The sequence below is a fragment of the Passer domesticus genome, chromosome Z, assembly GCF_036417665.1.
Source record: "Passer domesticus isolate bPasDom1 chromosome Z, bPasDom1.hap1, whole genome shotgun sequence".
Classification (NCBI taxonomy): domain Eukaryota; kingdom Metazoa; phylum Chordata; class Aves; order Passeriformes; family Passeridae; genus Passer; species Passer domesticus.
Window position 1 is genome coordinate 71,465,234 of NC_087512.1, and position 60,948 is coordinate 71,526,181.

At 34.8% G+C, this 60,948-nt stretch overlaps 2 long non-coding RNA genes across 2 annotated transcripts; one reads left to right on the forward strand and one right to left on the reverse strand.

Annotated features, from left to right (window-relative positions):
* Positions 1–41,835: 41,835 nt before the first annotated feature.
* Positions 41,836–43,222, forward strand: LOC135291332 (uncharacterized). The gene is made up of 5 exons (XR_010354137.1): positions 41,836–42,025; positions 42,126–42,243; positions 42,320–42,603; positions 42,760–42,882; positions 43,132–43,222. It is a non-coding gene; the product is annotated as an uncharacterized LOC135291332 (long non-coding RNA).
* Positions 43,223–46,797: 3,575 nt separating this feature from the next.
* Positions 46,798–59,893, reverse strand: LOC135290911 (uncharacterized). Its single transcript, XR_010353741.1, has 7 exons — positions 59,775–59,893; positions 53,852–54,009; positions 52,807–53,033; positions 51,933–52,110; positions 51,728–51,826; positions 49,822–49,862; positions 46,798–46,948 (listed from the first exon to the last, which is right to left on the reverse strand). It is a non-coding gene; the product is annotated as an uncharacterized LOC135290911 (long non-coding RNA).
* Between the last annotated feature and the right edge of the window lie 1,055 nt (positions 59,894–60,948).

The window sequence follows — 60,948 nt, forward strand, 5'->3', positions numbered from 1 at the left end:
CTTGTGTTTCACTGAATGTGATAAGCACTTTTCTTTGATTTTAACTGGTAAGTCTGTTAGTGAACACTTCTGGTCCATCATCTGTCACTTTAAATCAGAAAATAACATATATCTATCTCCCTTTCTCAATTTTTGATCAGATACTGGAACCAGTAGCCATTCAAAAGGTGACTAATACTCTCAGATTTTATTACAAGGGAGGGGAAGAGAAGGCTGTGAATACTTCCTTACTCTGTGTTTTTTAAGTATATATTTAACATTTTAACATATAATCTTCCTATTCTAGATTTATTCTATTAAATACTTTCTGTTCTCAAAATGTTAATTTATTAATTTTCACTGTTTTATTATTACAGATGCTATGATTCCACCTATTAAAGATACTATAATTACAAAGATCCTAAATATTTTCATCATTGTATTTGCTTAAAAAAATAAACAACCATAAATAAGGATTGTGAAAAAAATGAGCAAGATTTTTGATAATGAGATCCCACTCTTGATTTACACTGGCAGATGATGTATAAAATATGAATGAAGTTAATACTGAACTATAATGCCACTACATCAGCTGCCAGATAGCACAGCTGTTATACTGGGAATTTGTGTCTGTCTCCAGCTTTCCAAAGAAAATTAAAAAATCTTACAGAACATCACTGAATATGAACAAGAATGACCAAAGTATCTGCTATTAGTAGTAAAAATAGACAAGTCCTGATGCTGTCCAACACTAAAACCTGGTGTCTTAGAGGTACAGTAGTAATGAATACTTCTTGTTCAGCTTTACATTAACATATAATTCCATATTTCTTCTTAGAATGGAGAAGATATAATAGTGAATTCCAGCATTCCAAAAATCAGTGGCAATTTTCTCTCCGTAATTTCAGAATATACAGGGTCTTGTAGTGTTCGGACCAAAAAAAGGATAAAACCTATTTCATTCAACTTCAAACAGAAAAGAAAAAAGACAACATTTTGGAGAGCTGCTAGGCTGCACATAAAAATTCCAGGGATGAGACTAAACAGTTGTGCATGGCTGGCTGTGACATTCCCTGTACTTGACTCACACAATTCATAAGCAATTTTTCTGTATACCCACCCTAACCTCACCTGGAACAATTTAAACAAGTTGCCTTTCATTGCACACTCGAGGATCATGGGGGACAAATGGTTCTTCTTGGCCTTGAGGCAGCTCACCTCCTGAGTTGAGGACTCTAATCACACTTTCCCTCAGTTTTCACTGATATGAGATGAGGCAATAGAGGCTATTTCAGCCTCTTTCAATAAACCTTGTTATCACAATATTCAGACATTTTTCTCTTATGTCTTATCTCCATCTGCCCATGCCCTTCAAAAAATCAGATATGACAAGGCTAGGAATGAAAACCTTTTATGTGAAAACATCTACTCATTTTAATAAAACTAGTTATGTCATCTGTTCTGGTGATGCAGTTCCACTGCAGGAGAATATTTTAATATTTTAGAAACTATGTTTCTCATTACTGTCAAGTACAACACTCCCTTTCTCAATCGGGATGGCAAGTTGTCCAGAATAAAGGTGTAGTTGAGAGCTACAACAGAAAATCAAGCACTTAAAAAATCTATGTAAAGTATTATTTTCTTCTGAAAAAAATATCTTTGGTTACATAGTTCATATTTAATTAGTACTTATTAGAAAAATTAAACTGAAATTAAAATGGTGAAGAATATTTTATTTTTTTGTAGCATTTGTGATTCATTCTCCTCTGTAAGCATTCACTTAAACTTATTCTGAAAATTAGTATGGATTACTAGTACAGGAGAGATCAGATAATAGAAAATTCCAACACAAATCAGCACCAAAACAGACTGCACCTTTGACAAAGTTTAACGGTAATCTTGTATGGGTGATTAAGAAAGCAATGAACATTAAGGATACAAGCTTGGATTCAAAAAATTGAGTATTTTTGCATTTTCAGATAGAATGAAAACATACTTTCTGTTCTTACAAATCTGAAATTCAAGATTCTAAATGGTGAATTAAAGCTTATAATAAGTGATTTTTTCATGCATCTCTGATCTTGTCCTTGACTTTTATTTGGTACAATTCATATGTACGTTAAATACGTGTATGAAAATACAGCATATGAAACAATTATCAGTGCATGAGTTGAGTAAATTTCTTTCTCTTTAAAGTAATTTTGAGTAAATCACTACTCAGAAATGAGAAACCAACAAGTGTATTAAGTATGTTGTGCTATGACTAGGAAGGTTATGTAATAAAAAAATCTCACTTAGCATCAGATTTTTACAAGAGGTCAAGAGGATAGAAAGAAACTGTAGAAAGGTTTTTACAGTAGAACGAATTCTAATTTTTTTAAGAAAGTAAATTTTCCAAATTCCATGACTAAGCTGTCATACATGTATGGCTGAATGCACTACTATGCCTTCCACTGTATTATCTATATAATGTCTGAGTAACAAGTTTCATAAACACATGACTCCGGTCTGATAAATGATGAGGAAAAGCAGTCATTGCCTGAGATTAAACAAATAAACAAACAAATCCCCTAATAAAGACAACAATTAGGTTCAGTGCTTTTCGATGTTTTCTTAAACATGAAAAGAATGAGGGTTTTTTGTGTTTGTTGTTCTTTTTCACTTTATTTAATAGTTTCAGGATTGAGGGGATGGAGTCTTTACATGCCTGTTAGAACACCTAGTCATTGCACAGTTGAAAGTTGTTAATTCATGAAGTAGATCTTGAATAACCCTTTTAAAAACCTCTAATTTAATATAAAGAGCAAAGATAATATGGCAATCCCTTGGCACACTGTGCCCTTCTTACAAAGGGGAAATGCACTAATATAATCCAGATGTGGTGAACTCTACCAGTGTTACTTAAATAATGCAATAAAAATAAAAAGTTGATTCTTTGTAATAAAGACCATGGCTACAGTTAAAAAAAAAATCAATCTGACATTATTTTAGAGTAATTTTGCTATGATAGCTGAGGCAAAATGACCATATTGTTTATTTACCATATAAGAAAACTCCTTTTATGGTCACCATGTTTGCTGTTTAAGTACAAGAGACAACTGCAATTCCTTTAAACTAACATCAACCTTCTCTATTTATTATAAATCACAAATACTCTAATTTCTAATTTGAGACTGTGTTTTCTGTAAATACCTCTACTTCATAGTAGCTGAGAAATATGAGAAATTTCCAGAGTCAGAACCTGGAAAACTGATGGCCAGATTACTATTCTTCTTATTCTGCTCTGTAGACTCCTATTTGAATGTCAACATCAAAGCTTTGATGATCATTTTATTTTGCAAGCACCCAACATTTTTGACATCTTGTTTTATGGTTGAATGTTATTTGAAATTGTCTTAGCAATGTGATTTTGACACTTGTGTTCAATGTAGGATAACATGATGTTCAGTGCTCTTTGTACATTTAATCTCTTGGTAGAAAAAATTGTATATCATCAACAGAGTTTTTACATACATTATTGTTTTGATGAAGTTTTCGTCAAAAACTTGATTAGGGCATATGTTCCAGATGGCTTTCTTATTCATCCTCTGTTTCTCATCATTCCTGAAACTATTTTTTTTTCCCATTTTCATAATTGTGTAATTAATTTTCTTGCAAGAGTAGGACCACTACCTCTGAGTTATGTCATAGATACTTTTTAGCAAATTGCACTCTGTTAACAAGAAGAATTCCATTGAATTTCTAACTGTGTGTAGTAGTTCTTACTGTTAGCCTGGGCATTTTGCTGATGCTTGATAATTCTCTTTCATTTCAATAGAGATTTCCATTACTGTGCTAACTAATTTGAATATTCTGGCATAATTTTTCAGCAATATCCAGTGAGATATGCATTGTAAATACATGAGTTCATCAAGGTGAAAACCAGAACAGCAACAGACTAGAAACACTGACATGTTCAAGGTAATAGAAAAAAATAACAAGATGCACACACTGATCTCACCAACAGGTAGGTATTGAGAGAAATTTGTACCACTTCCTAAATTTAAGGAAACACTTTATGCATTTATACCTAAGTTCATTAAGGAAAAAATTTAATACAACAGAAAAAAAAATTTGTAACTTTTTGTCCTCGTCCTTACATTTTCTACTTCAACTCACAGGAAAAGAAAAGAGGCAGAAGTACTGTGCTTGTTGCTGAGTATTTGAAAAATTGACAAATGAAAAATAAAAGAGCCCACTTACCAGCTTTGAGATATGACTATAGCGTATCAGTCTTTCATTTGACACATGACCTGACCATTGCCATGGGAACTGGCAGGAAGCAAAGTGCCACATGATAGAAAGCTGCTATGGAGTGGTAAAGGCTAACAGCATTAAATGGATGAAGGGGTTAAAAGGTTAGGAAAATTCTAGTTGCTCCTCTGTGTAGTGGGACTAGGAAAATGTATTTCAGACTTAAACAAGCTGCATTAGAAAGAGCAGAGATTAAAGTATGAAAAATAATATTCATACCTCTCCACCATTAAATCTTCTCTGTTTTCCTTTGTACATTCGCTTAGCATTTAATAGCAGAATGGAGTCTTAGGAATGAATGTGAAGTGCTTTTAAAATGCGATAGAAAAAGTAGAGTAAAATCAATAGTAGTGTGGGGAATGACTTGAGAAGCTTGTGTTTTCACAGTGGTAATCAAAAAGTAATTTTATATCCAATATTTTGTATTGATTGTTTGTGAAACTGTAATGCATTCTATCATAGACCTTGTTGTCTGGTTATAAATATGAGTACCATGTGTTTGTTGGGTTTTTCTTTTCTTATTGAGTTTCCTTGGCTCCATAATACTAGGAGCCAAGTATCAGGCTATAAATATTATTTGAACTAATATTAGCGCCTTGCCAACATCTTTTGACTTTGTTTGGAAGAGAACAAAAGAACACAAGGCAGAACAGAGTCCTTCAACCAGCACTGTTTACAGGTGATTCACCCACTAGCTGTCAAGTGTTTTCCTCTTTCAGTTTCCTGTTAATCTTGCAAAAAAACATTTCACACCAAATTGTATTTTCTTCTATACAAAAGCAAAACACCTCATTTTGTACCTGTATCAGAAACATTCAGGGCAAAAATAAACTCTGTTACATATATAAACTACACTGTAAAGAGAAAGAAAATGGAAAAACAACCAAAACCTCCCCAGCCCTCTTTTTTTCAATCCCTTAATTGTAAATCAGTTCCTGAGTCTCATGAGCCCAAAAGATAGCTCAGAGTTTTGAGATTAACTGACTGGGTGTTGACTGCTTTAATACATCATACATATGAAGTTTCAGGCATAGCCTCCATTTTACTTTTTCAAAAATATATTGGAAGTAAATTTTAATACCACAAATTGATTTGCCAGATTTGTTATTTTTCCTTTAAGATATATTTTGACTGAAACTTTCCAGAATTTGAATGCGGTTTATTAGCACATTTTCCTAATATATTCTCCTAGATAGCCTACAATACTAAGTCATCACAACCTAGTGTTAAAAAAAAAAAAAAGAAAAAATTATTTTTTCTTCTTCTGATATTATGGAGGTCTTAAAGAATGCAATTCTCCACAGACTCAATAAACTGAATATGAAAAAAATATGTACTACATTTAAACGTGTTTTTGTACAGAGGCTACTGAAAAAAATATCCTGCATTAAAAAAAACCAAATTAATCTTACTTCATCTGTTATTCCCTGAGCATTTTTTACTGAAAACTGTAGCCAGTTACTGAAGGGAACTTTTAGCCGTATTACCAGTCTATTTTCCAAGGTAGGCATTTTATATTCAGACTAAAGAAACACATAGTCTGCTGGCTGTGTAAATTCTGCATGTAAAAGGTAGAAAAGGGTTTACAGATAGAGCTTCAGTGGTATTTTTCACACAGAGCTTAAAAGAGTATTGAAATTCTCTGTCCATAATTAGCAGAATTTTGGAATATTTCTTTTGTGAAAAATCCAATTTTTTGTTATCAATGCAAGTTGATTTTTTTTTCTCATCAGACAACAGATTTTAAAGTGTTTCAATTGTGAATATCTAAATGAGCTTACTTTTCTCCAAGTGAGGTGTTTTTCTCTATTATACTTTTATGTGTTACTGGAACTGTGGTTTGTGTACAGAATCTTTAATTTCCCTTAGGCGAAATTCACTTGGCCTTATATCTGAAATGCATCTGCCAGCAGGAAACATAGTCCTGGAAATCTTATGCTGTGTCCCAGCCTAATTTTCTCCACATGAATGTCTTGCCAGAGAGATCTAATCAGAAAGGACAGCACAAATCTGAATTAGCGAATCTGCTGCACCAAAAAGCCCATTAAGCTTATTGGCAGTTCAGCAGATAGTTTGTAAGACAATATATAATTGAAGATTTCTAATTTTTCTTCAGAAAACTAAACCACCTTTCAGTCTATTTATGGACACAAAAATCAAAATTCTATGGACAGAATGATGTAAGGAAAGAAGGTTGTTTGCATCGATAACTATTTCATTGCCATATCTTCATATGTTGAGATTTGTAATTGAAATTTTAGGATTTGTGCCTCTTATTTAGGAACAAAATTTGTGCATTTCAGCACAGTTCATATTAGTATGTACATAATAAAACTATATATTTATTATTACTTAACAATTTTGAGTACAGTATGCAAAGTAGAAGATAATTCTTTCTACCAATTTTTATTATATTTCTTGCTAGTTTAGGAAAAGGGGAAAAAACCCTAAAAAATAAACATGTTTTTTCATTATACTGTGTCACTGTCAGTCTCAGCACTTTAATGGTATTTAGCTAGCACCACCACAATTTTATTTATAATTAAGGTAACTGTAGATCTTGTCTCTGGATTATAGCTCATATATGTAAACTTCTACTTAAAAAAAAAACTATTTATAAATAATACTTATAGATAAATATTTGTGATTGACTCATGTTTCATCTGTACTGTTTCATGTCTCTTGTCAAAAAAAAAAAGCAGCAATTTTTCAATTCAAAGAATCCAGCTGGAGAGATGATAGATTCCTCAGGTGCTACCTGTCTGACCATTCAGACACTATTTCATTTATTAGTTATGACTGATCTTTTTCTTCTTTTTTTGTTATGCACAAGTTCAGGATATAAAGAAAGCATTGCATTTATTGCAAAACACTTGCATTTATTTTAGAATATTTGGGATATGGTTTATGCTGATGAAAATTATTGCCATAAAATCTCTTTCCATGTTGGAGGAATATGCAATAATTATTCAAATTTCATATAAGACTTTAGCAACAAAAACCCCTCCTGTTATAAAACAATACACATCAGAGTAGAAGTATGACTTCTTGCAGTACTAATAAAACAGTGTCAGTAACATAATAGAAAAAATTTGAGAATAGTTTTTTGCAACCTTAAACTTGAGAGATAAAAGTCATTCAGTCCTGCAGAATGAGCTACATCCCTGTCTCATTTAAGACAAAAATGTATGGTATATAATTTTATTTAATTTAAATGTTTAAGATCAGAATGTACTATTTTAAGTGTTTTGTTTGAATCCATGTCTAACATAGGTCATACAATTCTATCACACTTCATGTATCATGACAATATTTAGATTAGTACAAACTTTTTTTTAAAGGTATTAGAGTTTGAGACACTTCAGTGAGTTGAAACTTCATCCACCATGACCTTGCATCTGTTCTTTGAATGTTTAATTTCTAAGTCTCTTTTTAAGCCACTCATCACATTTTATAACTTATCACATTCTGTTATTCAAACTATCTTCTAAACTACCTCTGATATACTAGAAAAATGAAAATGCTGACTTTGTTTACTTTTCAAAATCACAAAATAGTGTACAAGTATATTAAAAATTATCTTTCTCATACCCAGACAAAAATACCCAGAACCACTTCAGAACAAAGCCCCCCAATTGGAAAAAAAGTCTACTGAAAGCAACACAATAAAATGTAAATCGTGAGAATAGTACTTGAAAAATGAAAGTTTTGCTATTTCTCAATGCTTCAATAACTTTATTTACTGTCATAGTCTAATATGCATGGTGTATTTCACACTGGTGATGTGAAGAGTAAGGTTCAAAACAAAGAACTACCTGTGCAGGGATATCAGTATCTGTCCCTAAACTTTGCTTCTGCACAGCAGATGAAGCTGCCACCTAAGCTTTCATTTTGTAGAACCCATGTTTTAAGGAAAGGTGACTGTATTTTCTCTAAAAGGTTATGTAGCCTCATGGTAATCTATTGCTATCAAATATAAACAGTTTGCTCCAACACAGGTACATTGAATTTTTTCTGAGAATGAAAATGTCTGGGCAGTGTGGCCTTTTACTTCTTTTATTTATTTTACTGTATTTGTTTGTTTTAATTTACTTGGTGGCTGAAATGTTAAATGGTATTCAGGAGCTCAAAACCTTATATAAAATGTATCTAGGCATAATGAACAGCAATTGAAATTCAAGTGACTTCTAAACTTTCTTTACACTAGATAGTAATTGTGTTTTGCTTCAGTAATTTCCCCTTGCAAACATATAATTCCTTGAAAAGTCAAATTCCTCCATATGCAGTAGAATGTCTGAGAGACTCTTCAGAGGATAATTCAGAAGACCTAAAACTTAGTATTATTATTATTTTTGTTCCTACGAAAGTCATATCTGCTGACCACAGAATAAGCCTAATCTCCTGAGACCACAACTATGGTCAAATTTCTTTATGCACAAATTGCTTTATAAATCAGAATTTATGTCTTGTGAAAATTAAGAATTTATCTTAGTAAATTAACATGGGGACCCCATTCCAAAAAGGTGGCACTATGTATATTTTTCAGTGGAAGTTACTCTAAAGTTATGATACAAATGTATCCTAACAGTTGAAATGCAATGACACCGATAAGAATGAAAGAAAAATGAAACAAACAAACAAAAATATTCAGAGTTAAGATACGTTTTTTATTTTTTGCTTTGGTCTTGTTTGCTTAATTCTTAACATTTGTTATTAATTTTACCTTCTTATTAAAATAAGAGCCCTTTATTATTGTCATTTCACTATGGGAAGATAGGATCATGGAAAGAGAAATGATTTAGGATCTCGCAGTAATGCATGTTGGCATCTTGCCATAGTGACTCTCATATTAGCAACAATATTTTTAGTGGTCCATGTTGTGTGAATTAAATTATAAATTTTAGGGGAGAAATGGGTATCCCTGTGCTGGGTTTGGGCTTTGCTAGCTCCTAATTAGACTGTAAGTTGATACTTCAAATTATATAACACCATATTCATTTAAGAGCTTCAGGCAAGCTCAAAGTCTCAGAATGATCAATGTTTCCATTGCTCAGGTACAATATGCAAAGAATATTTTTTGCCTGAAATTAACATGTTCAGGCTTCAAATTATTTTAATGGCATTTTGAGCTGCTTGTTTCTAATAGCAATTGATGAAGGTATCTCCACTAATAGTTTTCGAAGAGATTAAGGGCAGACTTAAAAGTTCAGTCTCAACTTTCAGCACTCCTGTGTGAAATTGAACAAAAATGTTGCTGAAGACTATGGTGATGGAACACAGCAGAGAAATCACTCTTTTTCCCCCTCTGACAGTACACTAAAACGTAATCATGCTATGAATTCAGATAGACCACATGTAATGTTTGACCCAAATATTTATTTGAAATGGGGTTTTTTTGTGTTTAAATCTTTGGCACTATTGCAAAAGGCACGTCCATTGATAAGCCTCTAAACAGCAACAGATTAATAAGTTAGTCAAGGAGAAAAATAATTAGGAAATATGTGTTTAATGAATTACTAATAGAAGTCTTTAGATATTCCCTTGTACCTTGATGTTTCGTTTACCTCTTTAGACATAAATGTTGCCATCATCTTTCAGTGATTTGTAAAATATCACTTTTGATTCATTATTCATCTTTCCTACCATGTCTGTGTATACAATCTTCCTAGAAATGAAATAAGCATATTGATTCCTTCTGTCTAAAGTTTATGGAACAAGGTTAGAATCAATTTTTAGTGCATCTATAACACTGATAATTTCATTTATTCCTGAGTTATAGATGATAAAAGAGTTGAAGTCAAGAAAACAGGACACAACATAAACAATACTGCTGATCTGTAAAGTAAGTGGTTCCACCACTCCTTTAGATATTTGCCTTTTTTTTAGAAGAGTCTTTGATTTCTTCTCCTTTCTCAATGTTTCTGGAGCAAGATTAATTTTCTTTTCTAAACCCAAAATTTAACATACAGACAGACATACATTTATCAGCCTTTACTTTGTTATTGCTAGAATAATTTGCTACTTTTTTATATATGTATCCTGTTTATTACTAATATTGGCTCTTAGATATTGACAAACCATTCCCTACATGGAACTTTGAATTTTATGTATAAAAACATTTAGATTTTTTAATGTCAGTATAATGTTCTAATTTCACAGTAATGTTGAAATTAATGTGCAAGCTACTGTAAGTGATAAATCCAGAATCACAAAAAATATTGTGTACTTGAAAAGAGAAAATATGCAACAAATTTTTCTCAAGCCTTTTTAGTTTCATGTATTTGGTAACAAGTAACATATTGAATATTGAAATAATTATTATTCTATTTGTAATACTGGAATATCTAGTGTAAAACCATTACTCATTCTCCTGTAACTTCAGGCTCTGATAAAACACCCTCCATCTATTTTACTGCTTTAAGTATTAAAAGGCTGTGACAAAATCTCCCTGGACCCTTCTCCAGGACCTGGGGACGCATTCTGTTGGATCCTACACACTTGTGTGGCTGTACTGCATGACCAAGACATGCAAGAATTTTTTTTGTGCAGTCTCCACAGTGGAATAAAACCAGGGGCAGTATACTCTGTATTTCACTCTAATTTCTCCAGTAACTTGTAGATAATGAATGGGGACAGAGACCTCATCAGCACCCTGATGTAGCTGAGAAACACTGTTTCATCTAAGAAAACAAGGAAGTGGATTGTTGTTAAGCACCTTTGAAGGTCCATTGCATGCAGAGATGTATTCCAAGCACTTCACAAGCAGATGTCCAAATTGAATTCTTATGGAGGTCCTGGCATGAGGTAGTAGAATTTTATTATACATAATATTTGATTGAAGAAAATTTTAGCATATAAATTTAATTGTTTCTGTGGATTTTCCCTATTTTGTTTTGTTTCACTTCCACATTTATTAAAACATTTACGATCTGACATTTATTGGATCACCCACAAACTCTAAATTGCAATATTTGCATTAATTTCTTCAGTTTTACCTGATTTTCAAATAATTCTCTCTTTTTTCTTTCTGTTTACTTTTTATTTTATATTAAGTTTTTTGTCTAGGCAGAAATCTCTAGAAGTTTACTTTTTTTACTCAATTATCTCTGTAATACAGATATATTAGGAAAAATTATATCCTATCTCTAATTTAGGAAGTGAGAATGTTTTTATTGATTTCTATAGGATCAAGACTGCATCAACATACTCAGACTAGCTAATCATAGTATTTTATCTGTTTTTAATGAAGTCAAATGGACTGTGTTTTATAATTCTTATGTTAGATGTATGATAAAACTTCAGATGGAAGGAATTCTTCTCTTGTTTACTCTTTCAGATTCAAGGCAAAAATATATGCAAAAATGTAAATCTGCAATACTAAGGGCAATCTGCTGGCAAATATTTTAAAAAGGAAATGGAGTTCAAGAATTTCAAGGTATAGAGACACTACACTTGTATATTATTACTATATCGCTACTGGTAGGTTTTTCACTATGTCTTTAATCTTCTGGTTTCTAAATATTTTCTTACGGCATTGAAAATATCTGAAAATATCTATTTTCTACAATATCTGTTGCTAAACTACAGCAACAGATATTGTAGAAAAATTCTGAGGAAGATCTAAGTGCCTCTCATGCCATTTTTACATTTCTCAGCTATACAGGAAAAGATTTCTAGAATTTTTCGGCTCAACCTCCTTGAGGAAAATTGAAACATGGAAAATCCTACTATCTATTTTCTAAGCCAGGCAAAAAATACGTTGTTAGGGAAGGAAGACTATTAAAACTCTACATGCGAAATATTTTTACAATATTTCAGATTTTTTTCTTTCTTCTTGAAACCTATACAATTAATTCTGTAGTGCATTACGCATTTAATAAGGTACTGAAGAATATGTCTTATTAAGACACTGTCCCAGAATAGATAGATGGGGCTAAAAAAAAGATCATTGTTATTCTCAGAACCCAGAGCAGAAACAACTACAGTTTTATTACTGGTGACAGGGGTGGTTTGGACTGTTCTTAAAGGTCTTAAATTCTGGGGCCCTAGTAAGTCTATTCCAATGCTTCACTTAGTCTGAGAAATGTTTTCTCATTTTTAACATGAATTTACAGCTTCCAATGAATGAACTACATTTTTTAAACTGCAGGAGAAAACAAAAAAATTAAAGTGCTGTATAGAAGTTGCAGTATGATTATAAATGAATATCAAAACAAAAAAGAGTATTAAATACCTTTTTTAATAAATAATACCTTACCAATACGTAATAAAAGAAATTAAACTTTAAAACTCTTTATTTTTCTTTCTTTGGTGTAGGGATGCAAAGTGTAAGTGAACATCTTGATATTTCAGATCTTTTTGACGACTGTTTATCCTGTTGGAAATGACTTGAAAACATATTGTTGTGGTTGCAAAGGTCCCAGGACAAGGGAAGAGATGAATCTGACTTAATGTTTCAGAAGGCTGATTTATTATTATTATTATTATTATTATTATATATTATGTTATATTATATTATATTATAATATATTATATTATATTATATTATGTTATATTATATTATATTATATTATATTATATTATATTATATTATATTATATTATATTATATTATATTATATTATATTATATTATATTATGTTGTTGTATTATATTATATTATATTATATTATATTATATTATATTATATTATATTATATTATATTATATTATATTATATTATATTATATTATATTATGTACTAAAAGTATACTACTAAACTATAGAGAAAAGGATACATCAGAAGGTTAGAAAAGAATTAATAAAAAAAACTCTTGACAGCACCAAACCTGACAGAGCTCAAGTGTTGGACAATGCTCAGGCTCATGGTGTGATTCTTGAGGTGTCCCGTGCAGGGCAAGGAGTTGGATGTTGATCGTAGAGGGTCCCTTCCAGCTCAGAATATTCTATTCTTTTATTATTCTAAAATATGTTACTTGAATTGAACTCAATGTTAATTGAACTCAATCTCTGCAGGTTTTAGTTTGTGCAGAGAAATGCTGGAATAGCACCTCTAACTTTATAGAATCCGAAGTCGCGCTTAAACACACATCTCTGTTTTTCTTTAACAATGGAACATGAGGGTATTTTTCATGAAAATTAGAACCACATACCATGCTTTTAAAAAAAGCCAACAGAATGACACAACAAACCCTAGGACTTTCTGATTATGTGAAAAGATAGAGAAAACACAATAATGCATTTCCTAGAACGGCAGCTAGTGATCACTTCAATTGGCCTTCACCAGAAGGAATAAACATACTGCTCCAATCAATACACAGATAGTCTGTAATGTAAAGATTAAGATCAGAATACTTAATAATCTAATACTTTTTCTCTCCATATAGCACTTTGGAAGTCAATATCATTAGAAACCTGGTCCATTTCCTTGCTTTGAAAACATTATATATTTAAGATTTCTAAATAATTAATCCAGTCTTTGTGGTTAAAAATATAAAAAAGTAATTCCATCCATTAACTTCTGCAGCTGCTGCCTGAATATTAGAAGGTTTGGTGGTTTTTGCTGGTATTGTTTTAAACTACTGAATATTCTTTTCCTTCTTGTTGAATTGTGGCTACATTAAAGGAATAGACCCGTGCAGCTGCCAAAATAAAGATTTCTTTTCCTCAGTAGTAAATGAGTAAATACATTGTGCTCATGCACACCTGTATCCCCCTCTGATGGGAAAGGAAGGCAAGGTAAGGTCACTCTCATGGTACTTATATAAATATGGCTTAGAAAATAGGTAAAAATGCTTAATTTTTTATGGGTTTGCAGCCGTAAGAGGTATAAAAGTTAATTTCTTTTTTATTACAATGAAATACTGAATAGATTGTCAGTTACTTGGGCATTATCAACGAACCCTTTACAATTCAGTTACAAAACTGCTAATGAGATATGAGTCTTTTATGCATTCACAGATTACAAGTAGACACTGGAATTTAACCACTTTTGCATTAAAAACAACATTAATTTCATAGAATCATAGAATGGTTTGAGTTGGAGAGGATCTTAAAGATTATCTAATTCCAACTGCCCTGCCTTGGGCAGGAACACATTATCCTAGCTGAGGTTGCTCAGCACCCACATCCAACCTAACCTTGAACTCTTCGAGGGAAAAGCCATTCTTCTCCATTTTCCCTACCAAATCCACAGCTCTACTCTTGTCTTTTGCAAATGAAGAAATGCCTCCTTTTGTTTAAGAAAATTTTAAAAACCCCCAAACTTAACTCTTTACTGTATAGGTGTTCTTTAACTTAGAAGACAACATGGAATTAAGTAACCCTCCAGTTTATGGAGAAAGCTATGGAAACAGTGAACTGCTTAGGGTCAGTTCAGCAAAAATCCCCAACACAACTTTAAATCAAGACATGCTGTCAAGGAAATGCTTGGTTCAGGAAAATAGGAGTTTTAAAATGTATCGAGCAGAGGGCATTTGCTGTGGTTACTTGTTCTATACTAATAAATAATATAGTAAATCCCTTTAGCTCTAACCATAATTCATATGGGGTTTTTTTGTTGTTGTCTTCTCTACATACTCTAAATCATGTTAACTGAAGAGTGTTTTGCTTCTGTTCTAGAGGTAAGGCTACAAAGCCAGGATTCCTTTGCCAAGCATCTTAAAAATTTCATTCTTTCCATTGCTCCACTTATCACAAATGCCTCTCCTTCTTTCTGCTGTCTAGATATGCTGAATTTTAAAATTAACTTAACAGTAATGAGACAAAAATGTTAGTTCTATTGGAAGAGAATATTATAAGGAGAAGTCTGATTTTTCCATCAAAGTAATAATGAAATAGAATCTGTCTCATTCTGCAGCTATGGAATGTATTTTAAATCACTCTATCTCCATAAAATAAGATCAAAACTTTGAGCTGTCTCAAGAGTCGTTTACTCTTAAGCTGCCTGGACATGATACATGAAGTCACTGTGTGAAGTGAAAGAGTACTTTTAACATGCAGCATTTACCCTGTGGGGAAATGTGCCCATTTTTGGTATTCCCTGGTTCACATTTGATGCGAAAGAAAATGATTTCTTTCATTTTGATTTCTGAATTTTTTCTGAATTTTTTCATTTTGATTTCTGAACAATTTCTGATATTTCACTACCAACAGCAGAGAGTTACCTTAAAAATCTGTATTAACATTTTGTCTTTCCATTAAAATGGAATAAGACACACTTCTGCTACACTAAGGAAGTTTTTAGTTTCTTTGGGTGTCTGAATGGGTAAAAAGTTTTAAAGGTTCTGGTTTATACCAATCTGTGCTTCAGCTTCCCTGTTTTGATATTCATATATCTCAGAGCCAAACAGTACCATTGAATCATGCAGTGTGCTCCCCTGCTTAGCTCAAGCCAGTACTTTCATCAGTTATTTCATACAGAGAGCCCTATAATTACCCTATCTGCATGAAGTTCATAACAGTAGACAGCTTTTTGACTGAATTTTAGAACATTCATTAGTTGACATTAATAATTTTCAGGCATTTTGTAATTTGCTGCAGAAATTTCAACCAAGTAGTGTGTGCCGTGCCAAGGTCTAGTATTTGGTGACGCTGGGTAGAATCTAATATTAGAGTCATGCTGAATAATTATAACTTCTTTGTTTTCAAAATTAGCAATGTAAATATTGGTTTCTTTTAATTTAATACAGTAAAGTCAATTTGAAAAGGATATTATCACTCCAAATGAAAGCATATTAATAAGTTTACACTCTTTTTGCTGAACTGAGTTGAACTTAAACTAGGTCTGCTAGATGCAGATCTCAATAAACCTACAGATTAATCCTGTGTGAATCCTCATTGGTCAAGAAAGGTTTACCACACTCCAAAACAAGTCAGTTCTGCCTGTTAGTAGATGCTACTAGTGTGAGACTGTGGTCCAACAATGATACAAGAACAGAGTTAGAATGAGAAAATTGATGACTTATTGAAAGGAAAATGAAAATGCTGAATCAAACACAGAATATTTTAAAATATTTGAAATATTTTCTTCTCAGATATTTTTTATCTTGATCTTCATTGTGGGTTTTTTTCTAGCTGCAACTGGTATGGTGGTAGATTTGTCATTACCTGTGTAACTGCCCTAAACTGCTCTGAAGTGCTTGTAGGAGTTTGTGTAATATGCTGTAGTCTTATGTTGTAAATGTCATAGGGATTTGGCAAAATGCACTTTAATACCAATTTAAAATATTTCTCCATTCAGATAATGTCTTTTAACATCTATTCAAAGAATCCACTTACATTTATGCTATGTAGCTGTGGTATGCCAAAACAAAAAGAATATTTTGTTCTCAGAAAGTACGTGGTGCTCTAAATATGTGTCTTCTTTTAAAAAATGCCATCAAAGATTTATTATATAGGTTAACCTAGTTCTCATCTTGCGTTCATGATTTCGTCACTGTTTCTCACTCATAGAGTTTCAATGGTCAGTGTATCAGTGATGGTTACTTTCCAATGGGATGACTATGCTTTGTTTTTTCAGGAGAAAAAAAATATTTCTGAGATGATTTCTAAACCAATATTTTTCTGATATTTGGTGCACTTTCCAAGAAATTTGCGACATTTTGGAAATCTGAACATAGATCACCTGATGGACCATACCTTCTGCTTTATATTTAACCAAAAGTAAGGAAGTTTTTGTTTTGGAAAAAAAATTTTCTGTGCTAGACCTAAAGAAGAGGGGATGGTAGCAAGTGTGAGATTATTTTCAAAATCTAATGCCGGAACTAAATTAAAGCAGTAACACAGATAAGCTTGTATGCTCATCTCTTTCCATGATCTTTTGTTCTCAATGGACCTCACTAAAAAAAAAAAAAAAAAAAAAAAAAAAAAAAAAAAAAAAAAAAGTAAAACGCCTTTAGCTTGTAAAAGGAAAAAAGGAAAAAGACAGATATGTCTTGCAGACAAAACAGGAAGAACCAGTGAAAAACAAAATAGAACTGCTTTTCTTATACTTCTGTTTTTGTTTTTGTTTTTTAAACTAATAATAAATAAAAATGAGTTATTAATTACAGTGAAAAAAGTGAAAATCTTTGGGGAAAATACAAGGCAAAAGTTCATTGCTCAGCTGGTGTCCTGAAAGAAGCTTCTCTGACTGGCCCTTTTCTGTATTAGAACATGATTTTATGGTGATCCTGCTGAGCCCTTTACATTCTAGGCTGAAGTGAAGAGAAATTGTTAAACATTGTTGGCTTCAATTTACAGGAATCTAAGAAGTCACAATAACACTTGCTTTTTGTGCGAAGGGAAAATAATGATAATAGAAGTTTTTTCTCATCTGTCTGCCCAATGCTTGTCTGGGGAAAAATAGTCAGAACTACTTTCTCCAGGATCATGATAACAAGACTGTTTTCCTTAGTCTTCTCCTAAGCTGGAATGCTCCCTTTAGCACCAATAAGTAAAGTGTTTTTCTCACATTCTGCCAAGCAGGAGCCAGGGAGAAGAAAAAAATTTTAATCCATTTCAGGTTCCTTTCAAATCTGGCTCAGGGTTAAAACGTAGCATAATGAAACACAAAATCTTATGAGATGTTAATCTGTTAAAGAGCTCACTCACTCCCCTGCTCTTGACTGAATCCTCCCCTGCTCAGCATCCTGGACATTCTGGACTCCTGTCCAGACACCTAAGAGAATGCAGCTTGATTACCAGAACACTTAGAAAACCCTCAAAGAACCATTTTCCTCTAGCACTTAATGCTGTTTATACTGAGAGATCATTTCAGGGGTTTTTTGTTGTGGTGGTGGGTTTCTTTGAGGTTCTTTTGTGTTTCTTTCTTTGGTTTGGTTTTAGTTTTGGGTTTTTGTTTTGTTTGTTTGGGATTTTTTTTTTTTTTTATAGCAGAGTTGTCATACCTCTTCCTCTTACTTCTAAGGGGAAAACATGATAACTTTCTGCTGTTGAAATAGTCCGATACAATAATTGCCGTGCAAATTTGAATCTTTGTATTCAAATTAGCTTTGTATTGGTTTTCACTTCTGCCGACAGTATTCTAGATTACTGTTCAAAAATATAGGGTTTTCTGAAAAGTTTAATACAGGTTTCTCACGCACCTATGATTTTAACATGTAAATGCAAGGGAAAATTGCATTAGCTCTGCAAAATATTGAAAAAATAACAAATAATATTCTGAAAGCCTGACACTCACCCAGGGTTCATGTGTACAGAAGGGGCACTGTAGTAGACAATTTTATTTCCAGAGTGAAAGCTGGTGTAGTTTTGAGAGTACATACATTGTTCATCCTGTCCAGGATCCTCTCAATAACAAAAAGTGACTGGAGATGTCTAGTGTTAGCCTGAGACTGTGCTTTAGCAATGCAGTCTGATTATTTTTTCCCTAAATGTTTATTTTGGACAAACATCACAGATAACTGTTGACAGCTCAAAAGTTGATTGAGAGAGTTTGTTCACTTTTTTCTTTATCTCATATATATATAAGGCATATACTATTTTCCTGCTCATCTCTTTTATTTTCATACAAAATTATTAATCTTTGAATTTGCTCATTTTCTCTTTCTTACTGAATAGGATGTGAATTTTTGGGACTTGATGCTAGTGCAGTGAAGTTGAGAGCAAATTATAGGAAGGCCACATGCAATGGAAGATGTTTCTCAGAAAAAATATTTTTAACCTTTCTATCTTGTCCTTCTCCTCCAGCCACAAGGAGAGGAAGGAAAGGAAAAAAAGCCACCAACCAGCAGATACTATTATGTCAAGTAGTGTATTAAAATTATTAAATGTATTAAAATAACTGTCCCTTATAGTTGCAGAATCATGGCAGGCAAGGTCTAGATTTTAGGCTAACACTGAAGAGCAACAGAAGAGTTGTAATCTGCTATTGCTATTAGTAAAATATCTGCTGTTCTGGTAATAATAGCTATCTGCCATGCTGCAAAATATGAAATATCTGCAAGAATTCTCAAAGGTAGGAGATTAAATAACTGCTAGTCAGCTTGTAGTTCTAATATTAGTTTATATCTCCACAATAATATTAAAGTACTAACATGCATTACTGATACAGTGGAATTTGGCAGTTATTCTATTGGAATTCCTGCTATATTGATGGGGTTGAAAAGAAATTCTTTCAATTCTCTCTACTTAGTTACCATTAGAAAGTCCCTTGGTGAAAGTGACTTTCTGTAAAAAACACTCATATTCCAAACACATTCTTCCCTTTACTGATTACTCCAGTACAAAATGCTTGGGAAAACTGTGGTTGATTAAATATTTACTTCTGTTTTGGAGCTGAAGCAAGTGCTTATGGGTTACAGCTCAAAATGTGACCCAAACCTTAGAGAATACAAATGGTTTGTGAGAATCTGTAATAGACCAGAAATTTCCATAAACTACCCCCTGCCAAGAAGTAATGTTGTCTCCTGCTTTGTAGACTTTATTTCGCCTTCTGGTAGGTTACTATTTCTAACACTGGAATGAAAGGGTTTGTGCTAGAAATATATGTAAACATTTATAATTTGAATTTGAATTTCTGCCCTGCTTATGATTTTCAACTTTTGCTGCCTTTTTCATTTCCCAAAAGACCTTATATTCTATATTTCCCTATCCTGACTTCCTAGTTGTATCACCTCAGGATATTCTTGCCCCATATCAATTTGATTTGTATACTATGTAAGTTCAGGGAAAAAGATTTAATACATACAGAATTTTAAATCTTTTGGTTGGGCTGCAGGGGAGATTCATATCAGCAAAATACAAATATGCCAGGACAAACTTTTTTATGTAGAATATAGTTTCTCTGAGGCAAATGCAGGCATAATATCTGAGATATACTGATACATCTAAATATAAAAGAAGGAGAGGATGAATGAAAGAACCGGCTGATAAATCAGGAAAATATTTACTGAACTTGCTACAGTGTTGCGTACTGTGAATTTTAGCAATTTTGTGATACAATGCCTTTTAAACAGAGCATTTTTATTCTAGCAGTTATTACTTATTTGACCTCTTTACATAAAAATAACCTGAGGTTGAATTTCGTTTTTAAGAATTAAACCACTTCACTCTCAAGTTACTCTTTCTAGTTTATATTTATTGCTTATTTTTCTGTATTTTTACTGGAATGTATCAGAAAAGAATTCATTAAATTATACTAAATAATTTGAAATCGTGAGCAGACAAGTGAAATAAGAATATTATTTCTTTCTAGGAGAAACAAGTCTTAGCTACAATCCCTCTCAGTTGACCTACAATCACTATGTTCATTCTTCCTCAGAAACAATGGAAGGCAAAAAGAACCCAGTGTGTGTGAACTTTCTCTTCCTGAGCATAAGAATAATTTTGAATTGAACTTAAGCACTTTCTTTTTACACAGCAATGAAGAATATTTATTAATCATTCAGTATCCTCTAAAAAAAAAAGGTATGGATAGTATCATTTTATGATTATGTTCAGTTGGATTGATTTGGGCATGATGAAATAGTGTGTATTACAACAAACAAAATATTTCAATCCAGTTCCAACAACAGAGTTGTTCTGTCAACTCATAGGGCTTGAGTTATTAAAATCTTCCTGCCTAAAATTTAAAATGCTTTGTAATGCTTTTGAGGAATTCAATAATCATTATATTGCTATGTAACATTTCTAGATTATATTTTTAATTTGTGAATTATATTAAGACATTCATAAAATTTAACGGCAGAAGTAATTGCTGTTAGGAAATCCAACCTGATTAGCATAGAGAGTAAGATTTTGACATACAATCCATTGTTAGAACTGTTAAGTTCATAATGTAGAACTTGTCTTCTTTGAAGAATACTCAATTTTATCCAGATACTTCAAACAATGAATCATTCTTAATGCACCTTGGTATGTTGTCTCTTCAGGCAAGCTTTAGAATTAAATGCCAGGCATTATCTATATCTATGCTTATGGTCATGAAGTACTATTCTTGTATGGAAATCTGCTGTACATTTGCCTATGTTGGTAGAAGATGGTTTGGTATCTCCTCCTAGTAATTTTCTGTAATTATTTCTCCATACCCTGTCTTACCAATTTCTTACTCTTTACCTCGCAGTTGTAACAAAGTTCAGCAAGCTACAGAGACATTATATTCAAGGCAACTGTAGTAGTTTTCATACTTGGGGTGTTGAATTGAAAGCAGCAGTACTTCCAAACACATTGGAACATCTACTTTCTCATTGTCATTGCTGCCTAGGTGAGGTGGGTTTTATGCAACGGCATTTGAAATGTACTCTCTGTGCAGCACCAAAAAATTCAGTGTTATATTCTTCATGGAACCACCATTAGGTGCATATTTTCATAAAAATGATTTTTTCAGTGCTTTTATCTATGGGATTGAAAAAACCCAGGGATATTCAGGTCATTGAAAAAAATGGGGTTTAAACAAAGCAATGTTGAGAGCTACTAAACATAATATTTTGATAACTTTATCATATAACTACCAATGGTATTAATATATTTCTTTGAGAAATAAGGAAGGTGCTTAGTACAGACACACCAGAGAGTTAGTTTGATCCTTGGATCCTTGGTGCATATGCGTTTCTGAATTGTGTTTGTAAAATATTTTTGCATCCAATGGATCTATGTATTATTGACGTAATTTCTTGTGGAACTCCCTTCTGGAAGACGAGCTTCAGTAGTTAATATCTAGCAAGCTTCTGAAGGTGATTGATAAAAAACTGTTTGTCCTGGGACACCATATGAATGTTTCAATTTCCTAATTTAATTTCTTAATGCCCTATGTTTGTTAGTATCTTACATGTACTTAGCTTGCTTTCTTAAGACTGCCACTCCAACGGTCATGTGTTCTCTTCTGATATTTATTTAAAAGTGAATTAAAAATTTCTAAGACTCTCAACATGATCTAGTGTCCTTAAAAGATTTCTTAATAAAATTTGATGTGTTACCTTCAGACAATCCAGTAAATAGCCTAATTTGATAAATAAAATTTGCAGGAAAAGTAGACTAACAAAATTTTTGATTACCCAATGTCTTAACAGGAAACTGTTGGAGACCAGTGAAATTCTGGATGCCTGAGACAAAATGGAGGTGATAAGCAAGAATTAAGCCTTGTTGGGTTTGTTTGGTTGGTTTGGTTTGGATTGGGTTTTTTGTTGTTTCTTTTTGCTTTTTCCCCCAACAGACATATTTTGAAGAATGATCATATCTGGACACAGATCAGCTTATGGAACTGTTCAACTCTGGTCAGAGAGTTTGCATCAAAATATGCTGTCAAAGTTTAGATACATCATTTATGTGCTATGGTTTTTCTTCAGTAATGATATTCAGCTTCTCTAACTTACGGTACAGTCTGATTCTGGGTTAGAGAAATCCATACAGGAAGATTGCAATTTTTCATCAGTAGAATGTTAGCACTGTATTTAAAGAGATTCCTTTGCTTTGAAAGAATTCACTCTTATGGACAATATTTCCTCAATCCACATGTTAACATTCTGAAAACTTCAGATCACCAGACCTACTGCAATAATATATATATAGATTTTTGTGAAGATAGAGACAAAAAAAAAAATTAGAAAAAAATGTTAGCACTTTCACAGGGAAAAAAGTATTTATTACACAGACTTACAGAGGGTTTGACCTAGAAAAATTGAACATTTTTTTGACACCTCTCCTAAGAAAATTTACTTCTCCATTCATCTAAACCAGTACAAAACCCCATCTTGGACACAAACACGCTGAGATGTGAAAGAGTATCAGTGTGGCTTATTTATCCTACCAATATGCCCTAATTGTCATGAGAGTAGCTCAGACTCATTGTCTGGGACTGTCACAGATTCATGAAGGTATGCTTTTCTAGTTACTAAAATGAATGGGGAAAAATGTCTAGAATTAGAATCTCTTTGCCCATATGTATTTCTTTTAAAATATAGTAGACTGAAATCTTTTGCCCATACATTCCTATGTCCTGCACAGGGGCTACTAAGGTCACACTAACCTAATTAGGACACTTCACCGATTCTAGAGATATGTTTAAAATGTATTCAGGCAGGTTAGTACCCAACATACATTATGCAAAATAGTTTAAGGGAGAGTAAAAGTGAAAAGTCCACATTGGTTGCCAATCCAATACCACTGGACAGTGACATGCTTCCATATTAGTAGTTACTTCAAAGCCTTGGAGCAATAGAGAGCTCCATTGCTCCACTGAAGCAATTAGAGAAAATGCTATCAATTCTGAGGTATGCTAACACTAGTAGTATGAGCTTCTTCACAAGTCAAAAATCTGTCAATCCCATGTCAAATCTATCTTTTTCTGTGCAAAAGATTTTAGCACTTCTAGAGTGAGTTACCAATAGATCAGTGGAACAGTTTTATTTAAAAAAAAAAAAAAAAAGTATAGTCTTCAATGCTATCACACATAAAAAACCCCAAAAAGTCATAGTAAGTACAGTTTTGTACAAAAGCAAGAAAACTGAATTACATAATTTTCTCCCAAGAATATTCTGCTATCTCCAAAACCATCTTGCAGTTTTCTTCTTTAGGATCCAGACCTGTCAGAAAGTCTTCAAGATATTTTCCTGGTCTGTGAACCCATAAAATAAAAACCTTTTCCTCTATGTGTTGTCAATATTGTATGTCACCTTCTATGATTTTGGCTACAAAACCACAAAGCTGCTAAAAATCAACAGATGGAAGTATCATTGTTTTGAGGACTCAACTGAGTCCTCAAACTGCTAATGGCATCATACCATGGATCTCATTAGTATGATAACCATAAAAACAACATAAAAACAACTATAAAAAGTTATATTGAAAAATACAGCAGTTCAAATGGCAATATGATTATTTTCCTATTTTTTTAATTTTGATTTTCTTTTCACATGTTGGATTTTTTTTTCAGACAGGAAAAGGAAAAAAAATTGATGGGAGTAGGGGAAGAGCTGAATTCTAAAATAATACCAAAATAAGCATCAAAAATAATATAAAATGATATTCATTACAGGTGAAGTAAGTATTTTTCATGAGTTTGTCAAGCTGTCTGATGATGTCTTGCACAACAGGAATCATACAAATATGATTTGAAGTCACAATGGAGTACCCCTGCTATAGATTTACTTTCATTTCTTTTCAATATATCAAGCCCATCAATTTACCTTTGAGTCAACTTTTTGCAACATTTTCCAGTACATTCCACAATTAATTTCTCCTCTAATTTCACTACTGGCCAATATTCTCTGTATCCTCTGTACCCGGTCCTGCCTTTTGTTCAGAAAAAGAAAAATTAACCCTTTTAGCCTTCAGCTCATCTATGCTGCCTTCTGATTTCTTTTGTTCAGCTCTGCCTTGTATTCTCTGCACCAATGTATCCAAGCAGTCTCCTCTGAAAACCAGGTTCGTGTTCTCACAGAAGATGTATTGTTGAAGAAAAGTAGGAAAAACAGTTATGATCAAGGGAATGAGTTTCAAATGAACTTTTTATCATGGATTTCCCTTAGGTTATGTCATTTTAAACACAAGTAGTTCAAGTGTCTTGGGCAGCACAATAAACAATAAAATTTAGGATGTTCTTGACTGGCTCATGTAATGCTTTGTAATTCAAAGTCTAAGGGATTTTTTGTTCATTTTTTTCTTTTTTTCTTGGAGCACAGTGTGGAAATTGTTTCAGTGATGTGTTTTAATGAACAAGAATATTACTTTCATTTAATAATAAAGTTGCTACTCAGTTTTTGCCATAAGCCATAGCTGTTACAAACTAGATATTTATAACTTCTGCTGAAAACTAAAGAATTATCATTATGACCTTTACTATTATTACTGTATTAATATTACAATAAGTTCTTCTCATCTCTTCACCTGTTAAGCTATTTCTGCTTAAGACCAAGATAAATAAATCATTGACCCTCTAGAGTAACGGACTGTTGCTAAATACAATCAACACTGCAAGTTAGCTGTACTTCACTTCAAAGGCAAGCTTTGCCATTATCACCTCCTTCTGCCATTTAAATGTGTTTGGCAAAATAGACAAGACCACTCTAAGAAATTAAAAGCTCGAGTTCTTAGCAGGTGAGACAATATAAATCTATAGGTGTTGGAGTAAGATTTGTAGGAGGCTTTCACATCTGTGTCAGTATCTCGGATGCCTTAGAATGTCCTGCAGATGCTCATTTGTCCTGCAGATGCAACTTTTCCACTTTTCTCTGTGGTCCATAGTTAGTAAAGTGAGCATGGGATGTGCCATTATCCTGATGATGCACTTCTGCTGGCCTAGAGCATGGAACCTTCTGATCAATACCTTTCTTGTAGAAACTTGCAGAAGAAAATGAAGCAGTCTAAAAAACAATATTCCAGCCCTTTGCTTTCATTTGCTTACAAAAAGGAACTGTTCTCTAAACTTCTGAAAAGAATGAGCCTCAGGATTATTTTGAGGCTTGACAATGAAGCAGTAGACAGAAACTTGTCATAGGCAGAACTTCTGTATGACACAGGAAGTGGATGGATACACTGAGTACTAAATTCAATTTTCTAGTAGATTTGGAACAAATTTTAACCTATAGTTAATTGTTTACTTATTGAACAACTGTCATACAAAACTATTAAATTTTCACTTGCAATGGATTTTGGGGGTGAATGTAATACAGGCTTAAACTGTTTTCCCTGTTGGTTTCTATTTTTTCAGAAGTCCTTGGCTCATCTCTGTAACATTGCAGCTGTGCTCCAGTGTGGCTGGTACCTCTCAGAGTCACCTGCAGAGGACCATCACAAGTACTCTCTCCGTGTAACTTTTTCATGTTACTCCACAATTTTCCAGGAGCAAGCTTGATATTGCCCCTCTCCCCTATCATATTTAGTTTAAAGCTCTGCTGATAAATCTCACTGCTTTCTCATTGAGATGACATCTGATGTCAGCATGCCAGCATGCCTAACCCTGAACAGGTCTTATCATTGTCAAAACACAAAAATTTTGGTGATGACACCAACTGTGAAGACATGTATTAATAGACTCAGCTCATCTGTTTCTTTCAGTACTGCTGTTTTCAACTGGAAGTATAGGGCAGAAAATAACTCATACCCAAGATCCTATACCAAACGCCCAAAGCCCCTGAAATTCTTTTGATTGCCCTCAGACCATGTGCTGCTACTTCCTTGCACCCTGCACTGAAGATCAGCAACAAGCAGTAGTCTATAGGCTACACCAGGCTTGGAAGTGTGAGATCTTTAACACAGGGAGGCAGCAGACCTTCCTATGGGTTGGGCCCAGTTGGCATATCAGGCCCTCTGCTCTCTTTAGAAGGAAATCTCCTATGGCTGAGCCCCATCTCTTCTTCTTGTAAGTATCTGTAATACAGTGGATCAATGTCATTGATTGTGGTGGTGCCTCTGGTGCTACTGGACCTTCATCCACTTCATCCTTAGGCTGGTCTTCTACTCACAAAGCCTCAGGCCTATTGTGCAGAGGCACCTGGGGGATGGAGAACATTTTGCTTGCCTCCCAGAATATGGACTAAGCTACATTTTCTTCTGGTTTTACAACTGGTACCTCCTTGCTGGGGGATGAATAGAGGACTGCCTTGGTCTTGAATTATTTCTGGTGGCTGCATCTCTCTGGCAGAGTCCAGTATAAGGTTCTGCACAGAACAGTGGTTCACACCAGTCCACTTCCTCTTAAGTAACACCAAAAAAATGGTGATGCATCTCTCACAGTGACACTTTGGCTAGATAGGATAAAGAAGAGTACTTTGGCTGTCACAGTGAATAGATTTTTTTCCTGTTAGAACATGGCATGGAGTTCAAGAGTACTCCCCTGACATGCAACTGCCTTTAGTCCTGTCCAACTTAGCTTAGCTCTGAGCTAAAACAATAACTGGCATGAAAGAATATTTGCCACTCTATTGTTCAAAAGGATAATAAGTCATCTCTGACTTTAAATTTGTATGACAGAAGATGGGGATTTTTAAAAATATAACATTAATATACAAAAAGGAAAAAAAAAATCTCTTGTTGCTATTGCAATTTTATAACCTAGAAAAGATCTAGCTTTCCAGTGGAAATTCTTGTACACCATCTAATCAGTTATTGTCCAAATGTAAACAATAGCTAGCTATTGTTAGATAGACAGAAGCCTGGAAAAGAGGTTGTGCTGTGCCAAGAGAGGATGAATCATGTGCTTCAAAACAGAAAATTATAAAGGCCAGGATTTGGACTTGACAATGTTTGTACATCTCTTCCAACTCAGGATATTCTATGGTTCTATGAATAATGAGAATTTACAATAACAGATGATCATTCAAAGATATGAGAATATATCCTTCTACATTTAACAATAAAATTAAATGTTTGCACAACAGTGAAATCAAAGAGGTTGCCATGATTCTTGCATGAAGAACTTTAGAGAAAATGAAAAACAAAAAGTGGCATAGGGTGAAAGGGGATTTCAATATAATGAGAAGTTAATGGAAGCTTACTTCTTAAAGACCACAACTGTGCCCCACTATCAGCTTTAACTTTTTTGATTTAACTAGAATACGACTACCTCAGCCAAATAAACCTTCAGGACCCACTCATTCATATTCACCATCATGAAAGACCTCATCAGGTAATTTTAATTACTTATTTTGCCACATTTACCTCTCAGACTCTGATATACTAGAAAAATGGCAATTGATACATTGTTCTTCATCAGCTTTTACTGCTGAATATTCCTCAGACATGTTCTCATTTATATCAATGGATCAGAATGTAGAGAATACTGAAAACAAATTGTGGAAGACTTATAATGTGAAATGATATTTTATAGGCAATATTCATTTACTGGTGACTGAGTCTAATCTGCTTTAGTCCTCGCCTCAGCTCTAGATCTGGGATTGTGTTTAAAGAACTACTAGAATTTTTGAGTTTTCCTACAAACCCATGTCAAATGCTCCCATTTTAATGTTTTAACGTGGCAAATATCTTTTTTTTTTCCAAAACTGTCACATCTCAGTACAGCCAATGATTTTTCAAGAATGTTAAATGACAGACAAAACCTTGCCCATAAATCTAGTCATTTTAGTATGACATCATAAATTAATTTAGACACATTTAGTGTGTGAACATATTGAGATATTCTCCCCCTCTAATATTAAAATAAACTTTATTCTGATATCTAAGCCACCAAGCAATCAAATTACTAAAATACGAATAGTTTAGTTAGCTTTGGCTCTACCAGCTATGAACATATGAACTTCACAGAAGTTGCCCTGCAGTGAATGATTAGTTAGCATTGTCACTGTTAACTTTATCACGCATGAAAGTTCAGTTTCAAACTTGGAATTCTGCAATACTTTGCTCAGCTTCCTATATCACAACACTTTTAGTCCACCAATACTACCCAGTTTTCAATATGGCACTATGCAGGATATTTTGAGTTTATTAAATTTTGTTAAATGTGTTATATATATATTATTGTTTGTGTTCTGAAGAGAAGTAAAAATTATACTTCTTTAGCAGGATTAACAGAAGTTGCACAATTTTTCCTTATGTTGTCATATTTAGGCTTATAGGAGAGTTTACATAAAATTATATAATGTCCATGCTTTTCTTATTTTATTAAGCATATTATGCCAAACAAATAAAATATCTTTATAATGGAGTACAATGAAGGAGAGCTAGTTGAGTACCTTATAAAACCTTTCTTAATAAATGGTAGAACTATACAAGTATTTGGTAAAGTGTGTATCAGGTGTTCTTGTTAATTAAATTTTCTTCATCTGTGTCTTCGACGTATTCTTTCTAACTGTTCATCTTGATTGTACAGCTGTTTGAAAAAAAGGAAAGAAAAGTTATGAAACCTGATAACTCTCTCTAATTTTCTTTAAAAAACCTCTTCATTTTTAATGCCCTTCTTCTTTTGGATGTTTCATAAATAAAATAACATAGACTTAACACAGCAATAATTTTTTTTTGAGAAAAACCTCTGTCCTGGCTGACACTTCTCTGTACTTCCCCTGCTTTGTGAAATTTGTGAACAACTTAGTTTGGTGCAGTGAGGTACAGGTTGAAAACAGGTTTTAAGCTGCATTTTTTGTAAAAAAAAATTTATTGCTTACTTAAGTTTATAAATATTTTAGAAGAAGTCTAAAAGGAGGAGATAGTTGGTGCATATTTTGTGACAATTCTTCCTGTGCACTCATTTGTCCAATGGATAAATTTAATTATTTTAATTAAAAATATTTACTTGCTGATATGAAGGTGATGTCAAGAGATTAACGCTTACTGTTCTAGACCAATAAACATTTCAATTATGTCTGTAAGAAGTTACATTTTAACAAAAATTGTTAAAGCAAGGCCCACAACAAAACAGCATATGAAGCAGAACATCTGAATAACAAGGATCTGTGATTTTTGAAGATATACCTAAGAAAAGCTTTCAAAGCCCAATATTATTTTGGAATTCTAGAAATCTTCTTGAATATAATCTAAGTTTTGCACTGTACTTCCTTGATTTCTTTTGTTAGAAGTTGAGTGGATGTTTAAATAGACCAGAAGTTGTTGCAGCTCCTCACAGCAGTTTTGGCATCTCCAGACAAGATGCAGTGGACAGGCATTTTGCATGTGGCTTCCTTCTCTTAGCATCAGCAAAATGCTAAGACACATTGCATTAAAGAAGGTGCTTCCCCACCCTACATCTCCTCACACACACTGTTTTAGAGAGGTTAGGAACAGTTTAGCTGGAAGCTGCTATTCAAGTTAGCTTCAATCCTTTTGAGGCTGCAGTTCAGGTATCAGATGTTGTGTAAGGTATGGAAGAAGCTGCTGCTTCTCAGAGATAACAACAGACAAGAAGCTGTCAGATGGTTTAAGGAACATGAAATACCATAAATAGCTGGAACAGATCTAAATTATAAATGTCTACCCTCATGATCTCTTGAAGTTACTGAAGAAGAGCACTATCTTATACTGAGATTTGTTCTAACCTCTTTTTCCATAGCTTTTAGTTTAGCAATTTTTCACCCACAAAATATTTGCATAGTGCCAAATATTTTCTGGCAAAGAAAAAGCAAACACATAAATGTAGATATATTTATATTATGATACCGCATAAGCTCTAAATACCATCAACAGTTTTGTGAGACCTTCCTGAAAATCCTAATGCATGTAATGGGTAAAAAACTTTTCTTTACAGATATTTAAATGTAAATGGTTTTGTGTCAAACTTGTAAGGCAAAAGTTTTTTACAAGTGACACTTATGAATTGCTGGACTATGGTAACTACTATTCTCCAGTTCATATATAGAAGCTCCAAATGCTGTTAGGAAAAATATTGCTGCTTGACAACAGAATACAGTTCCAGTTCTTCTTGTGCAGGATTGGAGAATCTTTGAAAATGGACAGATTATCAAAATACCATCACTATTAAAAAAGTTTGCAGTAAATAATGAAAGAGTTTCCTTTAGGAAATAGAGCTCTTTTCCCAATTATTTATTTCAATTAACTTTTCAAAGAGAAGGGAGGAGGGCAGAAGAGAAAAAACATTGTTTAAAGATGTTCTTGTTTTCACCACTATGTAATAGTGAAAGGGAAAACTTTGTATAGACTTTATAATTATTACACATTTTTCAGCAACTGTGACGAATCTGTGGTCCATTATATTTGATTGATCCTTTTTTCTGCCTATGATGCAGAAGGATTTCTTGAATAATTAAAGTATGTCTTTGTTTCCAGATGTTTTTTGTTTTTGTTTTTGGGGTTTTTTTTAAAAAGGTGAAACTTTTACAGTCCATGGCAGTGTTGGGAAATTTCAAACTAATGTAAGGTCAGAGCTAAACACTTACTCTATGTGGAGATGCTCAGGTCTAGCTTTTGCAACTTGAGAAAAATCTCAATATATTTGGCTAAATATTTTTTCCTGTTTGTTCAAAACCATGGGATCCCCATTAAGAAAATAAGCAAATGAATATCTCAATAAATTACATAAAACTAGGCATACTACATTCATGAATAATAACTTGCTTGAATTATTGTAGAAAATATCATGTAGATTAAAATGATAAAGGTGATTTTCATAATAAGCTCGGAATAATATATAACTTGAGACACTGTCCTTCAGCCTAATTTGGCTCACAGCTGTGGCTCAAGTTTTGACATGAAGAGATTTACTTTGAGTAATTGTTATAAAGACTCAGACAAAGATGCAATGTAGTGCAATTGCACAGTGTTTTATCTTTGGACCACTCCAGAATAAAACATCATTTACCATGATCTGAGATATTTTTTCTGTCACATTTTTCCTTGAAATGCTTTGAACAAAAATATTTTTATCTGAATTAGAATCCCTTTTCCTAAACAGTGACAAACATAGTTTTGAAAATAAAAATAACAGAATGAAAAGCATAGGCCTGGTCCACTTTCTGTGTCCGCTGCAACTGCTGTGTTAAGTTCAAACAGGTTGGAATATGGCCATATATATTTGTAAATATTTAGGGATGTAGCCAAGAATTTATTTATGGTGTAAGTGAAATCATAACAGTCTAATTCAAGTGTCATCAGGATTTTTTCTGCATTGTGTGGTTTAAATTAGGGTTATAAATATCTGATTCTTCACACATCCACCCTTTGTTCCTTCCATCTGTGTAAAAATATAGTTATAGCAACCAAAGACAGACAAAAGGGAAACAAATCAGGTAGACACCAGGTTCACTATCAAGTTTTCTGTTGCAGCTAAACCAAACAGAAACAAAGCTGAAGGCAGGCCAGGAAACTTACTGGCTGAATAAGCCCAAGAAGTGCCCTTTCTCATGCCTTCCAAATTTGCTGCAAATGTAATGGCCTGTTGCTGGCAGTAGCAGTGCTATATTACAGGGCTGTAAATTAAAATTTCCAGTACAGCATATGTGGGTTTCCTGACTGTAAACCATGATGTGATTCAGCAAAACTGGAATTCTGACTCAGTTACAGTAAGTACTAAATTTACCTTTACATTGGCTAACTTATCCTGCTACAAATGTATGTAGCTCAGAATGTGAAGTACTGACACACCTCTAAATTAAAGACTAAATTTGCAAGAGTTTCAGCCATTGAATTAGGGACTTGTATTAGCAATGGTTGGATTTAAGTGCCATTTGGAATTGCAGCTGATTTACAAAGAAAAAAAGGTAGAAAAATGTATTTATTTGGTGCTTGGTCAAAAAAATATTTCTCATTTTATATCTCTATAGAGCCATACCCATTTAGATATAAGCCAATGGAGGTGTCAGAAGTTTGTGCCGTGAAATGACTGACAATTACCAGGAAGACAACCATATGATTTCCTCTTTATAATTTCATGGCCAAAATATTTAACCAGAACCACCTAAAACCTAATAGATTTTTTTCACAGGTAAATACAATACAGTTTTCTCAGTAGTAATATGCAACTTCCCATTCTGAGTCCCAAATTAGGCATTCAAGATTGGAGGGAAAAGAAGTTTAAGGATTAGAGAACAGGCCACAGGGGCAAAGAGGACTTAGAATCCATGTAGAAGGCTTTTCTAAAAGCTGTTAAGTTTTTTCCTTATACTGCATTGCCTGATAACAGATTCTTGAGTGATAGTTGAACTTATATTTGTGGGCTGCATATCTTTCAGGAAATGTTATTGGTAAATGAAGGATTTATGTGACTATACGCAAAAAAAGAAAGATATTTTACCTTGTATAAAGAAAATGACCACCCAAAAAAAAGCCCCTCCAGCAGAAGTCCATTTATTCTTTCATTGGATGCAAATAACTTAACCAGACTCCAAAACACCCAAAATAGTCCTCCCTACCAGATTGTATAGCAGTGACACTGGCAGTGAGATCAACTCCACTTTCATTGTAGGGAGAAAGTCAAATTATATTACTTGAAAGCTAGGGAGAGACAAATGGATTTTCAGCAAGACAGTTATTTCCCCTCCATTAGTATCACTATTTTTCATGAATTACAAAAACTGATTAAGAGTTTGGCGATATTAATATTTTGACAATGAGAGACATCTGAGTAGACCTGCCCAAAAAAAGGTGGGACTTTTATACGTGAGATGTATAGGAGAATTTGGCATATAAACACGTGTTTAGCCCAGTGTCCCATTTTCTACTATGGGCTTTTATTGGGAGGCCATCTGGCCACATTTTTATCTAATTTTTTCAGATACTCAAGAGGCACCACTGTAAATCACTCCCACCTGTGTAAACTTCCTTTCCCTAATGAAATGGACTGCAATTTGCATGGAAGATTATGGCAGAATTACAATCTTAGTCTCAACATCTAACATCACAAGAAGACTGTTCAAGATGCAATTCATAGGAACACAGGACTATCAACAATTCTCATGATATTCTGAAGGCAATTATTATTAATCAAGTAGCCTAAGATGCTTGAAACAGGTACTTTTAGTGATCTTTGGTTAGTACTGTAAATAGTGAAATTACTTTTAAAGCACATCTAAAACTAAAGAGCAATTAAAAATGTGAACACAGAGGAAATAAAAAGAAGGATCAAATAAAATTTTGACTTGCTTTTACCTGCCTTTTTTTTTACTTAAATATCAGTCTTTTTAATGAAGAAAATAAAAAATGACAGTACTGTTGCACTGCTGCACCATTTCCCTTGCTGGTTTCCTTAGGACATTTATGTCCAGTTTATGAGATGGGGTTAGGTAGAATCCTTTGCTGGCATGCAATACACAGATTAATAAAAATGTTTAACAGCTGTTTATACTAGTTATTCACTTGCACAGTCAAAGATTTATGTTTTAAAACAAAAGCAATGCAAACTCCTCTTCATGAGTTAAGATCTTGAGAGCAACATATATTTAGAAGAGAATAAAATATTGCATCAGAACAGTGCAAGGGTTCATACTGCTGATACAAATAAAGCAGGAGTGCAAGAGGGAGACAATCTTTGTAATGGGTCCAAAACAGTATGTTACCAGCTGCACTTAAAATCACGATGGAAACTAGCATGTCAATGCAACTGTTCTGCCCAATTGTCCTCAGTGAGACAGAAGCATGCATGACTAGAATTTTCCAGTCAGTGTTATTATTTGATATATTTATGACAATTGGTCATGCTGAATTCTGTAGTTGTATCAATGGGGCCATCATATCTCTCTACAAAAGGACTTGTGTCACTGTTCAAATACAGACTGTTACTTATTTAATATATTTGAGGCAATTAGAAACTTCAATAGCTTCATTAGTATGTTAGTAAGAGTGTCATGACACACTCACGTTTGCTTGACAAATGAACTTCACTTGAAGTTCTACACACTTGAAGTTCTACGCACTGAAGAAAAATTAATCTTAAAGTTTCTGATTTTTATGGTAAAATTCTGTAAACTTTAACAGATAAGCATCACAGAGTAATTATAGTGCAGAATTGGACTATATCTCCTTTTTGGTATTTGATGAGGACTAGATCTCATGGGAAAAAAAACAGATCACAAGCAGTCCAGGAGCTTGAGGAGGGTGTTGGGGAGAGCTGCTGTCAGAGACTGAAGTATTATAGTTTATGACTTAAACATTTTCATGAAAAACTTTTCCCTATTATAGCAGAACTCTGTTACAAAAGCTACAGAGAAGACCACCACACCCTGAATGGGATTCTGAGAGGCCTTACACCTGTTTGCTGATGAGATAAAGTAACAGCTAGGATGGGGATATTGACAAAGCACAATCTTAGCATCTTCAGGCAGGAGATGGCAGCCCCAAGCCCACAGAGATCCTGGCACCAAAGGATGAGAGGTTTTGGGTGTGCTGGAAACACACTCCCTCTGCCTCTGGGGAGAGGCAGTGACCGCCCATCCTCCGCTGGGCAGAGGAGATCACCCGAGGGCCCCTTCACCCCAGGAAAAGCTTGTCCACAGCAGCGGGGGCGTCACGGCCATCAAAGGCTCCCCAAAGGGGTCCCCAGAGCCTGCCCCAGAGCACTGAAGATGATGCAGCAGACCCTCAGTGTCCCAAGGGACGGCATCAAACTGGCCCCCTGCCCCCGGGCATTCCCACCTGCCCCAAGCGAGGATGAACCCACGGAATTCTGAACTCTTCAGTGCGTGGCGGTGGCAACGGGGACCCTCACCAGCGAGAAGATCCTATGGAGGGGAGCAACGAGACGTCTTTGGGACCCTCGGATGGTGACATGCTTCCAACTAACCCCTGTCACTCTGCCCCTGTCACCCCACTCCCATGCACACCTCTTTCTTTCTTTCTTTCTTTCTTTCTTTCCTTTCTTTCTTTCTTTCTTTCTTTCTTTCTTTCTTTCTTTCTTTCTTTCTTTCTTTCTTTCTTTCTTTCTTTCTTTCTTTCTTTCTTTCTTTCTTTCTTTCTTTCTTTCTTTCTTTCTTTCTTTCTTTCTTTCTTTCTTTCTTTCTTTCTTTCTTTCTTTCTTTCTTTCTTTCTTTCTTTCTTTCTTTCTTTCTTTCTTTCTTTCTTTCTTTCTTTCTTTCTTTCTTTCTTTCTTTTCTTTCTTTCTTTCTTTCTTTCTTTCTTTCTTTCTTTCTTTCTTTCTTTCTTTCTTTCTTTTTCTAAGTTCTTTCTGGTTTATACACAGAGATTTAGCTTTCTTTGCTTTTATGGTTTTTAATTGGATTGCATCTGCTTAACAATAAATAACATGAGATGGCCCACCTGGAATGACATGGTTTTGAATCTGCTACTAAGGAATGGAAGAAACCTCATCAGCTAATGGCACAATGGCACCAAAATGGCTATGAACATGAGTTCGAAATCCTGAGTAAGGAAAGAGATTAGCAGAGTACAGACCCTGGATTTGAAGAGAGCAGACATTTCTTGGAGTAAAAGAGCTCAAGGCAGCTGTCAGATCGATGAGGACAGCCTCCTGCAAGCACAATGGCCCATCTTATCATCATGAAAGTGAGTGACATATCAAGAGATACTTTTGACTAAATACAGAACTTATGTCACAACTGCACTGGGAAAAAAAGAAAGCATGCAGGTTGCTGAAGCAGGAACAGACTAAAAGGAATTTAGAAGCATTTTCTGGGCATGCATGAATAGGTGTTAAGCTCAATCAGAGCCAGAACTGGTAACAGACATCAGGAGCAAGAGGAAGGGCTTCTTCTTATTTACATAATGGTAAATGGATAAAAAAAGTGTATGTTCATTGCTAAATTTGTAGGTTATGGAGTGACAGTAAATAAGGCAGATAAGAGGGAGAAAACCAAAATTTTGGTTCTTTGAGTCTTTCTGAGTGTCTCACAAACCTTTGTGCCTAGAGGGTGATTAAGAAGGAAATAAATTACTCCAAGTAGGAAGATTTGAATAATGTATGTCTAGAGGAATTTCTATGTCTACAGGTCCTTGAGACCAAACAAGATGCATGCAAAGTTCTGGAAGAGTTTGTCAAAAGTCTCTATGGGAATCAGAGAGACTGGAGAAAGTCTCCGGTCAGCACAGAAAGCCGAATAATGCATAATATTTGAGAATGAAAAGGCAAACAAATAGAGAACTCACATTACTCTAATTCCTGCAAAAAAATCATAATATAAATGCCCTTTGAATTTATTTCTGGGCATATGAAGAAGGAAACGTTTGTGAATGGTAATCTGACCAACCTGATTTACTTTCATGATAAGATTACTAGATCCACGGGGGTGAGGAGATCAGCAGATGTTCCCTGCCTTGATTTTGCAAAGACTGACTTCACATATCATGCTTATAGTCACTTCTGGAGGGCTGAAAAAAACTGTCCAGATCATCAGACTCAAGGATAGTCGTTAATTGTTTATATTCTGCTTAAAGAATGGTCACAACTAAAGGTTCTCAGCATCTGTTATGGGATTTTTTTAAGGTTAATATAATTATTCATAGTCTGGAGGAAGAAGTAGAACAGGCTTCCTGAAGTTAGCAGATGATATCATGTTTGTGTGAATCTCTTGACCTGTGCAAGAGGAAATCTCCACCTACAGGGTCTGGATGTGTTCATAGGAAAGCACTACTCCTAAAGGACAGGAATGTCATGCAACTGTTCTAGATCAATATCAGTTCCATTGGCATGGTGAACTATAATGAGCCTTCTAATGCACATTATGGCCTATGATACCAAGGCTGAGTTTTTAGCTGGGAGATTATTGCCTTAGCAGAACACAGCTTCTCTGATGCAACACAATAAAAAGTAATTACCATGCTTGAAAAGTTATTATTGAATGAAATAACTCAATTGTTCAGAAAATGACACCAAAATATTTAGACTGTGAACATTGCATATGAACTTTTTGCTTAATTGGTTTTTTTAGGAGGATACTTTTTAAACATTGAAGAAAAAGGTCTTAAGCACTAAACATTTTCTTTAGAAATATTATTTATTATTATTATTATTATTATTATTATTAGTCCATACTTGCTCACTCTGTTTCAGACAACGAAAATGAAATTTCCCCTTTAAGTATTTTTCTTCCCTAGCCTCATCTAGCGTATTGTCAAAGCCCTCAGAAAGCCCTTACTTCACTACACTACACAGACATCTCCTAGGAGATTCACTCCAGATATTTACCTTGGTATAGGGAACCTGGCAGGACCTCTTTGAAGCTGAACACAGATGCTGAGTTGACCCCAGGAATCAAACATTGTGAGGGCCTTCCATTCCTTTCATGTCAATATTCTGAATAGTTCACCAAAACACAAATTGGAAAAAGTTGCAGTTTCACTCTACCATGCCAATTTTATTTATGGGCCACCGGTGCAAAACTCTACACTTCAGTGGACATCGTATCTCATGTTTTGCGGTCCCTTATGACACTGAGAAAGAAAACCTCCACAAACACTTTTCCACCTGAATTGTACATAACATAAAGGAGACTTTCATTTTAAGTGTTGTTAACCTTTCAACAGGTACTATTCACTGAAGAATAAATAATATGGACTATCAAAGCATTGCTGTAATGAAGGTGGCATAGTAAAGCACTGAGTCTGATTCTGCTCCAGATTACACCAGGAGGATTTGTTTGATTTCATCAGTACAAAAAATTAGAGTAGAGTTTAGGTGAGAGTATCCAAAATCTGATTCTATAGCACTCTAATGGTGTTAAGCAATCAAATGATTGCACTGATAGAACAGTCCCAGCCCTCTAATTTTCATGCGTGTGCCCAAAATGGAACAAGTCACAGTCATAACACTGTGTGGCTGATACGTCCTTCAGCTTTCTGTTTTCATCGTTCCATTCTGCTCAATTTAAAATGATATCAAAAAAGATAAGCCACCTTAATTTTTGTAAATTGTTTAATTATATTATTTTTTCAATAAACTTCATAAAAGTTTTCAGTATTTTTTTCATAATGCATTTATGGAATCCGATTTTTGCTTGGATCTCTCTGTACTCCTGCAAACTACTTCTTGATCAAGGCAGCAAAGGTACCCTTTTCTCTGAATGCTTGTAAGATTTTAAGCAGACTCTAAGGGGATTCACAGTCCATGCTAGTCATAATGGCTTTTTCTCTGTTCTTCAGTCCTGGAGCAGAGTTTGGGCCTAAGGTTCACATGTCCTCTGCCAGCCCTGTGCCAGGCAGGCGGTCAAAAATTGCCTTTCCATTTCTTTCCATGGTATGGACTTGTATATAATGATGATAACCATGAAGTTTTTGTGGGGTGGGGTTGTCATGATTGCATGCTGTGAAGTAAGAGGAATTTCTCTGCCTAACTGAAGGTCTTGCTTTGCCCCAGAGAGTGGAAGGTCTAGTCAGGAGTGTTGGCAACTGCTATGTGATGCCACTGCTCCTGGCATCAAGAGGCCAGTGCTTTGTTCTCGACTCTATTACTGATCTGCTTTTATATCTCAGGCACATAATTATGCAACAGTTTTTACATTAATTTAATTCTGCATGCTTTAATTTCGTTTTTAAGTGTTTAAAATGGAGTTAGTTAGGGTCTGATTTTCTTGATCTAAGAGATCAAGAATCCATGTCTTGCAAGATAAAGGTCAATTAACTCAGCCAGAAAAACAAATACATTGTCAGAGTAGTTCCTGGGTACCTAGGCAGCTCTCTTTTGTAGAGCTGGTCTAATTGAAAGTGTGGTTTGCTACCAGTAGTAAGTGGTAAATGCTATAAATTCAAAGGAATTATTTAAAGTGGTTATTTTTAGAATTAAAGTATGCTTAAGATCTGCAGATCAAGAATAAAGGAAGAATGAAAAACACAGGCAAGTTTTTCTGAGCTACTTACATGGGCAAACTGTGAACAGTTGCAGGAAGATTGCCACCAAACAATTAGGAAGCAAGCAGGTAATGACTTTCAGTGCAGAGATGTGTGATGTCACATACAAGCAAAAAAGAGCCCCACTTTTCTTGGGTGGTGAAGGGTTAGCAACTGACTTTCGTACACAGGATTGGAGTCTCAGAGAGATGATATACACCTTTTTGAAAACTTTAACAGCAGTTATAGAGGAGAGAGTACTAAGTATTTTAGCAAAATAATACAACTATATACTATACCTACACCTCTAAGACAGGATAAGTTCTCGTATCTATTTCCAAAGTACACAGAGAAAGTGAAAAGATGAAAAATTGTAATTTATATGGAACAGATTCCAGAACTGGAACGATGTAACCTTGTTATTTCAGTTTTGGTTTTGTGTGAAGGAAGAAGGCTATTTTAAACATCTTTAAAATCATTAATACAGTGAAGAATAAACACAGACACATTATCTACTTTCTCCTATAATATGAGAAACACTGGGTATAAACTGTAATCATCAGGCTGAAGACTTAATCCACAAAAGATAGTATTACTTCACATTCTAAATAGACAAGCTGTAAAATGTTCACTCTGAGATTTGATGCTTTTCAGAATTTTACAGTTGTTCTCAAATCCATTGAAAAATTCAAGGAAGAAATATATATCAGGGGCTACTAAACACAACCATACACCCCTAACTTGAGATCCTAATCATAGAGACTGAAATGAGTCGGAGGTTGAGGGGTTGTTTCCTCCTATTCTTTTATGTTAATCATTAGACAGAATATGAACTTAGTATAATTCGGTATTAGCCTTTTTATTTTCAGGTGGAAGGACTTGGTGCAATAGGAGGAAGAAAGGAATCAAGGTAGCATTTAGGCACAGGAGAGAAGGAATGAGATTAGTAGCAACATCCTGACTCTTAACTATGGATATTCTTGTCTTATTCTGGTTCAGATAAAGAGAATCATGTGTCCCTTAAATGATGTTTTTCAGAGTCATTTGCAGGACCAAGGAGTTGTGATTTTTGCCTTTAAATCCAACACTGTTTCCATTTTTGTCCTTCTTGTCTCTCTTGTCTCTGGAGTATTACAGAACCACTAAGACTGTGGAGGTCATGCTATGAAGGAAGTGTGTAGGTATTAGAAATTCACAAAAGCCTTTCTGAAAACTTTCAGGGACTATCAGAGCCCAGTAACAGCTGAAAATAATGAAAATGTTGCATAGATGGTCAACGAAGTTTTTCAAGAGGAGCTGACAGCCCAGCAGGAAATTTTCTCCATTATGTAGACTGTGAAAGGTCTGCTTTGTCTACTACAGCTTCTTTGTTGCATACCTCAGTTATTACTTCAGTGCCAGTTATGACTCCACTTGCCATAAAAATTATGAAATAATACCCTAATAGCAACAACCAGATTAAATTAAGGCTGTCAGTATTATCTTGGCCACTGCTGTGTCAGCTACTAATTCATGTCAAAAACTCTGGTCCTAAGCTTATCCCTTAACTCTAAAGTTATTATGTTTGCTATCACTTTAAGTGTACATTATTACTTGTACATTTCAAAATATAGATTTTTCTTTTCTTTTCTTTTCTTTTTTTTTGGTGAAATAAACTAAGGTCATTCCCATTTCTCTATGCATCTTTCTGCACTGATCTTCAATCTCTGTCAATCCTTCTCTTTGGAAATTAAAATGGACTGAAAACAGTGCTCACTCCTCTTTGAATCAAATTTATGCTTTTGCTTTTATATAATGAAGATATAAAGTAAATCAAATTGAGATAAATATGTCTCGCATACTTCTAGTCACAAAAGCACCTGCATCAGAAGACACTATGTTTGCTGCTTTTTAGTTTGACCAAAGAAGATGCCAAGTACATGTTGATTTGGGGACCGTAAAAAAATTATGATGATTCTTTTTCAATGAACCCATATCAAAAGACAGGCAAGAAAGAAAATGAACACTGATATTTTATAATTAGGAAATGTTGACGTAAATATTCTATGGGTTCTTGTCTGTGTCCAGAAATTTTCTTGACACTTATGAGTACCATTCTGAATGAGAGCAAATTTTCCAAGCATAATAGGAACAGTATCAGAGCAATATAAATCATTTGAGAGTGTAATGTTACACAGAATATGACATTATATTTTTACAATAAGTCCATGCAAAGATCAAAATTCAAAACCATAAACACAAACTCACACTCAAGAATTGCTTTACTCAAGTGAATACACTGACGTGTTACAAGCAAGATTTAATAATTCATTTTGTTCAGGAGCTGACTTCAGTCTTTCAAAAAGGGAAAAAGTAATTGATTTTAATAATTTTCCTTGCAACAATTTGGTATTGGTGGAGGCGACAAGAGGGGTGGAGGTGTCTGTGAGAAGCTTCTAGAAGTTTCCGCCATATGCAGTGGAACCAATGACAGTGGGCTCCAAATCAGACCCACCACTGGCCAAGGCCAAGCCCACCAGCAACAGAGGCAGGACCTCTGGTATTAAAGAAGGGGAGAAAAAGTTATAGCAGAAACAACTGCATCTGGAGAAGAGAGGGGTGAGAAAGAATGTGAGAGGAAGAGCTCTTCAGACATCAAGGTGAGTGGAGAGGAGGAGGAGGTGGTGTCCCAGATGCTGTGGGTTTTGTTTCCCTGTGTTCCATGGGGCAGAGTAAGGTGAGTCAGCTATGTCCCTGCAGCCCATGGAGGTCCACGGGGGAGCACAGAGACATCTGCAGCCCATGGAAGACCCCATGCTGGACCAGGCTCCTGGCAGGACCCATGGCCCTGTGGACAGAGGAGCCCACATTGGAGCAGGTTTGTTGGCAAGGCTTGTGATCCTCCAGGGGATCCAGGCTAAAGTGATCTGTTCCTGAGGGATTGCCCCCCATAGAAGGGACCCACTCTGGAGCAGTTTATGGAGAACTGGAGTCCAGGAGAGTGTGGCACACTGGAAAAGCTTGTGGAGGATTGTCTTCCATGGGAGAAACTCCACTCTGCGAGAGGGGAACTGTGTGAGAAGACATCTCTCTGAGGAGCAAGGAGCAGCAGAAATAACATGTGATGAACTAACTGCAGCCCCCATCCCCCATATCCCTGTGCTGCTGGGATACAGCTAGAGAAGACAAGGAGTGAAGTTAAGCCTAAAAGGAGAGAAGCTGCAGGGAAGGTTTTAAGGTTTGTTTTTACTTCTCATTATCCTACTTTGATTTATTAGTAAATAAGTTGATTTTCCCAAGTTGAGTCTGTGTTGTCCATGATGGTAATAGTTCAGTGATCTCTCCCTGTCCTTAACCTGCGAGCCTTTTGGTCTATTTTCCCTTCCTTGTCCAGGTTAATAAGGGGGAGATACAGAGTAGAATTGGTGGGCACCTGGCATTTATCCACGTCAGCCCATTACACACATCTGAAGATGCAGACTGCGATTCGAGCATCAGACCTTCAAAATCCGTAAAGGTAAACATTATTGTACTAAATTGGAGTTTCTTTCTGCACAATTTATCAAATTCAAATATCACTTTTGTGGCACCTTAGAATCAATTCAGCACAAGTTGGAAAAGTAGATACTCTCATAGAAGTAATGCTTATGCTGTGCAAAAAGAAATTAGATTAAATTGCCACCCCTTCCTCTGAGGAACCATTGGTAATGAATAACAATTCTCTTTAATTTCTCTGACTCTTGTTATTTCTCTACCCCATCTCCAGACTAATCTTTACAATTGGAAATTCTGGTAGCTCGAATGGGACAAGACATGACTTCACTGCTTGGTAAGACCACTGATTTTTTAATAAAGAGCCTTAATTATTTAATTTTTTTAGATTTTGAGATTAATTTCTTTTTACTTAGATAAACCTATCTAGGTAATTGACAGTCATGAATAATTTTTTTAAAGATTCCTGTCTGAGATCTGTCATTATATTAATTACTCAGAGAAGGAATGGTGGCGGATAATAGTGTCAAAGTTTCAACCTGCATTTCTCTGATAATCTCCCAAATTTTTCAACTGAGTCTTCTTTTACGTGCTCTTTCAAGCAGAAATCTTAGAACAGCCTCTTCCCACTCCACTGCCAGTCATTTCAAATACTTCAAAAACATTTTCTGATTTGTTCAGGGCCACAATTAGTGGCAGATTTGGAGTTTTAACCCTGATTTATTTGCCCTCACACAAAGACCTTCAAACAGTCAACTAATTTTTTATTCCTGTGTTTTATTTAGAGCAAAACAAACAAATATTTTTCAAGTGATATTTTATTCATGTGTGTATTAGTTTTAGAAGAGAGAACCCTGTGTTAACATAAATAAAACAAATATCATACTTCTTCTGATCTATGACTTAATTTTAATACCTCTTTCAGCAGCAGCAGGATTTGATTAGCACTCATGAATTCATATCTTCTCACTTTCAAGGAACACTCACAGAACAAAGTAAGATATGCAAAAGATAGACATGTAAATGACAATATAATTTCTGTAGCAAAGTTATCTGAAATTATCACGCAACACAAACTCAATATATTCCAGTATTCTGGAAGGTAAAGTTATTCTTAAACATTTAGAAGTAAGTACTTTGCATAACAAAGGTCTTTCACAAAGATAACAGAATCACACAATTACAGGGTCAATTAAAATTTCATTTTTCTTGCTAATAAACCAATATATTGGCTGGCATGCATGATCCTGCAAATCTTGATCAAGTCACGCTATCATTTTAATTTAAAGCAGTCATATTATGTATTTTATATAAGAGAAATTGCTGTTTTACGCATGAGTATACATGCAAACATTTCCCCAGTATTTTCATAACTTTAAATGAAAGAGACTGTTCAAGAATATCTTGAAAACTGCAAGGAAATTTCAGCCACATTTCCAAGTAATCCTTTTGCCTACCCTTCCACTTCCCACACTTTCATTCTTGTCATATCCTTTCAAAAAGTATGCACTTGAAGCAGAATGAAAAGGAATAATTTTATTGGTAATACAGATTTTGAGAAAAATTATCTTTTCAGCTTTTTCTAGTGAAAAATATAAATGGTCAGTTTCAAAGCCACCTTCTCAGCTGCTGATAAGATTAATGTACTGATTAACACCTTTTCCAAGTTGGGTTGGAGGTGAAAGCAATTCCATTTGGCAAACTTATTGCATTTGCTGACATCTTCATTAACCTCACTGATAAGAAAACCATTTCACAATAAAAATTTCTCAGGGCTAGAGATTTTATCTTCACAGCTTCACCTAACAATGTTAATTTTCTATGTGAAACATGCAGGTTCAATTGCCTTGATAATTTCTCTGTGCCCTATACCTTTTTTCCTTTGGTTAAAAGGTTGACATAAAGGAAACCAATTGCTTTGGACTCACTACAGAAGACTGATCTTCAAAAGGACATTTCACCTTTTAACAAAAAGAAAGAACAAGGATGTAGATAAAAGTGAATGAAAGGGTCGTCAGACACAGAAAGTTAATTAAAGGTACATACTGGAAGAAATAATACCATGTGATCATGGCATTACTTCTTCCAATATGTAACCTCAATTAACTATGCCAAGCTCTTGTGTTGTATTCTATAATTCTACTGTTGGGCACCCTGATTTCTCTATAACATACTGCTGCTTTTTTAAGATTATAAATTCTTTATCCCCTGCTCTGCCATGATAAGATGCAGTTTTGGAGTCAGCAACAGATACCCTTTAGTTATTTCAAAAGGCATCTCCTTCTCAGAATAATTGCTGAATTTTTAAGAAACAGCTTGTGATATGAGAAGTCAATTGAGAATTTAGCTGAATAAGGAAACTTGTTTCAGCCAGGTTATATTATTGTGAAAACCCTTTGCCATGTAGATTCTTAGTCAGAATGTGTCTTCATACAGGAAGTTTGTGGCATTTTCCAAAATAACCTCAGAAAAATTCAGTATATATCTGCTTACCAAGATGTATACTTTAGTGATAGCAGGACTGTTTCCCACCTCTTTTTCCTTGTGCAATTGGAGTTATTGTGTTAAATCAATGACATGACATAGTCTTTCTCTAAAAGCAAGCATTATGTATGTGTTTACTTGTATCGCCTCCCCCCCAAAAAAAAGAAATTTGATATGCTAATCTTAATAAAATGTGAAGTTTACTCAGTGAAATGTGTCTTTTAAAACAACATTGAAATACTGCGTCAACTGTAGAAGAGTGGTTTTTTGCTCCTCTGCTGTGTGTGTTCTCATGGAGCATTGCAGTGTTAGATCCCTTAGCCCTGTGCTTAAGCTTCTCATGTCAAGGCAGATGAAGATAGATTTTATATCTACTCCAGAAAAATGTATTTATTTTCTAATTCTGTAAAGTTACAATGAAACAATGCTATTTATGATAAAAATATATGGAATTGGCTGATCTTACACTAGATCTGATGTGATATTCGAATGTCTGAAATTTGGGATCTAGGACATCTGAATGCATTAATGTCATAGGCAAATACCCTAAACAGTGATCTAGAAAGTCATCTGTAGTGCAGTGTGTGATACCTTATGCTTATATGTTTTATGTTTGTATGCTGATAAGTTATGCTTTCAAATATTTCACAAGCATGTATGGCAAAAATGAGCTATCCCAGCAGCAATAATTTTGCTGTACAAGGAAGATCTGCTATGTACTTTCCTTTACACAACAGGTAGACTCTGCTTCAAATGTGACTCAATCTACAAATTAGTCACTATATGCTATCTTGCAGTCTCTAAAGGAGAATTCCTCTAACTCTAAGAACTCTTAAAACTAAGACTGTTTTAATCTTAGGAGTTACCATCCAGGAGTTACTTTCCCTTTTGTAACACCTTTGCAATATCATTCAAAATTATATTGCAGTTTTCAAAAGCAGAATTTTTACCTTGGCCACAGACATGACTACTTAAAACCAGGTGCCAGCATCATTTCAGTTCTTCTAAACAGAAACAATCTGTCTTGTCTAAATAAATGCTGTTCATTTTAAGGCTGCTGCCAACTGGAGCTCTCCCTGCATCTAAATAATCCCAGACACACTGACCTAAGCTAGTAAAAGTCATGGTCTGGCAAAGCAAAAGTTCAGGATACCAGCCACAAAAACACACAAAAGCTTAGGTTCCACTTGGTGAATGTTAATTCCTCAGAGACATAGGAAACAGATTGAACAACAGCTGAAATTGATAATACTTATACACAGATGGTTTTGAATTTTGAGTAGCAGGTAAAACAGGAGAACTGATAAGGCGGTAGGACTGACTTGGCTCACCATTGTATTCACTTATGAAGATGAGATAATTCTGCCCCATCACACACAAGGAGTTTTATATATATATTAACTCTGACAGCAATGTGTGTGAGCTGTCTTTAGTGCATCAGACTTCTAGCTAGAAATTATTTTTGTTTTATAGGTACTCTTTTTTTTAGTTCTCATCTGCCTGGCAGAAATTACACAGTCTTTGCAATTAGACAAAGTCTTTGCAGTTGCACAAACCTGCCTCTGCAGTGCTTGCTTCTGCTTAGTTCCCATTAAGCCAAAAGAAACCTAGAAGAAAAAAAAAAGTCAGATCTATCCTTTACATTAATTCTCTCTTGTCCTTTTAACCAGTGTCTTGTAACTTTTTTCCTAATTAATTTCAAAGGGTGTTTCACCAGGGGTGAAGGCAGAATGAAGGCTGTATCTTGCCTGGAGAGAGAAGCCTCTGGCCTTCACTCAGGGACAGCAGGATGTGTTCAAATTCTCCACTGGTTTTAAGGGATCATGGATGTCATGATCTCACAGTTTGATTGAGCAATATTTTAACAGCATGAAGGTTTTGTGTCTGTTCAAAAGTAAAAGTCCTAATGCAGAAGACACACTGTGTTGCTTTCGCCTGGGATGAGCTAGCTCTCTTCAGTGTCTGGTATGGGTCTTTGTTCTGGAATTGTGCTGAACACAGGGTTGATAATAGAGAGATGTTTTGGTTACTGCAGATGTTTTGGTTACACACAGCCAAGGCCTTTTCTGCTGTTTGTACTTCCACACTGGTGAGGCATGGCATGTTGGTAGGAGACACAGCCAGGACAGCTGACCCCAACTGACCAAAGGGATTGTCCAGACTATGTGACATCCTAAACTCAGCATATAAACTGGGGAGAAGAAAGAAGAAGGAGGGGTATTTGGGGTTATGATGTTTGTCTACCCAGGTCACTGTCAGGTGTGATGGGGCCCTGCTGTCCTAGAACTGGCTGAACTCCTGTGTGCGCATGGGAAATGCTGAATTAATTCCTTCCTTTGTTTTTGTTTGCTTGTGTGCATGGCTTTTGGTGTCCCTATTAAATTGTTGTTATCTCAGCCCATGAGTTTTCTGGCTGTTACTCTTTTGATTCTGTCCTTAATCCCATAGGTCGGGGAGCGACTGAGCAGCTGGTAGGTTTTGGCTGCTGGTGGGAGTTAAATCTCAACACACACACAAAAAGGAAAGCCTTGAGAGCAGATACCACACCAGAGAAATTGAGATATGACATAGAGATGAGCAAAAAGGAAAGAGGAAGAAAGGGGAAAAGGAAGGGGAAGAAAATTACTCTATATTATCTATTATATATATATTTAATATACGACACTTCATATTTATAATATTTTTATTTTATATATTTATATTTATTTTTATATATATTTATATACCACCAATACAGAACACCAGGATTTTCTGCATAACTAGTCCTGAAAGATGGGATTTGAGAGAAGCTCCCCACAGAGGAGCAGGAATTAAAAATCTATACTTGCCCTTGAGCAGGGTTTTGAAATTACAATAGGTTAATATCCATTGTTCTAATACAGTTTCATCTCAGAAACTTGGGTAAAAGAGAGCTTTTGTGAGATTTGTGAACCAGATACCAAAAATGTAGTATAGAAGCTAAAATATAAAGCGAATAATTCTAAAGGATAACAGGGGATGAAAGTCTGGTAATGGCTTGGCTATGATAAAGGTAGCAAGTTATCCATAAAAAATAAATACTGAATCTTGAAATTAAATGCTTGACTAAGTAGTGGAAAGTTCAGGACAATGTAGTATTTAGCAACAAGGCTTTCAACTGTTTCTCAAATATCTACAGAAGAGACAGTGTAGAATATAAAAATAATTTTTCTTCAGAGAAGAAATAAAAAATAAGTGTTTTAAAAGACCATAGACAGATTTAATGAATGTTTCACATTACTAATAGCTTAATTTGGTCAAGTAAGACCAATTAAATACTCTTGCTTTCATAATACTCTTAAAATTAGATATATTTTGTTGTTTGGATTTTTGATTTTTTTGGTTTGCAAGCATTTTGGGGGTTTTGAAGGTTGTTACTTGTGGTTCCTTTCCCCAAGTACAACCCACAGAATTCCCTGTTTGTGATTAAGTAAGAAACTATGTTCATATCTGTTTTAAATAATTCAGCTTTCTTCTAGGCAGTTTCACTTTCTGGGAAAGTGGCTTTTGGTTGTGGAACTGGATTCTGATGGTGATGTCTGGTGTGCTTCCCCTGGAAGGAGCACTGAAAAGCAAGGCTCTGCATAACTCAGACCATGCAGAATGTTATTACCTGAAACAGTCCCTTTGAAATAATATGGAAATATGTATCCAATTATCAGACTAATACAGGAAAGGATTGACTGTGAGACTCAGTATATTGTTTTAAATAATGTAATGACAACCGTGAAAAAAAAAAATCCATTTCCAGCTGCTACACCAGTATTGAACTAGAGTTTTGATCAAAGATTTGTGCTGTGTGAAGGATAATTATTATCCAGCTTTACAGAGCAATGAGTCCAGGTCTGAAGTCCCCAGCAGAAGAAAGTTGTGTTCCTGTTTTCCAGCCACTAAGCGGATGAGAGCTGGATCACTTACTCTATGCAACCTGGTTGAGAGAGTTGGGGCCATTCAGCCTGGAGAAGAGAAGACTCTGGGGAGAATTTACACCAACTTCCAGTACCTAAAGGTCCTTGTGAGAAGACTGAAGAGGGGATTCTCACAAGGTCTGGTAGTGATAGGACAAGGGGGAATTAAGCTGAAGATTATACATATAATCTAATATATTAGATTATATATTAGGAAGAAATTCTTTATTTTAAAGATGGTGAGACACACTAACAGCTACACCACAGAAATTTTAGACTCCTTATCCCTGGACATGTTAAAGACCAGCGTGGATGGGACTCTGAGCACTCTGATCTAATGGAAAGTCTGCCTGTCCAGGATAGGGAGATTGGAGTTAAGCATCTTTAAGCTCCCTTCCAACCCAAACCATTATGATTCTATAATTACATGATTCTATAATTACATGATTCTGTGGAAACAAAATTAAACAAATAAACACACGAACAAACAGGTACAGTAATTAGCTTGTTGCAGTAGATAGAAAAAGAGGCATCATTCCACTGGTATAACTAACCTGTTGGAGTATTACGAGCTTTCCATTGTCATTAAAAAAACCTACAACAAACAAAATAATAATTAAAAAAAACAAAAACAAAAAACCAAAACAACAACAAAACAAACAAACAAACAAACAAACAAACAACAACAAAAAAAAACCAAAAAAAAACCCAAAAAAACCCCAGAATTCTGAGTCCTGCTATGACTGGTCAAATAAGTAAATTTAATGTTTTAGAAATATTTCTGTAATAACTTTTATTATCTGATAGGTCTCAGGGGTAGCCCAGTGTTTAGAATAAATCTGATTACTGATAACTATATGCAGAATAATCCAGGTGCTTTTCTGGGCAATAAAAATAGACAATGAAGTGGAAGTCTGTTACTCGAGTAGAAAATAAAAAGGACCAAATAAAAATGCAAATTTTTTCATCATCTGGAAAGTGGAGCCATCAAAGCAAACTTGTTGTGTTTTACAGGAGAAAAAAAAAAAGAAAGGAGATTCATTGATTCTGACTAACAGCACTAGCTAGCCATTCACATGCATTTACACTATGTATGAAGCCCTTATTCCTTGAACTGAAATTTTCTCTGTTGATCAAAGGACCTGTTTTGCAGTACCTGCAGTATTTATTTTTGGCAGATCTAAGATATCTGCTACAGATTTTAAACCCCTATCTTTACATCTATAGTGTTGGTAGGGGTAAAAAATTTGTTGTGATATCCATAGGTGACTTTTTTCAAGGACTTATTTGTATAAATATGCCAAGGCATAAAACCAAGACAGAAAGCCAAGTGTTGCAGTTACATAAGTTAGAAAGGGGCTCCCCAACAGGATAGAAAACAAAAGAAATTAAAATAAAAATGCTGTGTGGTTTTAGAAGCAGGGATAAATACAGTCCTTAGTTTTAGGCCCTTCTGTGCCCCTTTAAGGTTCTATCTACATAGCTGTAAATCCCCCAGTATGAAAAGAGAGAGGCAATTCAGTACCACCTTCTAAAAATCAATAAGGCTTTTAAGTGATTCAGACTACAGAAGCTTCTGGTTCTGAGGAGCACTGGTGACTTTCAAATGTAGGGTGAGACAGGCTGTAAATAAGTGCCTGTGAGTAAATAAGTCCATACTTTCCATACTATTCTGCACTGTACTATCACTCCAGTGTCACAGACTGTTATTTCATAATGCATTCACTCACCGAATGCTTCTTCCACAAATTTTAGATTTCTTAAATTTCAGTATTTATTTTAAAATTTTAGAGTTATTAGAAAATCATAAGAAAGAAACAGATGTTCAGCAGTACTGTTTAAATCCAGTAAGAGACCATTGCAAGTTCCTTGGAATTAAGTTAGCAAAAGAATTTTTTTTTCAATATTTAAAGTATCATGTGCCTGTGTTAAAAATATTTTCAAGGATTTTGTCCTATAACCACTGAAAAAAATAAGATTCAAAATTTCTATGAAGGTTATGTTCTTTGTTTGGGTCATATGTTGGACATTTGCTCTCTTTCTCACAGTTTTGGCTTTGTTTCCATTTCTGTGTAACTTTTAATTATCTGGGGAAATACTTGCTATTCAGATAATTTGAAGGAATAACTGAATTTTTCTTCTCTGTTCTTCATAGATGGAAAGACAGGAGTGAAGGAAGGAACAGAATTACCCAAAAGTGATACTGAGTAATATGTAGATGAAACGTGAAAAATTCTCTTAAACAATGTCCATAATCTCAGTACTGGTGAAACAGTAAAAGAATTTTTCTTATCTGGAATTTACCATATGTATACTGATAAAATTACATCCCTGATAACTTGCTGAACTTGAGAACTGAATCCAAGATATTAAGTTAGCCTTCATCTTTTATGAAACCGATTTGGTAGATGTAAAAATTCAGTTTCCCTTTCAATTGCCTAGACATAAGCTTTTCCTTACCTGGCACGGTCTGTTCTGTTCTTCATAAAACTTCAGATCCTTTTAACTGCTTGGAATTTTGATATGCAAGTCATGTAGTTGCATTCTACTGTCAAAACTCTAAATAAAATATTATTGTCATGTTCTACATGTTGTCATGCGTAAATATTCAAATTAAGACTATTAAAATAATCAGCAAAATTTAGTGTTGTAAGTATCTCATTACCTGTTCAACCCTTAGGCTACTCTGGCAAGAAATATTTGCCCTGTGTCAGTCAGATACAAAAGTCTGCAGCTACTTCCTCCTGCAGTTTTCCCATGAACAAGAGAGGGCATTGCCAAGACAGTGCTTTGTGTGCTGCTGCTTGGATTATTCATAATGTGAAGGAAGTATCAAGCAAGCTCTACAAACAGAATAAACCAGTAAAAACTGTTAGTACATTGAAAAATAACAGTTTTTTTGACCTGTACATCTTAACTCAGGAAAATGCCAATTATGTATCTAACTCCAAGGGTATGAATTATCAAATCCCTAAATTTACCTGAAGTCATATTAATATTTTTTGTTGCATTTAAATGCATCCAATTCCTTGACTCCATAAAAATTAGATTACAGCTGTACCTAATTAGTGCTGTTCTCAGTCAAATCCTCTTTACTAAACAATCCTCTGATAAAAAAAAGACAGGAAAATCCACTTCCTTTTATATAACAATTTTAAAAAATGATAAATAATTAGCACAGAATTACTCTATGGTATTCTTTTATGAAAGATAAAATAACGTTGTTGTTGTTTTTGTTGTTGTACGATCATGATGAAATACAGAATGAAAACAGACTGTAGGTCATACTTTCAGGTCGGTCTATTTCTCTAACCTAATTTTTTTTATTTTTTTTTTTTGTGGGGAACATTAAGCTGTTAAGAACTTCAAGACTCTTTAAAGGTGTTTTTGCATCTGCAGTACAACTTAATGATTATTTCCACTGTATTACAAGACAGTGGGAAAAGACTAGGGTAAAGAAGCATTCCTGGTAAAGGACATCAAAGCATGGAATAAAATCTGAATCCAAATCATGGATCCCTTGCTATGCAAAAACTTACCTGTTTTCATAATTATGTGATTGGCTTTTATCATGTTTATCGTGTATTGAGAGCTTTACAAGCCTTTCTTTCCTTTAAGGAAATATTCCAGCTTCATTTAATACATTCTTTCTGCATTCTGTATATCATTCAGGTGCTGATAGGTTTCATAAGAGGAGTCCTCCTGCTTCTGTCTGTGCTCACTGATGACCAAGAATTTGCTGATAACAAAAAGAGTTTGTTCTCTACTGAAGACCAAATGAGAAAATTAAAAGAATAAGGGACATTTTTAGAATACACTTACTAATGATAACTCCATACTAAGAATATTAAAAACAGATGACTTAAATTAACCTAATCATTTAACACAGTATTTTGTTGCTGGATTCTCTGGCCATTGGATTGTGTTTCCTCTCACTTTTTGAAAACTAAAATATAGACCTAGTCCAGAAATATCATCATATTTAAAGGCATACCACTGAAACAAGTATATGTGCTTTTTGTTAAACAGAAAGCTTAGTTCTTCTGTCTTTCCTAATAATTAGAGGCAAATCTCTTCTCCTTATGTGAAATAACTAATCAAAATTCATTTCTGCCCTCAGAGATCATAAAACCAAAGAGGATCAAATAGATCTATTCCTATTAAAAATGTTCAGGAGTTGTTTTGACTCTGACTGGTCATCAGCAGAGGCAGGGGCAAAAAGCACAGATCATCCCAGACTGTGATGCTGTTGTCTGTCCCTCTAAATGTCCAAGCTGCTCAGTCAAAGTGCACGGGGAGTGCCCCTACCTGTGCTTGGTGAGCCACAGGGATTGCAGGCACGTGGCAGCTCTCAGGGCTGGGCTGCTGGAGACCCCTCTCTTTGTGTAATGGTCAGATGAATCCCTCAAACACCCGGTCAATCAATCATCATGCCTTCATAAACCTGTTTGGTTGTTTGCAGTCCAAAATTCCTCTTGTGATATTGCCACAAAATTCAGTAATTTGTTGGGGACACCACCTGGCAACATTTCTATGCTCTTCTACGGGGATGTTTGCATCTGGAGCAGTAATTAAAAAAATTACCTGTAGTTTTATCTGCCTTAAGTCTAAAGCAGAAGCATCTGCTGCAGGCAGAGACTGTTTACAGGCCAGGCTAGGCTGAACTGCACAGGACAGATTTCTGTGGGTTTATTTCATTCCAACCAGTTTCATTACAGTCACCAACAATAGTTGCTAAGGTCCTACAGAAGCAAAAACATAGCCACAAAATGAAGTAGAAGAAGTTACATTTTAGAACAAAACTCTTCATCCTTACACAACATAGGAAATACATAGCTTTATATAGAGCTTCCTCTTTTTTTCACTACAGTTTTCATTCTGAGGTATTTTTCTGCTTTTTCTTCTGTTCCCCTAATTTATTGAGCTGCAGTACAACCTGAGACAAAAGGTAAGAATTGTCAGTGTGAGAATAGAGCTGATTTATCAGAAGGATGAGTTTGCATTCTACACAGAATATTTGATGAGATGGTTTTTTCTTCCTAACAATGTCTTACAGATTATTATCAAAAGCTATTAAAAAATACCAAGGGTATTCCAAAAGAATAGCAATCAGATTTTATAGAATAAATTTTCCTAAAATCAAAGGAAGAAGCATCTTTTCTGCACCATAAATCTTCCATGAAAGCATTTTAACATTCAAATATACTACTTCAAACATATATTAAAAACATAATGTAAAAAAATACAAAACATAATACCAAAGCCTCTTCATAAATGTCTTTTGAAATTACTGAAAAGGTGGGTAGAGAGAAATTGCACAAAATTAACTCTTTTGTGTTTAAATCAGTTCATGGCTTGTACTGTCTGTAAATTTTAAAGTATATCCTATAAAATGCTCAGTTACAATCAAAATAGCTCCATTCAATTCTCTTGAAAAGGGTGAAGGGAAACAATAGAAACTGTATCTTGTCAGAGACAGCTTACATTGGTAAAATCATATTATATCTAATAAATATTTAGAGTGTTTAGATGTCTTTTATACATATTTTTGCAAAAAAATTGTTTCTTTTAAGTCAATTTTATGTGAAATATAATTCACTTTTCATGTAGGTATCTCAGCTTTAATACATTGATCCGTAAATTACAAGTAATCTTGAGATTTACATTAATTTCAGTATTTTACTGACAGTAAACCAGTTTCATTTTAAAGATTTTTAAAGAATAATATAGCTGTAGTATTTGCAAATCCAAGTTTAGATTAGAATGTAAAGTTTTTCTTTACATTTCATGCATGTGATTTAAACTGTAGTATGTACAGTTGGAATGGTGCTGTTAAAATCAAATTTTAAAATGCAGTCCTTTGATGTCACACAAATTTTACAATGTCTACCACCAATAAAGTAGTAACATAGAACTAACATGAAATAATATCTAATATCTTTTCTTTTTCCTTAAATCTTTCTTAATTTTAAAGACTCTTTTATCCATTTTACAAGAAATCAATATTACTCCTGTGAATAAGTAAACGAAAAAAATCCACCTGTTAGTATTTTCTCCATAATTTCCTGTCAGATGCATTCATGCGATATTTTACCAGACAAATATCTCTGTAACAATTTCTTCTTTACTAAGAGGGATAGTAGCAGTTGGTTATGGTTTGCCTCTGCATGTGAGATAGTGTTCTCATATCAAGATGTGTTTAGGTAATAATCTGAGTAAGAGGATGAAGCAGTTTTGAAATGAAGAAGTTTTGTCCTTCTGTAAAAGAAGGAATGCTAGAAATATGGGCAAAATTGCAATCTGAATCAATGTTTGCCTTTTTGTTTTGAGGGACGCCAGTGAAATCAACAGACACCCTGCACAGGTAGTGCAGATACCCTGGACCAATTTTGTGTTTGCCCAAAGGAGTTGATAAATGCCCTTCTGTGCTGAATGCTCACCTGCTGCTTCCTGTGAGAAGGGTGAGTGCAGCTTGGGAGTGCTGAGACAAAAAAAATTATATGTATATTGCTGCACATATTGCTGCAAATTAGCTTATGTGTTTTGGGGTATTTGGGTTTGGGTTGTATTATTTTATTTTATTTTATTTTGAACACATCTGGGGAATTTTCCTCTTTCCTTTGATGAAGTTTGGGGCAAAAATAATAAGGATGGTTGAAAAGACCCATTTTCATCCTCATGGGCACTGGAACTACTATCTGTTACATTCCCCTGTCTGGCTATAAATACTCCTCTAAATATCAGACCTGAACTGCAAGGAACACACTTTGGCTCACTGTAAGCATAGACAGTTTGCAAAGTAATCCTTTCAGAAGCTGTCATTTATGAGTGTAGGAGAAAAAAAGAAGTTCCTTGAAGATATCTATCAACCTTCATGTGCAAATTTCAAGCAGAAAGCCAACCATAATTGAGAGTCCTATAATGAGATGTTCAGCATGATTTCAGAAGCTTCACAGTCAGGGGCAGGCAGGTTGTCATTTTAGGAGACATTTTGTAATTTTTTCATGGCTAGAGATTGATATGATGGAGATGAAAAGCTGGATCTTAAAATAAACCTATTATTGGGAACCTTACACATAAAGAATTAGATATTTATTGCTATTATATTAGAACCGATTTTTTGTATACCAACTCACACCTCTAAAACACCTCATTTATTTGCAGAATTGCCCTGAGATTTAACTGTGATGACATGCCATAATACCTATTAAGGAATTTCTTGTAGGATGTCTTGAGGCTTCTAGTTCAGTCTAGGACAAAGGGCTGAGAAGAAACTGAACGAGCTCTTCAATAGCTCAGAGCTGGACAGTGGAAATAAAGGCTAGGGTACCAGAGATCCACAGTGAGGGAGAAAAATCGTAAAGGCAGTAACAAAGTCCCCGTTACATAAATTCCAGTCATGTGTCTTAAAGGAAAAACTGCTTTCTCTCTCTTCAGTCCAACTAGCTGAGATACATATTGTGTTTCTCTTTCTCTCTTCCATAGGTTCTGATATGTAGAAGAACCTACACATAAATTTTTTGTTGCATTTATGTAGGCCTAACCACCGAAAGAATCAGTCCTGATTTCCTTCTTACCGACCCTATGAGCAAAACCAACTAGTAAGCATATTTTCAATGAAAAAATAATGTTACATTTACAGGCATTTGCCTGGATCAAATATGTAGGCACCTAGCAACAGAGGAAAAATCCCATTTGATTATGTATACAGTAAATAGATTCATAGTCACAGGATCATTTAAGCTGGAAAAAAGCTGTAAGAGTACCAAGTCCAACTAACCCAGAGTGACAAGTCCATCACTAATCCATGTCTCTAAGTTCCACATCTGCACTTCTTTAAACACCTCTAAAGATGGTGTCACAACCACTTCCCTGGGCAGCCTGTTCCAATACTTGATAAGCATTGTAATGCAGAAAATTTTTCTGATATACAAGCTAAACTTTCACTGATGAAACTTGTAATCTTCTCTCATCCTCTTGCTTGTTACCAATTCGTAGCTTTCAACCTCCTTTCAGGAGTTGTGGAAAGTGAAGCTCTCCCTCCTCATCCTCCATTTCTCCATGTTAAGCACCACCAGTTCCCTCAGCCACTCCTCTTAACATTCATAGTTTCAGTTCTGCAATCCATTTGTATTACAAGATTAGTCCTGAAATATCATTGTACTCGAGGCTTTTACCCTACCATTACAAAGTGCTATGTCACCGCAGTTTCTTCACAGCTCTTGTTTAGATTAGACAGCTGTCTGGAAGCATCAACTTGACAAAATGCAGATATCTAAGGACAATTGTTTTCATTCTGAACAAGGACTTAGAGTTCCTTTAGGAACATGAATTATTTATTGCAGTTTTAAAAAAAAACAAAGGTCCTTGATTTTTGGCAATATTAATTTTAACTGAAGAAAGTATCAAGATCATTTGCTCAAACTGACACCAAAGAAACAAACAAACAAACAAATCAGCTACTATGGCTTTCTGAAAGAAAATAAGAAGTGGTCTTATTTTGGAAACTGCATTCAGTGTCATATCAAGGATGCATATTAATATTATGAGGCACAGACAAATTGATTTAGAAGAGAAACTACGTTCTTAGATTTTCCTACCACTTCGGACTCAGTCATTAAAATCTATGTCAGAAACAGCATTTTGTCAAGTTTATTTGATTTGCATGTCCTTTAATATTGTCATACTTTTCTCCTAGTGTCAATTTTTAAATGGTGTCTAAAGTTTGATTTCCAAATCTGTATTTATGTCTCTGAATTGACAACTTGATTTTACAAAAGTCTTGATAATCAATCTGAAATCCGTCTCATTGATTTCATAAGAGGATTGTGTGCTACATGATCAATATTTTGAAATGTCTAAATATACATCCCAGCATCAGGGCTCTGGTAGATCTGGCGACTCTGGTAATGCCATATTATAATGACATTACTTGTCACTACACAGCCTACATGATATTTCATTTTAATCACACACCAGTCTATGGCCAAATTCAGTGGTTGCAACCAACTGTATTCTAGGATCAGTACCTGTTTCCAACGTAATGCACCTGAAATAAATGTGTCAGATATTACAGAAATCAGGTCATATAAGTGATGCCTTTGTAATTGTTACAAAACTGTTCCCACAGAAAAGGAACAGTTTTCACTGATTACTGAACTGAGCACCTTTTGAAAGTCAGAAATAATAATCTCTAGAACAAAAGCACAAGTTCATACAAATACACATTTCTGTGCTGAGAGGGTCTATTATCCAAGCTACAAATGAAAAATCAGAAGAAGTTTGGTATGATATAAATAGTAGAAGAGATTTTATAATAGCAAAAATGTTACATAAGCTATTTTAGGGCATAGTAAGGCTCTGGCAAGAATTGAAAACAATTGGGAAAAAAAGAGAATGAAATAATGACATAGAACTTATATGAATAGACATATATGTATAATACATATATAATAAAACATACATGTATACATATATGTGCATACATAGGTATTTACTATTTCTGCTAATATCTGTCTTTTATGGTGTTCACAAATGTAGACAATAAATATCAACAATTAATAGAGGACAGAAAGACACTGTTTAAAGCATATGGTGTCTCTGTGTGAAGAGTAGATCCACAGTGCTTTATAGGATGATTTAAAGAAATAGGAGAGAAATTAGGCGGGGAGGAAGTTAACAGCCAAGGCTTTATATGACACTGAAAGCGTCCTCCATTCCCTGCTGGGACCATTCTTTCCAGCTAGTGCAAACCTTGGTCATTAACGTTCTTACAATCACTACATTGCTACTTGCAGAAGGAAGCAACACACCCTTCTTCCAAGGAAATTATTTATTGCACTTTTATCTACACTCCTACCTACACTTCTAACCCTGTCTATCTTAGGCTTATCAAATTTTTTACATAAATTTTCACTGTTTAAGACACTATTGAAAATATGATTTTTAAAAGAGTTCTTTAGTGCTTGGGTCTAGTCAAAATTGCTTGCCATTTCTAATTATTTTTGTTGGTATTTTTCTCAGTTCACATTTAAATTATTCTGTCTGAAATGCCTTCTTTAATAGCAACTCAGATTTGGAAGTTCGAAAAGCTAGATAATTGTGAGTTTTGTGTTCAGAAGAAAAATGTTTATCAAAAATCTATTTACAAATTTCCACAGCTGTGGCTCAGATCTGTATTTTCTATCACCTAGTCATCTAGCCACCACTTTTTTTGTTTAGGAGACACAACATTCTGTAAGACTTTGATATTGGTCTATCCTTTGAGAGCACAAAGTAAAGGCAACATCTTAAATAATGCAACTTGTGCAATCTCTAAAGCAAATGGCAAATTAATCAGCCTCTGAATCCTTGTTGTTTTGAAGACTTGTGCATTTTTAAAGAAGATGGAGTAATTGTTTAGTGACTTGGTGCCATTGATTTTCATTATGGATGGTGTTGACTAGGTCTGTGTCAGGTCACCTGGGACAGATAGCCTTTGCATAGCTAAATAAAATGGGGAAAGTACCATTTCTTATTCCATATTCAAGAGGAGAGCTCCAGTCCTTGAAATAAGTTTTGTGTGACCTTCCGGACTGCCGTGCTGCTGTCCAATCCTTCTCTACTCCCCCGGGCAGGGGAGGAGACCGCACCGGCCAAGCTGTGGCACAGCAGCTGACAGCACGGGGACACTTCCCAGATATGCCAAGGGCGTCCGGGGAGCGCCTCGGCAGGAGGCAGCGGTGGGCAGCAGGAAGGCGAAGTGAAGAGAAGAAAAGAGGGACTCTTCTCGGGGGCACAGCCAGAAGTTTTATTTGCCTCCAGAAAAGCTAGTCGGGGAGACACCTCGAGGAAGGGGGTGCAACAGTGTATAAAGGAGGTGGAACACTTGGGTGGGGATTACACAATAACCAATAAGGGAAAACTTAGGAGGGAACAAACTTCTAACAGACATGTCAGCTAGCGAATAGGGATGATAGGAAGGAGGGACTCTTGTTCCTGATCCAATCACCCACTGGCAAGAGAAGAACTTTCTGGAAGGAAGGGAGGGGCCAGTGGGTGACGGACAGGAACTTGAGGCGGGATTAACAGGCGGTATCCAGGGAAACAAGGGAGGAGACAATACATTGATAGGACTCTTATGCTGGGGAGGGGCAAACCTGGGGAAGGAGGGGAATTCTAGACTGAACCATTATTACAGATAGGGGTAACAGAATAAACCAACTCCAAATAAGAAAGAACACACCACAACACTGGACAAAGGAATTTGTTCTTTTTGGCCATGAGAATAAATGAGCGAAAGGCAAAGCTGCATAGTTATGAAGTGGAAGTCTGGATTTTAGAGGCAAGCAGATTCCTGACTGAGAAAGTTGGTCAGCAGAAAAAATGTTAGAATAAAAGAGAAGAGAAATGTTCTCATTTGCTAAGTGTGTGTAGTACTACCTGATTTCTCCATTAGTAATATCTGGAATAGAAATTAAGAACACCCATGAGAAGAAACACATTTAGTTTAAGGTGTGTGTAGTTTACAACTTTGTACAAACTTTTGGTACTTTTTATGGTGTTATCATAAGAGAGAAATTCCATAATATAGTAATCATATTTAACTGAGATACAGATTTGACATACCAATTTCCAGGTATTTTCCTGCTAAGATTTTTCTTGCAATTTTGAAACAGTTATAATTTTTATATATTTTCAGA